This window comes from Heloderma suspectum, chromosome 2 (assembly GCF_057233095.1).
Source record: "Heloderma suspectum isolate Gila_16-S chromosome 2, 16-S_ref, whole genome shotgun sequence".
Lineage (NCBI taxonomy): Eukaryota > Metazoa > Chordata > Lepidosauria > Squamata > Helodermatidae > Heloderma > Heloderma suspectum.
Genome location: NC_139459.1, coordinates 196,605,849 through 196,677,937, shown reverse-complemented (window position 1 = coordinate 196,677,937; position 72,089 = coordinate 196,605,849). Strand labels below are relative to the sequence as shown.

The following is a 72,089-nucleotide window of genomic DNA, read 5'->3' as shown; positions in this document are numbered from 1 at the left end:
AGTCACGGAATTTTCGTAAATAAAAACACAGTGTAGTATATTCCGATAATAAATACGTAAGTTTTTTTAAAAGATGAATTGTGCTCACCGCCTTGTTTGTGGGTGTTCTTTTTAAATTGAAATCCTCCATCTCCATTTACTTTCAGCCAAAACACTTCCTCTTCCTAGGGGCTTCCCAAAACAAGGCTGTCCTAGGTGTGCCTGAGTAATAAACTCTTTGTTTAAAGCAACGCTGTTTTAAAGAAAGAAAAAACCTTTTAAAATGACCATGCCACTCCAGGACTATCTATCTATCTATCTGTCTGTCTGTCTATCTATCTATCTATCTATCTATCTATCTATCTATCTATCTATCTATCTATCCACAAGAACATTCCCATAATATTGGGTAGTATCCAATGTTAGTCCTTCCTTGAGTAAACCCATTGATATGAGTGGGACTTAAGTTAGTGATACCTAACTTGTCCCATTCATTTCAATGGGTCTATCTAAGGAGGGACTAACATTGAATATTTCCCATTGTCTTTTTTTGTATTCAATTTTCCCTGATCATTTTGTACATTTTGGTGTACATTAAAAAAAAAAAAAAACAGAACTGCATCACCAAATTCAGAGAACTGCAAAAACTGAAAGATAAATGTATTCTGCTTCATGTATTAGTTTGGGGAGTGTGAATTAGGTCAATTCCTATTAAAATGTGAACAAAGCAAATCCCCCCATTCTTAAATCCTATACATGTCTACTCAGCAATCAGTGCCACTGAAGTCAATGTGGCTTACTCAGAGGTAAGTGGGTATAACAGCCTAAAACTCTTTTATGTTGTTGTTCTTATCTCTCTGAGACTGGAAAAAACAGTGATGCTTATATTGGTGTGCACCTGACAGGCTATCATGCATGCCTAGTGGGCCATGTGGACCATACTTCATAGGTCACAAGTGAGCCCATGTGCTGTAGTGGTTACAGTATCGGACTAGGACTGGGGACACCCCAGTTCAAATCCCCACTCATCCATGAAGGTTGTTGGGTGTCCTTGGGCTAGTCACCCTCTCTCAGCCTCACCCTCACAGATGGGGGGACACCATGGACACCACCTCGAGCTACTGGCAGGAAATGTGGGATATAAATGTGCTAAATAAATAGGTAAGGAGCAGAGCAATCCTATGGTCTCTGGGAGAGCATTCCCAGGGACCATGAGATATCTTGGATTCCCCCTACTTAGGCTGTAGACACTCCTATGCCTTCTGGCGGGGGGGGGGGAGGATATGACATCAGGCCATTCTCCTTCCCCCAGCCCCTCCCAGCTGCTGTGGAGAGCACCGCAACAGCTGCACTTCTGAGGTTGCAACAGCAGCCTTGGAGGAGCTCAGGGAGACTTAAAAGGGGGTGTGATAATGGATGGGGAGGGGACAGGAGGGTAGTGGAATGGAGAGGCCAGGATCCTATAGACTCTCCATTACCTTCCCCAGCCACCACTGGGAAGTCATGACTACTCAATATAAGGATGTCCAGATTTTGTGCAATCCATCATGTGCGTGTTTTGGGGATTGTGCAGTGTCATTCATGTCAGCACCCATTCACAGACGGATTTTTTAAAAGAAATCCGTTAGGCGGAAAAATATGCAAATAATTCTGTAGAGGGTTCACAACAATTGGTGTAATTCACGTTAGTGCGGAACATTTAGCATAGTGTCCTCCATTCCGTTCAGCTTTTCCCATGTATATTTTCCAGGATGGCATCCACCTCAGCAGAAACCTGCGTGTTTTCCTACAAATAAATTTGAGCAAATTTCAGGAACGTTTAAAATCCAAAAGTCCATAGACTCTGCGTGCCTGAGGAGGCCAATCTGCAGCGGATTCCGCAGGTCAGATTCTTCGAAATCTAAATTCTTTTAGTCTGTCTTGAATTTCTCCAGCACCCCTAACTCAGTGTGTGTGTGTGTGTGTTTGAGGAACAAGCAGTGAAATCTCTTGCCAGAGGGGCTTTGGATAGATGGAGGGTACTGATCTCAGAGAGGTCTGATTCCCATTGATACAGGATAACACAAGCGTCCTGATATACCTCATATAATAATAGTGGCTTTTCTGGGAATCATAATAGCAAAATCTATGGTATTCATTGTTCTGATTAACGTTAGCTGAGGAACACAATAAAGGAAAAGAAATTAAGTCTGACCAAACAGCATTAGCTTGCACTTGAGTCTGCAGGATCCACAGGGGCCACAGTGAATATTCTTGAACCTCTGTAGGATCAGCTGCAGGCCCAGACAGAAGTGGAGCTCAAATCCTTTGCATCCTGTTTCTAAGAATGGCCAGATTCATGCTGCTGAAAAAGGAAGCCCACAAGCAAGGCATGATGACAACCGACTCCCTCCATTTACCTGAATGCATTGCCACTGCCTTCCCTGACGCCCTCTTTCATAATACTAGAACTTGTGGTCATCCCATGAAGCTGATTGGTGGGAGCTTCAGGACAGATAAAAGGAAGGACTTCTTCACATAGGGCATAGTCAAACTATGGAATTTGGTACCACAAGATGTAGTGATGGCCACCCATTTGGATGGCTTTAAAAGGGGGTTGGGAAAATTCATGGAGGAGAAGGCTATTGATGGCTACTAGTCCTGATGGCTATATGCTACTCCAGTATCAGAGACAGTATGCCTATGTACAACAGACACTGGGCAACATGGGTGGAAATGTGTTGTTGTTGCACTCGTGTCTTGCTTGTGGGTTTCCTGAGGACAGCTGGTTGGCCACTGTGTGAACAGAATGCTGGACTAGATGGACCTTGGTCTGATCCACCATGGTTCTTCTTACGTTCTTATTGTGTATCCTTAACTTTGAGGTTCTATTTCACAATCATAGGCATGTAGCTGTTGATACAGCCCATGAATTTGAAAACACCTAAGCCAGTCACTATCACTATATATTGTTGCAGCAGATTCCACAGATACATTATGCATTGTGTGATGATGTCAGGGGGGTGGGTGCAGTGGTTCTCTTCTGAATCTACTGCTGGTCAATAGATGAATATGAGTTGCAGTAGTTTTAGAGGTAGAAAAGTTCTCTGTCCACTGTCCACCATACAATTCATAATTTTTTAAGTTCATTGCTCAAATTACAGGGGAGGGTTGCAGGGAGGGAACACCCCCTTTGCTTTTCTGACAGCTCCCTTAGCTACTATTTCAGAAGGCCTCAGAGTGGACTGCCATTGGCTAAAATGGGGGGGGGTCATGAATGGGGCTTGTGAATTTCATTACAGACACCCTCCCTTTCCTGTCACGATTTGAACATTACTTAAACCTGAATCATGCCTCCCACTCCCTGGTCATCTTTTATCTAAACTAAAAAGCACCAAGTACATTCTTTTTTCATAGGGAAGTTATTCAAACCCCTTCATTTTAGCTGCCCTCTCCAGCACCTTGGCCAACTCTACAGTGTCCTTTTTTGAGACAGGATAATCTAGACTTTACAGAGGATTTCAAAAAGGGCCACACCATAGACTGATATAAACACATTATGCTACTGGGTGTGTGCATGTGTATGTGTTTTCAATCCCTTCCCTAATAGTTCCCAACAATTACTGCCACCACACACACTGAGTTGATGACCTCATTGAGCTATAAGCCACAATGAATACTGACTTGTATTGAATCTCATTTGCCATGTGTTCCCCATTCAACCAGTCTGAAAGGATCTTTTTCCTTTTCCCATAGCTTCCCATACCTTGGGTTTTCCCATAGCTTGGGTTTTCACCATCCCGAATAACTTGGCATGATCTGGAGATTTGACTGCCAGTCTTTTATGAATCTTAATTAGCACTGCTCCCAGTCCAGATCCCTAGGAACCCCACTACTTACTTATCTTAATTGTAAAGTAAACAAACAAAAGAACACAACACCAATCCTGTCCTGTTTTTTTTTTTTTTTAACCATTTACTGATCTGTGAGAGGACCCATCCCCTTGTCCTGTGACTGCTACATTTACTCAAGGGCCTTTGATGAACATTGCCCAAAAAAAACCCCCACACACACCTGGGTCTCTTAAGGCTCATTTGATTGGGTGACAAATGTTCTTGTTCTTTCTTCCGACATCTGACATACAGTAACCGATAATTAGCCTTACGTCAAAGCAGACTTTCACGATTGACATATTAGAAAAATAAATATGCCATGACACAGTGCTGATGATATTTTCTAGGGTGATGTCTTTCCAAACAGTTTGGATTCAGTAGTTTGCCTGGACAGTTGAATGAATGAGTCCAATTGAAGCCCTGAGTCACCCAAACATGAAATGTCTTTGGGCTATAGAGAAATGTACCTGTTTACCAGAGGTGTGAGCTTATAAAATTACAGTTGATGAAAGTATTTAACAGCTGGACAAACAGTGATCAGTCAGTAGGAGTTTGTAATCAGCACATTAATGCTGAAATCATTACTGATAAGAATTATGATGAGAATCATGATCAAACCCTTATGATAAGTGTCATCATAAGATATGATAACAGTTACGACAAGGGTTACCCTTATGATAAGGTTATAGGGGTTATGATAAGGGTTATCATACGGTTATGATAAGGTTATGATAGGGGTTGTGATAAGAAATAATAAGGGTTATATTTGGGGTTACCATTATGATAAGACTATGATAAGGGTTGTGATAAGGGCTATCATAAGGTTTTGATAAAGTTATGATCAGAGTTACCGTTATGATAAGGGTTATGTTAAGATAACCCCTGTGATAAGAATTCTGATAAAACCCTTTCCATCCTGGGGCATCAGGAGCATTCTCAACCGGAGGGTGAGGGGAGAGATGTTAGATCACCAGTGTAAAATTGTGCTCAACAATGTTGTGCTTTGGTGATTCAATGAATGCACTGAACTTTGCTCAAGCTCAGGATCTGATTGATCACCATATGTGTAAGAGAACAGATCCAAACATGCACATTCCTCTATCAGTTTTCAAGAAGAAAGTTGCTTGTCTGAACATTGCATCCAAGATGAAAAATTTACCACATTGGAGAAAAAGACTGATTTTCAAATCTTGTATATGCTTTTTCACATTCAATATAATTCTGACATGGTAGCTCTTTCAGAAAACAACAACAGCCCCACATGGAAAACTGAAGTCCCATATTTTTCAACTTTCTATAAATTATTAGTGGATCATATCCCTAGCTGGTATTTATCTGTGGGATTCCCTGATGCATTACCAATGACATCTTAGGCAGTCATCTTCGACATGCTATTTCCTACCCCTACCCTGTGACCCCTTCTCAGTTTCAAGTGAAGCTGAAGTTCATGTCTTTGCAAGAATTTGACTGGTTTCTTCTTTCACAATACCGTAAAGTCTCAATTGCTTTTGAAAGTGGTATAATTGGTGGGCAGAGCATTCCCAGGAGGTGATTCAACCAGATACAACTAGAAGAAATGGAGTGGATAATTTCTTTGTTTTTTTCACTGGTGTTATTGATGTTGGTAGCACAGATCTGAAACTGGGCTTAGTTAATTAACTGCCACTACAGAGTCTGCAAGGGAAGGCGAAAAAGTGTAGAGCCAAACAAGATATTAATACATCCAAACACTATATTAATAATAAATGCTACTGCTACTAGTACAATGTTTGTGAGTTAAGATTCATGGATAGATATAGTAGTAATAATAAAGGTGAAATAATATATGCTATAATTAATATAATACTTCATGATTATATTATTTCCATTGTGATCGACATGCACGCTGTACGTATTTCATAGACTTCCCCCTTTTCAGCTTCAGTGATCTCTATTAATAGTCCAGTGTTCTACTCCAGGTCATTTAGCACACAGGCTTAACAATTCCTTCTTGATTTGTGCAGACCCTTCCTTTTCTCTCTAGCATTGTGCTTTGTTCCCTATTGAAAATAGGACATTTCCTATTGGAAATAAGACACTTTATCACTGCTTAATCTTCATAGATAGTTGCCAGGATGACTTTGATGATTATTCAAGTTAGGGATGTCCGGATTTTGTGACATCCGTGCCATGTGTGTTTCGTAGATTGTGCAGTGTCATTCGTTCCAGCATCAGTTCAGATGGAGTCAAATTTATTTATTTTTTTATTATGTGGAAAAATACACAAATAATTCCCTAAGAGGGTTCACAACAATTTACATAATTTACATTAGTATGTAATATTTAGAATCTTGTCCCCCATTGCATTCAACTTTTCCCCATGTGTATTTACCAGTCTCAGCAGAAACTTTCATATTTTCCTATGAATAAATGTGTGTACATTTTGGGAAAAGTTTGTTTTCTTTTTTTTAAAGATCCAGAAATCCATGGACTCCACACAGCCTGACAAGGTCGGTCCACAACAGATTCTGCAGGTCAGATTCTTAGAAATCTGAGCCCATTTTAGTCTGTCTCAGATTTCTCCAGCATCCCTAATTCAAGGAAGAGGGAAGAGGGACCATTTAGGAAGAGTAAGGTCATCCCTTATTCACTACCCAAATTTCCAATCATGTTCAATTATTCCTTAAAAGAACACATATCTCTAATTATTATGAACATGATACATTCCAAAAGTAATCATAATGGAGGCTTTTATGTTTTGTCATTTAAGCTTGAAGGCACAGGATGCAGCAATCTTACTGAAGTTAAGCTGGTTGGGACTAGTCCAAGGACTGGGTGGACAACCTGTGGCCCTTTGGATGTTATTGAACAGCAACTCCCACCAGCCCTAACCAGCTGTAGCCAATGGTGAGGGACAATGAGAATTGCAATATTAGGAAGTTCCACCTTTTAAATGTCAGAGGTATAGCTGTCTCTTTGTGGTTCACTTTATCCTCTCCTCCTGCTCTTAACATACCAAGGTATTTATTATGTTTTTGGAGCTGCAGTCCACAACCTGTTTAGCTGTGAGTAGTTCCATTAAATCAAATGGAGGACTGGGCCATAAATGGCAGTCTAAATAGCTTTAAGAAGTACCCTTGCTAGAAAAGTGGCTTAACATAATCAGAGCAAAGTGCATTTGCGTGTCAATTTGCAAAGCCATAATAATATATTTCAAGTGAATAACAAAATAAGAACTCTCTCTTTTTCTAAGTGCTATTACTCATAGGAAAGCACTATAGTAATTGGCAGCCCTCCTGTATTTTCAGATACTCAGACTTAGAATGTGGCCTATGAATTAGGACTTGACCCCAATACAAGCAACCTGTTCTCTTGATTCCCACGTATAACTTTAGAAGGTAAACTTTTCTGAGATTCACATATCCTTGTTATGTTTTTCCATATCTTTTCATTGTCTTCTTTTTAAAACATTTTCAAAATGGTGTGTATACAACCTTTTTCTCCACAGTTGTATTTATCTGCAATAGGCATTGATTGCATTTTTCCTAATAGCTTCTTCTTTTGTTCATAGGCAAAGGAAAAATAAATACACATTGAGGCACTATCATGCCAGGAAGACCCAATTACAAGCTAATCTATTAGGTACAAAGACTCACAGGAGCATGCGGGTCCTGAAGGGAAACAGGCCAAGATCTGTAATGGAGACCAAGATATAAACAGGCCATGGTGAGCTATCCAGGGCTGCTATTTCCTCTAGGGCTTCAGCCAGAGGCAGGGTCTGAAGGCAAGGGTATATAGGACAAAGTCCACAGGTGCTAGATTGCAATGATATTTTACCAACAGCAGCAGTGGAATCTGACTAAGGCTGCGACCCTATACTCGTTTAGCTAGGAGTATGTTCCATTGAAATCAATGGAGCTTACTTCTGAGTGGACACAAATAGAATTGCATATAAGACTTCTTTACATTTTTCTGCAAGATGTCACTCTTTCAGCCACTTCCTGAACTCTGTGGGCTTGTTTCTGGCATCTGTGTTTCTGGAGTATATCTCATGGAAGAGGAGCCAGCCACGTGTATACTGCTGCATCTTGTGGAGGTCAACTCAGCCTGAACATTCTGTCATTGTTCCTGCCATTGAAGAGGTACATCTGGGCTGCCAGTGTCCCTGGGACCTTGGTACTGGAGGTGGGGTCATTTGGATCAGACATTTGGCATCAGTGGCAGGCAGGGTCTCCATGTCTGGGGTGTAGGTGGTTCTGAAAGTGGATCCCAGTACTTAGTCATCCTCATCCAAGGGAAAGCTGGCACCAGATTATAATGGCAGGAGGTTGGGAGAGCATAGCTGGAAGTTTCCAGCAGCTTAAGCTAGTTAGGGAACATTAGGGATGGGGAAGACATGTGTTCTCTCAATTTCTATTTTTCTGAATTTACCCAATCCACATCTCCGAGAACCGAAGGCAGAAATGGACACAATTTGGGGTTTGAAGTCCATACATTTCTGGGCTTGCAATGTGTTCCATGAAGGAAAAAAATGCATTCACATGGGCACATTTGAAAAAAAATGTGCAAAAATCACAACATCCATTTCTAAAATGTGCACAGACATGCTTTAGTCAATGGGGGCGTGCATCCATTAATGCGTCCATTTGAAGAATTTGGACCTAAATAGCGTATAGATTTTTTTTTCCTGTTAAACCAAATGTCTGTACAGAACCAGCACAGAATGAACTTGGAGGTGGGAGAAAGAGGAAGTCCACAGAAAAAGGAATTTAAAGATCTGCCCATCCCTAGGAAATGCCAAACAGGTCACAGTTTGAATGCTCAACATTCAACCTGAGCCAGGAGACGTATATAGGACTGTCTAGTCATTTAGAATCTGAGGCCAGGACTTCTTCAAGTTCTCGTGTGATGCTGGTTTGGAAAGCAAGACTAAGATAGTAGTAATTTCTTGGTATCCTATAACGACTACACTGTGGAAAGGTGCAGGCTTTTGGTACCAGTTTCCAACTCCATCAAGCGATTCATGCAATTTCTAAACTTAATGCAACCAGATATTGTGATTCTGATTCATGACAGTGAGCACCTTCTCCTACCAAACAAATAAAATAATAAGGTACCTTTATGAGCAACGCATATAAGCAATTCATTAGTAAGGGCATAGGGCAAAGCACAATGCTTAATTAATACCACTTAGAGCTTAAACTTTACTGAACAGATTAGCAAGTAAGTAAGCAACCTGTAGCGAGGATGCAGCAAACAGGGCAATGAACAACTAGTGCCCCTTTCATTCTAGAGCACTCCTTTATGCTACAGCAGATGGGGACAAGTGCATGGGCCATTATAACACCTGGGGACTGGGAGAACATGTTTTTAGTTTTAGAGCTGTTAAAGCAAGGAGAACCCTGTCCAAGTCAGCAAGCAGCAGTAGCAGTGGGAGAATCGGTGAGGCTCGCTCAAGCTCATGGAGGTTCTCCAATTTCCATCTCGAAACTTGGTTTGCCTCGTTCTTGTTCCCAACCCAAATGCAAGCTTTTTTCTTTTCTTTTTTCAAATGGAAAACAGTGCACTATTAGGTGTGCAGTTTTTCAAAGCACAGACACACATGCATGCTATCTCCACATTGACTAAACAATGACAATGCTTTTTTAAAAATGTGCATTTTAAAAAGTGCACATTTTCCAAACAAATGCACTGTTCATGATTGCAAGCTCAGGAATATGCCAGCTTTGGCCAAGAAAGAAACGCACTCCTGTTCACATTTGGGGTTGTGTGTGTCATGTGAATGGGCAAGTTCTAACACTTAGCGAACTGGAACAAAATTCTGGAACATCCCTAGCAACAACACACTCATTTAGAGCTCACTTGTTTACCTGAAGAAATGGGGTGTTGGTATCCTTGTTGTTCACCAGATACTTTCCATACCATCAAAAGCCTAATGAAGAGCAACAAAGCCTAATGAACACATTTCTTGCTGCATCTCCCAAGCTTGATGGGCGATGGTCTGTTTCCCACAGTTGGATTCCCTACTGAGCAATTCACTATGATGTGTGTCTGTGCTTATAAAAAACAACACCTCAGTTTATTACACAAGTAATTTTCAGTGAATAAAATTATAAACTAGGTAATTACTAAATGTAATTCATGGCCCACATAATTATATAGCTGTCAAAGCAATGGTTGCAGTTGAAAATTGACTACTCATTTATATGCAAGTAGTTTACACTGTTTCCCCAAGTCCACCCAATTTGTTAATTTTCCACAGACATATATGCATGTTACAGGGAAATCCAGAAATAGGGAGAAACCACAAATCTCTGTGTGCTTCAGAACACACACACACACACACTTCTGTTGGAAGGAACTTTGCTACTGCAAGCAGATTATCTCTGTATAATGTGAAAGGTGTACAGATTAGGAGAAGGAAAAACAACACTAACTCTACACAAATAAAAGCTGTCTTTGTCTTTGCAGCATTAAGTCCTGTAGCAACACTACATACCGATAATTTGGTCTAGGATTTCCCTTCCCCTTCTCCCTCCCCTTTAAATACATATGGTGAATATGGAAAGAGGGGAAAATGAGAAAAAAATTAAAACCTCTAGGGGAACAAAGATAATTACTATACAGTCAATGAAGACTGTGAATCACGTAAGCCATTTCTCCCCATCTACAGAAATAGGAAATGTGCTGAAATCCCAACTCACAGCAAGAGTATGCCAGCGTCCTGCAGCCCTTGAAAGAACAAATGCATCAGTGTGTGTGCTTTATTCCTGGATGTAGAGTCCAATCGCATCTCCATAGAAATGAAATTCTAACTGGGCACCATCAATGTTGTGCATCGTAATCCAGAACTGAGTGAGAGGTTCCCAGCTGACACATTTTGAATAAGAAATCGAACCTGAGCCTGGAGAAAGGGAGAAAGGGAAAGCCAGGATGAAGGAAAAGCACTAGTGCTGCTGACATGACTTGTGAAAGGAGAAACCCAAAAGATCTCTGTTGTAACTGGTGGCACCCATTGATCTTGAAAGGTCATTGAATTTAGAAATACAGAAAAGATCATTCCCCAAATCAACAGGTTTCCTCCTTGGAAGGTTAAATCAGCAAGGTGCTTGGAAGCAAATATAGACAAAAGGTGGTGGAGGAAGAGATCAGTCCAGAATAACATATTTCATTTAGGGATGTTGCAAGCACCCAATATGGGGGTGGAGTCTTCTGGACTCCCCCCCCCTTTTGGTCCCCGAAGAAGACTCCCTTTCACAGACCATGCAGCACTTACCAGACCTGTTCTCCCGAGTCAAGTGCCATGCACTCCAGGAATGGGGGTTGGCTGCCTGATCCTTCCCTGAGTCACCATTGTAACATGGGGAAGAAATGGGCAGCCCCCAGTACTTGCCGGTTGCTCACCGAGCCATCTAGGGGCTCGCACAATGTGACAGGTGGGCGCGGGCAGCGGTGGTAGGTTGGTGAGCGACTGGCATCCCCAGAGGGAGGTGAGTCCATCCATCTCTAATTTTATTACAAATAAAAACCATCTCTTTAGAATTCAGTTAAACTTTGGGAGAACCCTCTCTTCCTCCTCAAGTGTGTATCACTAGAAATTGAGAGGTGAGGCTGCCACCTGGATAAGAATCTAATTTCTATGGAAATTAAAAGCCAAGATTTCCTTTCCAGGATTAAAGAAAGAAATATATCTGTATTTCAAAGGCTGTTGCAGGCAGTCAAAGCCATATTTCAGAAATGTTATACTAATTGCATTTTTTGGTTGTTATCTGCTGAAAATGAGCAATATTTGATGGTTCTATTAGTATAAAATATGATTTGATAAACTACTGGAATTTGCTCCTTGGTAATTATATTTGCCTATCTAGACAAAGACAAAGCAAATCATTCCTTTAAACTTGCAAGTAAGGCTAATTCATACGCCCATTTGAGTGTCATTTTTTCCCCTTTAGTGTGTACTGTACTTGCTGCTGATTCAGACAACTGTTCTGTGAGTGGCTAGCTATCCCACACACATAGATTTAAGAATATAAGAACATAAGAAGAGCCTTGCTGGATCAGACCAAGGGTCCATCTAGTCCAGCATTCTGTTCACACTAGGAATGGTGGAGAATTCTGCCACGGATTTCAGTGAGGCTGAATGCACTGGCATTCGGCCCCCCGAAATCTGTGGTGGAATGGCCTGCCCCCCCATGGATACCCCCGGGACGAAGCTTATCTGGGGCGGATGTTCCGGACAGCAGCAGCTCTGGCAGCGGCTCCAGTGGTGGCGGTTGGTCTTTCGACCAGCTGCTGCGGCCGCCATTTGCATCCTGGTCTTTGCCGTAATAGGCTACATAAGTATTTACGTAGCCTATCATGGCAAGCCAACCCACAAAACTGCATATGCAAATGGCGGCGGCTAAGGCGGTCGCCATTTGCGTTCCCTATTTTTTGCCGTTTTAGCCTACGTAAATATTTACGTAGGCTACTCCGGCGAAAAAAAAGGGGAACGTGAATAGCGTAGTGGGCGCTACTTGCGTTCCTTTTTTTTCCCGCTGTGATAGCTTAAGTAAATATTTATGTAGGCTAAAATGGCGAAAAATAGGGAACACAAATGGTGGCTGCCGTAGCCGCCGCCATTTGCATACGCCAGGGCTTTTTTATTTTGTTTTTCACAGCAGCCTGGCTCTTAACCCTCTTAAGCTCTGTGCCCCCTCCCAAACAGGCTCTCTTGCTCTCGCAGCTCCCCTAGTGAGAGAGATCTTCTGGACACCTGTGACTGACCTTCACCTGCTGCTTCACCGTTGCCTTGTGCCTGCAGCCAACAGCGCCTCCGCGGGCACCAGCGCTTGCCTTGACAGCACAGGCGCCCCTTGCTCAGCGGCTGCGCTCCGCTCCTGGGGCAGCGGCGCTCGCTTCGGTGCATGCCCCCCCCCTTTGCCTGCCTCCTGCTGCTGCTTGCCTCCACGCCGCAGCCGGCATGACAACCAGACCCTGCTGGTTCTCGGCTGGCAGCAGTGACGGCGACACTGCATTGCCATTGGGCAGCAGGGACAGGCGATTGCAGCGCATGCCTCCCTGGCCTGTTGAGCGGCGGCGGCAGTGGCAGCGCTTCATTGCGTCGGGGCGGTGGCACTCGCTTCTGCAGTGCACGCCTCCCTCTTGCCTGCCTCCTGCCATGGCTTGCCTCGTGTTGCGGCCAGCTCAGCGACCAGGCCCTGCTGGTTTGGCTGGCAGCAGTAGCTGTGGCGCTGCATTGCTGTCAGGCAGCGGTGGGTGATTGCAGCCCACACCTCCCTGGCCTTCTGATCGGCGGCAGCAGCCACACTTCATTACGTAGGGGTGGCAGTGCTCACTTCTGCGACGCGCGTCCCCCTCTGTCTTCCTCCTTCCCGCGCTGTGGCGGATGCTGGGAGCAGCCCAGCTGGTCTCTGCCAGCAGCCGCACAGTATAGCCTACTTGCTGGCAGCACTCCCCCTCCTCATCAAGGCCCCCTGCCAAGCCTCATGCTGCCAAGGATGCGGTCCCCGGGCCAGTCTGTCCACGGCAGTAGTGGCGCTTCACTGCCCTCCAAGGGACTCCCCTGTCCCAGTGCCCCCACACACACACCTGGGCTCTTGTTTCTGGGCCAACAGGCCCACAGGTTTGGAGGATTTGGGGGAGGGATCTTGCCACCAGCACCCTCTCTGAGCTTGCAGGCCTCTCAGACCCCACCTTCGGCCAGCCTCCTGGCCTTCAACTCCACCGTAAGAGGCTGTGTGGTATAGTGGTTAGAGTGTTGCACCTGGACCCCAGGTCCTGGTCTTCACTTGGCCATAGGCCTCACTGGGTGACTTTAGACCAGTCTCTTTTCTCAAAGTAGTCCTTCGTCATATACCATGCTCCCTAAGAAAGGGGGCGGAAAAGGGATTCTGAGTCTGAGGACGAAGCAGGCCAGTCCTGGCTTCAGTCCTTTCTTGCCTTGAAGTGGCAGAACATACCTCTGGGATAGCCCTCCCCCTCCCCCAGCTGGGCCCGGCAACGCCACGGTAGTCCAGCCAAACAGATGCGACAGCAGATGCAACGTTCATTGTTGCTTTCCATTTCAGCGCGTCTGGACGCCATCGGGGCCTCCACTTAGTCCTTTCAGGTTCACCCCAATGGCACACCCACACAGGAGGCCATCCACTCTTCCATGGCGCCTCTATATCTGGTGACGCAGTCAACACCCTCCGCCTCGCTGGCAAGGGATCCAAGCACGTCTGGATGCCATTTCGGCCTCCACTTTGTCTTCGCAGGCTCACCTGGGCAGCGCGCCACCACTGGAGGCAGTCCACCCTCCTGAGGCAGCTCCACCAGCAGCAACACAAGCTCACCCAGGTGGCACACCACCGCTGGAGGTGGTCCTCCCTCCTGCGGCATCTCTGTCAGCAGCACCACAAGTGACATCCCCCCTTGCTCACAAGGGACCCGGTCGCAGCTGTCCCGGATACGGTGAGACGACCACACTCTATTTGACGCACAGGACACCTGCAGCTCTGTTAGTCACATCTCCACTATAGCCCCAGCCACTCAACTCCCCTTTCGCTAGTGTCTGGCGTGGTCCTGCCAGATTAGCTCTGTATCCCTTGCCCCTGCCCCCACACTCAGACTCCCATGTAGGTGGCAATACTGTCTCCTTTCACTATCCGGAGAGGGGGGCAATGCCCATCTGGGCTACTTTTTCCTATTGCTTTCACCTTAGGAGCAGCATGGCTGGCTTATGATGAGGTCTCCTGAAGAAAGGCTGCTGTTACCCTTCTATGCGCTGGGACCTGAGAGACCGGGACCTTTGGGCTACAAGTTATGCCTCCTTCCCTGCCGGGTTTTGGTGACGGACCTGACACTGGCCTCTGCCTATTTCAGGTCCAGTGGTTCAGCAGCACCGCTTGCTGTGCTGGGATTATAGCCCCAAGAGCGCATGCTCCCGGAATCCTTGCCATTTCATCATGAGTGCTCCCCTTGTAGCGGACAGCACCCATGCACCTCTTCTCCAAGAGCCCGGGGGTTGCGGGGTCCCCCTTCAGGCAGGCCAAAGCAGTGGGAAGCCTTGTAGCAGGCTATAGCTTCCTCAAATGGGCCCCAGCCTGTTAGGATGGAGCCGCTCTTCCAGCTTTTAAAACGCTACCCCAACAGTAAAAACGAGTTCTACTTGAAACATCACTTCATGCTAGATTTCAGGACCCCCTTTCTTGGGTTAACATAGGCCATACTTAGCTCGCAGTCAAACTCTGTCCTTACCATGCATCGACGGGTTTGGGAAAAATAGACAAGGAAGTAGTGGCAGGATGGGTTATAGCCCCCACCCCCCTTTCATAGCCTCTCTTCCCCAAAGGCCAGTCCATTCTTGATGAGATGCCTGGGCGTCTGCGCTCAGTACGAAACACCTCTTCCGATGAGACAGTTGTCTCGGTCCGGAAGCCCACGCCTGGCCCCTGATGGGCATGTGTTACATAGGGTCCTAGAGCCTGAAGCACTGTTCTGACTTAATGGAAGCATTTGTTCCCTTTCCTTTTGACTTCAGTGTCACTTTCGCTAACAAGACAGTGGGCCTGTCTGCTGTGTTAACATTCCAGGGAATCGAGTTAGACACCTCCCTGTTCTTGCCTCCCTCAGGACATATTTCTGGTCCTTTGGGCACAGCTCAAGGAGGTTTTATATCTCCCTAAGGTCTTCCTTGGGGGCCCTTGCAAGAAGTTGTAGGGCATTTTTCAATTTCTCATGCAGGGAAGTGACCCCTGGCCGTGCCTTCCTGCACCAGCTCTGTTGGGCAATGCAGGGGCTGCAGCTGCCGCACCATAGGACCAGGGTCACTTCTGCTGTGCACATGGATCTGGGGGTCTGGCTTCAATTTTGTGGGATTTTACTGGCATCTCCTCCTAGTGGTGTAAGCTGCTCCTCCAAGACAACCTGCAGGTTCACTCAGGCACCACTGGTACACTGAGTCTTGGATGCATACGGCAGGTTCGGTGGTGCCCCGTGCAGTGGCCTGAGAGTTGGGCCATCGCCAGAATTTGTCAGGACCTTGCCTTTCTGGAGATCTTCCCTATTTGCCTAGCCATGCTCATTTGGGCCGACCTCACAGCCAAGTCGGTGGCTCTCTTGTATACGACGACATGGCCACTGTGTGTGTACCAGTCAGAGCGTTCCCACTCCAGTGTCTGCGTCTTAACATCTGGTTCCGGGCCTGCCATATGCCGGATTTGGCGAACCCATTTGCCGATGCTTTCTCATGGAATCGGGTCAACAGGTTCCAGGCCTTAGCCCCGTGGGCATCTGTTATCAGATCCCATCCTTTCAGTACTACGTGGGACCGGTGTACTGAAGCGGAGCATGTCATCCTGAATTCCATAGCTCCCAGTACTGGAGCCACCTACGACAGGGCGGGTGGGGAGTTCTGCGCCATAGGAGCGGACTTCAGTCACAGGACTCATGGCCCTTCCCTATAGATCCTGTGCTGCAATTCAGCGTCTCTTTAAGGAACAAGGGGGATATCTGCCATAGCCATAAGGGGCAAGCTGGCTGTCTCTAGCCTTCTTGGCCACAACAAAGTGAGTTACTGACCCCAAGTTAGGTTTCAGGGCCAGGTGTGCGGTGTAGGGTTGGGGCAAGGATGCCGCCTGCTTTTAGCAGGTTCTAGGCACCCACTCTGTCCAGATACCCTTCTGGGGTTCCAAGACGATGGCCCTCCATTTGCCCTTCTCAGTATGACATTCCCTTGTTCCATGCTGCAGCCTTATCGGCCTTCTTCGGGGCCCTTGGGATTTCAGGGTTGTTTAAGTTTCTCATATCTGACTTGTCTGGGAGTGCCTTGAGATACTACGATTTACAGGTCTGTCCCGCAGTTCTCCACCTACCCATTCAGAAGTTAATGCCCTGTCAGATTCATCATGGGTTTTTACTGGAATACCAGGTCTGGGAGGGACCCCTGCCTTGTCACGCCGATGGTTTACCATTGACAAAATTTCGATTTGGGCAGTAACCATGTCAGCTCTAGCAAGCTAGGCCAGGTAATTTCAATTCGGAACCCTCTTTGGCATTGAGCGGTCCCCAAGGCAGCCGCTTCAGGTTTCTCTCATAGGCGTGTTATGGCGGTGGGATGATGGCACTTCAAAGCATTCCAGCATGGCCTTCGCAGTTTGACCACTTTCTTCCTGTTGCAATTTTCCCTTCACTTGCCCTAATGTTTTCTTCCTCAGACTGTTGGACTTGACGTACGCCAGTACGGGTGCTCTTATGTGGGCACAGTGTGGTGTTTGGGGCTGCACGAAGGGCTTCTATGCCGGCCTTCAGATCTCAGTTTCTGCTACCCCAACACACTACAATCCAGTGGCTTGGCAGATGGAACATGCAGTGGGAGTCCCCCCCTCCTCACCCTGTTCCACCATGGTTTGATCAGTCTTCCTCTGCAGGTTCAGGTGCTGCACAATGGAGGGAACGATTTGGGCTGTAAGCCAGGCAAGGACCTGATCGAACAGGCCTTGATTCATGTGCAGGTGGTCCGGCATACCTCGCCTGAAGTAGCCATTGTGGTTCTCACTGCTCCCATGGATCAATTGGAAGGCTCGGAATGACGTTGCCGTTGGCAGGGCATGTCAGAAAGTGAACGGAGAAATGGCTTATGGCCTATGTGAATGGGGTGATGGATGTTCCACCCACAGAAAATTCTTTGGACAAGGAGGGAGCATTACAAGCAGGACGACGTCCACCTGTCTAATGCAGGGAATAGCATATTTCTGTCTGATCTGCAAAGGGGCCTGTGGGTAGGGGTGGACAAAAGTCACTTACCTTTTCTCGCAGCTTGTTCGCGGTGGGGGGGAGCGCTTCGCTGCTCCCCCCGCGAAGTTCAGGCGGGGGGGAGGCTTCCCGCCTCGCCCGGCCGAAATTCAGGCCGGGGGGGAGGCTTCCCGCCTCGCCCGGCCGAAATTCAGGCCGGGGAGGAGGCTTCCCGCCTCGCCCGGCCGCGAACACGAAAGTTAAAAAAAAAAAAAAAAAGTCCCCTGATAGGCTACGTGACGATTCACGTAGCCTATCATGGCTAGATCTGGAAAGTCAGCCATGATAGGCTACGTGAATTGTCACGTAGCCTATCACGGGTGACTTAAAAAAAAAAAAAAAGCACGTACGCGAATGGTGGCCCCCATAGGGAGCCGCCATTCGCGTTCCTTATTTAGTTGCTGTAGTCTACGTAAATGTTTACGTAGACTACGGCGAAAATAAGGGCAACGCAAATAGCCTATCAGCGAAAATAAGGGCAACGCAAAGATTTACGTAGACTACAGCGACCAAATAAGGAACGGGAATGGCGGCGCCCTATGGGGGCCGCCATTATCCGTACACACTTTTTTTTTTTTTTAAAGTCACCCGTGATAGGCTACTTGACGATTGACGTAGCCTATCACGGCTGACTTTCCAGATCTAGCCATGATAGGCTACGTGAATCGTCACGTAGCCTATCAGGGGACTTTTTTTTTTTCCTTTGATTGCAATGGCGGGGGCTGCAGCCGGTCGAAAGACTGGCTGCCGCTCCCACCCCGCTCGAACACCGGACGAACCGCCAGCCGGACCCGCCGCTGGGAGGGACATTCAGGGAAGGTAACTCCCGTCCCGGGGGGGGTGCGGGGTGCGGGGGGGGGTGGAGGATTTCTCCCCGAAACTTGTTCGGGGGGCCGAACACGTTGGCGCTCGGCCCTCTGAAGTTTCGGGGAGAAATTCTCCGCCATCCCTACCTGTGGGAAGTTCTTCTGTGCAGGTGGGGGGAGTTTCACAAGCACTAGGCTTGTGACTCCTGTGGCAGTTAGGACGGGCAAAAGCAGAAAGAGATTAGGGATGGTGTGCATGCAGAGAGGCACCTTATGGTGACAGGTGATGCCTGAGGCCCCCCAAACAGGTTGTGCGGCTCGGCGGAGGGATAAGGGTTGCCTGGGAGACCAGCCCTCCTCACTCGCCCAGGTGTTGTGCGGCACCGGGTTGGGGGTGACAGGGGAAGGTCTACCTCCCTCAGAAGGAGCAGTCCGGAGGGGTGGCGAGATCGACACCACCCCTCAGGCTGGGTGTGCTTTCGCCTGAGAAGTGCCAGCTAGTCGCTGGCACAGTCAGCTGCCCATCCTAGGTTCCCCTTTGCAGATATTTTCAATAAATGTGGCCCAATTTTCAACCCAAGCCTTGTTGTCTGACTCTTCTTTGATCCATCTCCGCTCGCAAACACATTACACTATACTAGTTCTGTGTACAATTGTGCTAATTTGTCTAGAATTACACAAGTTACTCTGATTTCAAAACGGGAGAAATATTGCAGTAAATAAGATCAGGGAGGCCTGGAATTTGTAGTGAGACCATGGATCAGATCTTAATGCTCCCTTTTTAGGGGAGACTTACAGTCAGAGTTCTGCTGTTTATGTAGCAATTAAGTCAACAGGGTGTCCTGGGGGTGGGGGGGAATGAGGAAGAAGCTGGATGTCGTTCTACAAGGAAAGGAAAACATTTCCACATAGCCCCAAAGCAATAAAAATTGTCCCATTAACAAACTGGCCAATCATTGTAGCTTGGCTTAAATGAACCCAATCTAACCTTTAAAACTGATTGTACTAAACATGTCAATAAATCTTTGGAATAGTATAAAGCCTATGAAAATGAAACCCTTTCGACTGATTACCTTGCTGGCTTCCACAAATATTCATAGCTGTATGGTACATGCAGAATACAAAATGAAACATATATATTTTAAAAGGAAGCTTAAATGTTTACTCTTCCTGTAGCTCAGAATAGCATTAATGACCTCATCAGTGCCAGGCATCCTCTGGGAAATTAATAATCATACTAGGTTTAATGGCCCAGGCCAGTGAACTTTTTCCAAACAGTCATTTAATGTGCCTGCCTTGATTATTATTGTTTCATTGCTGTATACAGGGGGAAATCTTTTCAGTATACCAGATAAGCACTCCTTTGGTCCACACTTGCAAACTTTAATACATCCTTATGGAAATAAAGACTTCCCAATGTAGATTAAAGAAATCGATATATAAAAGCATATCAGGCTCTTGGTGTTAGGAGGTGCCTCTCTCACCATCACGGAATAATTTTCTTTTCTCTTCAAATATTTTAAGACAGTATGTCAGCCTTTTATTCCATTTATAAAGTATGACTGGCTCTGCATCAGCTCATTCTTGTTTGTTTGTTTGTTTGTTTACATTTTTGTGACAGGGGCGCATAAGCTGCAGTCCAGAGGCTGTATGTGCCCCTTCCCTGAAAGCCTTTACTGCAGGCCCCCAAGGGGTCTCCGACCCTCCCATCACCATTGACTTTCCGCCCTGCCCATATTCCCTACTCCCTCCCCCAGAGATCCTCACATAGATAGGGATGTCGGAGAATTTCTCCACGAATCTCCAGGAGGCCGAATGCCAACGCATTCGGCCCCCCGAAATTGGTGGGGAAATTCTCCGACACCCCTGCCCCCCCCGGGATGGGACTTACCTCGTGTGAATGTCCCTTGCGGCGGCGGGTGCCGGCAGCGGTTCGGCGGCAGCGGCAGCGGCCGGTCTTCCGACCAGCTGCCGCCGCTGCCATTTCAAAGTTAAAAAAAAAAAAAGTGATAGGCTACGTAAAGACTTATGTAGCCTATCACGGCTAGATTTTCAAAGTCAGCCATGATAGGCTATGTAAATCTTTACGTAGCCTATCACGGCTGACTTTGAAAAAAAAAAGAAAAAGAGCTTACGCAAATGGCGCCTCCCATGGGTGCCGCCATTTGCGTTCCTTATTTCGGCAGGGGTAGTCTATGTAAAGATTTAAGGGCATTGCCCTTATTTTCACCGTAGTCTACGTAAATCTTTACGTAGACTACCCCTGCCCAAATAAGGAACGCAAATGGTGGCACCCATGGGCACCGCCATTTGCGTACGTGCTTTTTTTAAAAAAAAAAAGTCAGCCATGATAGGCTACATAAAGATTTATGTAGCCTATCACGGCTGACTTTGAAAATCTAGCCGTGATAGGCTATGTAAATCTTTACATAGCCTATCACGGCTGACTTTGAAAATCTAGCCGTGATAGGCTATGTAAATCTTTACATAGCCTATCACGGCTGACTTTTTTTTTTTTACTTTACTTTTTTCTTTCATGGCCGGAGAAGCGGGGCGCTCCCCCCCGGCCAGAATTTCAGTAGCGAGGGTTGGGGCGCCTCCCCTCCAGCCAGAATTTCGGCAGGGAGGGACAGGGCGCCTCCCCACCCGCCAAGAATTTCGGATGGAGAAACAGAGCACCTCCCCCCCCCCGAAAAAAGCTGCGGGACCAGGTAAGGGTCTTTCATCCATCCCTACACATAGATCACTCATTCCTTGCTGCTGCTGCTGCTGATAGCAGTGATGGAAGAGCAATATCAGGCTCATTGGTGTGTGTGTGCGTGCACTTCTACATGTGGCCCCCAACTCCCAAGCCAATGTCACATGCGGCCCTCAGGGCTGAAGAGGTTGTGCATCCCTGATTTATAATAATATTTCTATCCTGCCTTTCTCCATAAGCAAACACAATGAGGCTAGTAGCAGAACAAAGTAAAATATGAGTGAAAAACGGGGGCCTGCCAGATGTTGTTAGTCTACAACTCCCATCATCCCAAACCATCGGCCATGCTGGCTGGGGCTGATGAGATTTGAAGTACAACATCTGGAGGGCCGCAGGCAACATACTATAATGATAATGATAAAGTTGATGATGATGATGATGATAATCATAATAATAAAAAACAATAATTAAAATACTAGGAAAGGGCAGATAATTAAAACAATGCGGAACAGACAGAATTCTTTGGCTGCTTTGGGTGAGAATTTACTAGAGGAACTGCCATGTCATGCAGCTCATCACATGCCCAATCTGTGATTAACTTTCCACTTCTGGATATCATTGGGGGAGAAGTGAGTAAGGGTGCAATTCCATGCATGTTTAGACAGAAAAAGTCCTACAACTCGCAGCATGCCTCAGCCAGCCTGGCTGGCTGGGGCATGCTGTTTGTTGTAGGACTTTTTCTGTCTAAACATTGCATCTTGTCTTTAAAGAGGAGTTATTCACCTTAGGAAACTGCTTTATATGAGGTCAGACTATTTGTTCATCTAGTACCGGGAAGTACTAGTTACCCTCTACTCAGCACTGGTTAGGCCTCATCTGGAGTACTGTGTCCAGTTCTGGGCACCACACTTTAAGAATGATGCAGACAAGCTGGAGAGGGTTCAGAGGAGGGCAACGAGGATGATCAGGGGACTGGAAACAAAGCCCTGTGAGGAGAGCCTGAAAGAACTGGGCATGTTTAGCCTTGAGAAGAGAAGACTGAGGGGAGATATGATAGTGCTCTTCAAGTACTTGAAAGGTTGTCACAGAGAGGAAGGCCAGGATCTCTTCTCGATCATCCCAGAGTGCAGGACACGGAACAATGGGCTCAAGTTACAGGAAGCCAGATTCCAGCTGAACATCAGGAAAAACTTCCTGACTGTTAGAGCAATATGACAATGGAACCAATTCCCTAGGGAGGTGGTGGGCTCTCCCACACTGCAGGCATTCAAGATGAGGCTGGACAGCCATCTGTCAGGGATGCTCTGACTTAGATTCCTGCATTGAGCAGGTGGTTGGACTCGATGGCCTTGCAGGCCCCTTCCAACCCTACTATTCTATGATTCTATGATTCTACCAGTACTGTCTACACTCTGGCAGGAAGTAGCTTTCTAGGGTCTCCAGCAGAGGTATATCTACATTACCAAATTAATCTGGTTTCATAGTTATTTCCTGTGCTGGGATGAGGGAGGCTAGGCATGCTTTTGCACACATATCTCCAGCTGGGTGGGAAATGCATGAGCAAACAGCCCCTGCATGTGATCTAGGAGCCAGGGCTATGCACATGGATCCTGTTCAAAAATATGCTCACATCCCACTCATATGCTGTTTCGAAGGAGGAGCTGGGGCCTAGGTTAACACACATACACCCCACATGCACAGATTCCAGCTGATAGGTGGATTTTTTTAAAAAAAGGGCTCCATGGGAGGGATGGGCGAATAAGCAATGTTCAAGATCACCAGGATTTTCCGAACATCATCTCGCCGCTCGTCTCATGCCTGACTCCCGTTCACATTTGCTCTCTCTGTGCAAACAGGAAACTTGTGCAAATTGAACAGCAATCAAATGGGAGACTAGCACAAACCTCCCCAAGCTTGCACAAATTTCCTGCATTGGATAAAGCAGGGCTGATTCAGTCTACTGAGGAAATTTGTGCAAATTGAACTGGGAACAGGGAATGAGATGAACAGTATCATGTGTCTGAAAATGTGCAAGTATTTTTGACGAACACGTGCATGCACATGGAGCTTTGAACAGGGCATGCACCCACATTTTGTGAGCAAAAACAAAATTCTCATACATCCCTCCTCCATGAATGTAGACCTGGCTACTCCATGTGCATGCATGCAGCCTTGGCTACTCCTGGATACTCCTTCAAATCAGGGCAAAAAAATAAATTATTTCCCTGCCACCCTGACTTCACTGTAAAACATAAAGTGTCTGTTCTCATCCATTTCTTTTTAACCCCATGACAGTTCTGTACTTCACCATTCACAACTCATTTCCCTTCATTTTGTCATCTTTGCTGCCAGGGTTGGTTTTATCCGGACAATGATTAATTTAATATATACTCAAGGCTGCATAACGTGCTCAAATTTGGATAGGTAATTTAGAATCTTTAGCTACAGGCTCTTGGAGTTCAAAATTTCTGCAGTACATTTTCTATCTTTGCATCATTGCTCTTTCGACTTCAAAAAAGGTATAATATAATCTCAGAAATGTATTTGAGATGCATGTGCTTGTGTGTGTATATATATATATAGAGAGAGAGACAGACAGACAGACAGAGAGACAGACAGACAGAGAGACAGAGAGAGAGAGAATACATTTCTGAGATTATATTATGCCTTTGCTGAAGTAGAGGACATCAAATATTTACATACCTTTCTACACACTTGAGGAAGTTGTTGATTTCTAGTTAAACATGACCGGATTCAACATTTATCATTAACAGTCAGGATGGACTGCTCTGTTGCTACTGAGGAAAAGAGGTGTGTGTGTGTGTGTGTGTGTGTGTATCATTTGTGTGCTCAAGTCCTGTGGGCAAAAAACATGCAGCCAACCTGCACCAACTGGAGACAAGCAAGTACCAAACAACCAGATGGGTGGTCGAGCTGGTCAGCAGTAGTGATGGGCAAAGCGCAAGTGAGTTCATTATTTACTTGGAAAATAAGGAACTCACCCATGTAGACTCGAATGAGAATTCTCCCTCACAGTGAACTCTCATTCCATGTAAATGAGCTTTTGCACATGCACAATATCAAAGTGCATCTTGGGAGCTGTAGTTGGGAATCACCTAGTGGGTTCTCAAAGCCAAAACTGCAGTGGAAGCAGCAATGATGAGGGAGATGTTAAGGAGATGGTAGCACAAACAAAAATGTAGTGGGTTGGGGCTGTGCTGTCAAGTCCCCCTCCTTCTCACAGAGCCAGAACAATGGTGGCAGCGAGAAGGGAACCAGCACTGGATTAGACAAGGAAACAGTTAATTCAACCAATGCAATGCATGCACAGAAATGACATTGTTCAGATATAGACTTTGCATGCTCTGAAATTCACAATCAATTTCGAACTTAATAGCGAATTCGTACACCGTTGATCCAGGCTCATTAAAAAAAGGTAAGCATTGCAAAGAGGTGGGGTTTGGCCAGCAAGCTGACTAATTATGAAATTCAGCAGCATCACTAGTCAGCAAGTTGAGTAGGGATGGATTGTCTGAGGGCAATTCAGTTGTATTTGAGCAATGAGTCACTCAGATTGTGGAGCTAGGTCAAAAGTGGGAGCTTTGTAAGGCCAGGTGAAAGCCAATTCATGTCACCTGACTCCTGCAAACTAGTTGGCACAATACTGAACTCTGGCCATTCACAACAGTGTCCCTGAAGCACCATAGAAAGCAAGCCAGTAGATTCCTCCTCTGGTAATCCATTGCAGTAAAACAAAATGTAAGCTGCCTGGGCCCCACTGAATGAGATCTGGTTCAAGACCGCTAGTCCATTTTTACAAGATCCTTTCTTAGTTGCAGCTTCCCCAAAGAAAGTGTGGCTGCACTGTGCTGTGCCAAACATTTCTCCCACATTTTTTCGACTGTTCTCATTCAATTTGATAGAAATGAAATTGCTTTTGAAAAGAAATGCAAAGGAGAAGAAAAATTCGGAGACATTCTCATGGGTTGGGTTTGATGTTCTTGTGCTTACCTTACTTAGGAGGTGGCCGAGGAGTGTTTGCAAGTGCCTTGTCTTTCATTGTATAATCATCTCTCCAGCAGCCAGTAGCCTCCTTGGGTTCCCACATTTCAATTAAGGCCTAGGGGAAGACATCATGAGGTAATTACTCTCATAGGGCCTTTTCAGATGAGAAAGCACAGGCAGCCTGGGAGGCTACAGGCAAATGGAGAGATGTGTAATAGAGAGAAAACACACACAAGTTACCCTCAGCCTTGTTGTAATTAAGTAATTTTAAAAAATCACAAAAAATAATGATAAAATACCTTCAGAATGAGGCAGAAAAATGGAAGCCTCTCTCATGGAGAAAGAAAACTTTCAGGAATCTGGAGAACAGATTTTGGCACAGCACTAGCTCCAGCTCTTCCCTGGAGCTAAATACAACACTGCCCACCTCACACCTGCATTGTGGTGGATGAAGAATGGGGACCAGCCTGCCTACACAGTTGATGTGACCAGCCTACAACTGCCTGAACAGTTGGGGACCAGCCTGCCTACACAGTTGATGCTGTTGCCACTTGCAGAGGCAGCACAAGTGCACAACAAAACCAAAAGCCCTTACAAAAAAAGAAAGAAGCTGTGCTACAGTCTCTGCCAATGGTGAACCATGCCTGTGAGAAACTGCCAAGGATGTCTCCTCTCCTTGGAGAAATTTGGTGAAATTGTCCCCTCAATTTCTCTAGGGATGTACGAAAGGCACTTACCTGGTCCCGCAGCTTGCTTCACGGTGGGGGGGAGGCGCTTCAGTTCTCCCCCCGAAGTTCAGGCCAGGGGGGGAGGCACCCCACCTCGCCCGGGTGAAATTCAGGCCGGGGGGGGAGGTGCCCTGCCTCGCCCGGCCAAAATTCAGGCCGGGGAGAAGCGCCCTGTCTCCCTGGCCACGAAATAAATAAGTGAAGAAGAAAAAAAAAACCACCCGTGATAGGCTACGTAACAATTTATGTAGCCTATCACGGCTAGATTTCCAAAGTCATCCGTGATAGGCTACGTAAATCATTACATAGCCTATCATGGGTGACTTTGAAAAAAAAAAAGTGCGTATGCAAATGGTGGCGCCCATGAGCGCCGCCATTTGCATTCCTTATTTGGTCCCGGTAGTCTACGTAAAGTCTACGTAAAGCTATTTGCATTGCCCTTATTTTTGCTGTAGTCTACGTAAATCTTTATGTAAACTACCGGGACCAAATAAGGAATGCAAATGGTGGCGCCCATGGGCGCCGCCATTTGCGTACGCGCTTTTTTTTTTCAAAGTCACCCATGATAGGCTACATAACGATTTATGTAGCCTATCACAGCTGACTTTGGAAATCTAGCCATGATAGGCTACGTAAATTGTTACGTAGCCTATCACGGGTGTTGTTGTTTTTTTTACTTTGTTTTGTAATGGCGGCGGCGGCAGCCGGTCAGGAGAATGGCCGCCGCCCCCGCCCCTGCTGAACCGCCGCTGAACTCCCGCCGGGACCCACCGCCGAGAGGGACATTCGAGGGAGGTAAGTCCCATCCCGGGGGGGGCAGGGGAGCGGTGAATTTCACCACCAATTTCGGGGGGCCGAATGCGTTGGCATTCGGCCTCCCCGAGATTCATGGAGAAATTCTCCGCCATCCCTAAATTTCTCTGCCCACAAATAGGGTGGAGAATTTTGAAATGACATTTGCACACAGTTCTAGCTGCACTGTAAATAAGGCTAGAGTGCTTGTCTGCTGGTTGTCACCACTGGGTTTTCTCATGGGGGCTCATGTGAGCCCAGAGACCTCAGGTTCTTTTTTTTCCCAGCCAGCATTTCTCCCTTTATCTATATTTATCTTTATGTTATCTTTATTTAACCACTGGTGTGGTGGGAAATACTCTGGATGGGTCTTGCTAGTTGTTGGGTGTGTGTGTGCATCTCTTCCAGATTCTCTCAACACTCATGTGCCCCATTGCTAAAACATGTTCTGTAATAATTTTTGGTCCATGAACATAAATAACAGAATGAATACTGGCATGAAACCCAACTTTAGTCTGTATAGACAGCAACAAGTTTGTACAGCTGTTTTAGGCCTTCCTTTGCTCCAACAACCCCATGGTACTTTGGGGCATGTCCAATTACCAATTTTTAAGAATAGATCAACAATTATCCCAAATAAGGGAATGTGTTTAAAGTATAAACATCACTATGTGTTCCACTGTTCCTAAGCTAGAAATTATGTATTTCTTCCCAGATGATATCCCTCACTCATTTAATATCCTCTTTCACATAATCCCTTTCACTGTGTTCCAGTTATGTTTTCTTTCTTTTTATAAGCAAAAGCCCACAGTGCCAGGTTGTCAAGAACAGAGGTGAGTGAAGTGAAATTGCTAGATGTGAAAATTAACAGTCCCTGTGAAAAGCTTGTTTCTGTTTTCCAGTAGTAATTAATGCATAAACACACAGCTTTTAAAAGCAGCTAGGGGTGTGATCCCAAGTGTACTTATATAGAAGTAAGATTGACTAAAATCAAGGAGACTAAAATCAAGGGGTTTTTTTTCCTCCTATATAATTCCCCCAATCCAAGAAACTGGGAGCACAGCACAAGTCTGTTCACCTGTTTCTGTGCCTGGATATAAATATATATCCATCCAAGATGCTATTAGTTTCGATAGAGTGTGTGTCCATATATCCTCCTCCTCCTCCCATCCAGTTGTGACTATCAGATCTGACAGGCAAGGCACAAATAACCTGCATACAAGAACTACTTCCAAAATTGTCCTTATCCAAATCTCTCCCCATAATTTGTAGATCTGAGTGACTAGGTCTTATTTCTTTAGTGAAATGGATGTGTTAGGATCTCAGTATCTCTCCCCCAAAATTTGTGCAGAACAATGTGCATGCCACAGTTCCAGTTCCTTGCATCTATTTCACTCTTGTACATTACTAATGCAATATGTGCATTGCATTGATAAAATACTATTGTATCATGATTCTTTTTGTGTGGGGTGTTTTTAGGGATGTATGAGAAATTCATTTCAGTTCAGTTTTGATCAGGATTCACCCAGTTCAGACCTTCTGGACCAAACACGAATCTGTGATCAAAGTCCGTACATTTCTCAGCTTGCAATATAATTTACAGACCAAAACCATTGCATTTGGCAGTATGCATACTTTTGAAATGTACACACAAATATACTTTAATCAATGGGAGAAGAATGCATACATTTCAAAGATGAGCACAACTGATGCATAAATTTGGAAAAATATGCACAGATTTTCTTGTAAAAAGAAGAAGAAAAACAGAGCTCTCAATCTGATATGTATTCAATCAAGTCAAAGCAAACTTTGAAATGGAATTTGGAGAACTTCTACAAGCTCAGGTTTTGCTGATTTGCACATCCCTAGGTGTTTTGCCCATGCACACATCCATTGTCAACACCACCAAGTAGTAGCACTGCCGTGATTTAATACATGTTTTTATCAAGAGTCTTTCTGTGTGGCATTTTACCAGAAAGGAGTAGTTCATGTGTGCATGAGTAAAACACTGCACAAAAAGAATCTCAATGCAATTATATACACACAATGACATCAAGATTGCTTCTTTACAGTACTTTTTATAAACATGCATGCATATTTTCATAAAACAGTGAGGGACGGATTCAAATGAACTGAAGGAACTGACAGCTGAGGCAAACTGTGCATATTTCAAATCCAGAGTTAAATTTAGAAACTCTCCTAGTTAAATCAGAAACCAGGAAGTGGACACTGTAGGGCAGAGTGAACAAACAAAACAATAAGGAAATAGAACAGGGGAAAGCAGGGATGGGGAACCAAATGTTGCTGGACTCCAATTACTGTCAGCCCTGGGAAGCATGGCCAATGGTCAGGGATGATGGGAGATGTAATCCAACAACAAATGAAGTGCCACAAATTCCTGCTCTAAACCTAGCTCATGGAGGGAATTTACCATGAGTTAAGGCATTTCTCTGAACAGATTGCCTGTTGCATTGCTAGGGATGTACGAAAGTCACTTACCTTATGACGAAATTGATTCGTGGGGGGGGAGGTGCTCCGTCCCTCCCCCCAAAATTCTGGCTGGGGGGGAGGCACCCCATCCCTCCCCCCTGAAATTCTGGCCAGGGGGCAGGCGCCCTGTCCCTCCCACCGCGAATCCTGGCCGGCTGGGTCTGCAAATGGCAGCGGCCGTAGCCGCCGCCGTTTGCGTCCCTGCAGTCAGCTGTGATAGGCTACGTAAATGTTTTACCCATGGGCACCGCCATTTGTTTTCTTTATTTTGGCACGTCTAGTCTACGTAAACATTTACGTAGACTACGGCGAAAATAAGGGGAACACAAATAGCATAGACGCTACGCTATTTGTGTTCCCCTTATTTTCGCCATAGTCTACGTAAATGTTTACATAGACTAGACGTGCCAAAATAAGGAACGCAAATGGTGGCATCCATGGGTGCCGCCATTTGCGTACGTGTGGTTTTGTTTTGTTTTTTTACTCAGCCGTGATAGGCTACGTAAACATTTACGTAGCCTATCATGGTATTTTTTAAAAATCTAGCCGTGATAGGCTACATAAATCTTTACGTAGCCTCTCACGTTTGTTTTTTTTTTTTACTGGAAATGGTGGCAGCGGCAGCCGGTTGGAAGACCAGCAGCCGCCAAACTGCCGCCGAACAACCGCTGGAGCCACCGCCGCCAGGGAGATTCGCCCAAGGTAAGTCCCATCCCGGGGGGGCAGACCGTTTTACCACCGATTTTGGGGGGCCGAATGCGCTGGCATTAGGCCTTCCCGAGATTCGTGGCGAAATTCTCTGACATCCCTAATTGTAACCCTGGAACTTTTGTATGTGGAGGTTACCCATGGCCAAATTTCAGACAGTTTGGCCAAGTAGTTTTTGTGCAAGGCACAGGTAAAATTTGATTTTTTTTCAACAAAAACTCTCAAAGTGAAGAGCTATAACTTTTTACTGGTTCTACAGAAGTGCATGAAATCTGGGCAATGGGCAGCCCCCATGCCACACAGTGTAGTATTAAATTTAAAATATATATGTTAATGTGTTTTTGCCCACTGTATTTTGAAATGTGAACCTGTGTGTAGTGCTTTGCCACACATTGTTTGTCTGACCACAACACAAGCACGCACATGCACACACCCACACACACAAGCAAAAGAAAAGCAAATATAGAACTACCTCCAAGCAAAAGTGGGAAGGGAAGGAATACAAAAATTGAGAAGGGTTGAGGGGAGCCAAGAACAAGGAAAGGAAAGGAAAGGAAAGGAAAGGAAAGGAAAGGAAAGGAAAGGAAAGGAAAGGAAAGGAAAAAAGGAAAGGAAAGGAAAGGAAAGGAAAGGAAAGGACTTTTTAAAAAATGTTTTTGGTTTTTAAAATAAAGAATCTAGAAAAGAAAGGAAGGGAATAGTTTGATCCCATAATGCCTATACTGCGCAAGCTGCACTGGTTATCAGTGTGTTTCTGAGACCAATTCAAAGTGCTGGTTTTGAACTTTAGAGCCTTAAATAGTTTGAGACCAAGTTACTTGAAGGACCGCCTTCACCCATATCAGCCTGCCTGCACTCTATGATCAGAAAGAGAGGCCCTTCTTATTTGCCCACCTGTGAGAGCAGTCAGGTGGGTGATCACACATGAGAGGGCCTTCTCTGCAATGGCCCCACACCTTTGGAACAAACTGCCATCGGAGGTCCGCCACGCTCCGTCATTGCAGGCTTTTAAGAAGGCCTTGAAAACATATTATTTTTCCTTGGCCTTCTCCTGATATGACTGCTCTTGTTGCTGTTACTTGTGCTATCACTGTGGCTGGTTTTATTGCTGGCTTTTATTGTTGTTTATATTGTTTTAATTTTTTTTCACTTTTAATATTTTAACTGTTTTTATGTATTTTATCGCTGTAAGCTGCCCTGGGAGGGCTTCTGCCCTGAAAGGCAGCCAAGAAATGTTTTAAATAATAAATAAATAAATAAATAGTTGAACTGAGAAGGGCTGGGTAGGAAAGAAGAAGAATGACAAAGCTGCAGTACAACATACAGTACAAACACAGATCTAGCCAATTCTTTCTCTGACCAACTCTAACCAGCTCTCTCACAAACAATGAAACAAACGCAGGCTGAACTCCAATATATACAGTATTCCTCCAGCCTCCTCCACTACTGTCACTGATTGGAGACAGCTGGGTTAAGTTCAGCCCTAATTTAGCAGCTAGAGTTGCCATTTGCCAAAGCTCACCATTTCCCCCTCCCTCCTCCTTCTCTCCCCTTCCCCCCTCCATCCTTCTCCTTGCCCCCTCCCTGATCTTTTGCAAGTTGATACATTTAGAGACAGGCTGTCTGGGCTTCAGAAGGCTTCAGAATACCTCCAAATCTCTGAGGCAGACCAAGACACTTCGACTTCAGTGGTGACGCGCTTTGTTTTGGACTGACTCAGTGCTGGTTTGATCCACTTCAGATCTCAATGAGGCACCCCCCGAAGCAGCCCAATTCACTTTGGTATTCAGATTTGACACCAAAGCAATGCACAGCCCTACTTCTAGGCACTGAGCATTTTCAAGTTATTATTCATTTGGTTCCTAAATGGAGAGCTGAATTTCAGTTTTTAAATGGGTCTGGCCCAGTTGTGGGCTGAGAACTTGAAACTGTATCACTGCACAAGTTAATGCAGGAGGTTAGGTTTCTGCAGAAGTGATATGGAGTATTCTCTCCCATTTCCTATTCAACTCAAGAGTGAAAGTGAATTGAGAAGAAATGAGTCTATCCTTGATGCAACATGAAAAGAAGTCTAGCCATTCTCATTGTGTGCTTGAGACTTTTGATGAATGAGGAAGCCTCTACATAATAAAATATGAGTGCTTAAAAATGAGATAAATGGCAATTTTATTGCTCTGTGACACCCTAGTGCTTACCAAGACAATCAAACTTGGTCTTAACAGGAGCTGACTTTATTGCTACATGACAATAGTGAACGAAGCCTAAAAAAAGTTAATGGCAAATCTATTCAACTCAATAGCCTCCTCATAATCTCTTGTGATATTTAGCATGTCCAAGGAAGTACTCTTTAATAGAATTTATATCTGAATATTTCAACTGATATTTCTCAAAATCTAACAACTTAGGCTAAACCTATACTTTTCCAGTAACAGGTCCCTGTCACCTCCATGCTATGGACTGATTCACTACATACTATGCACTGAATCCATGTGGTACACTCAGAGCATTGACCACACCGGGCCGGAAGTGGGGGGCAGGAAGGAACAAAGAAGAGCAAAGTGGATTTTGGGAGTAGGGGAAGCTTTGTCCAACATGTTAGTTTCCAGAACATGAACACTCCATTTCTAAACATATGTTCTCTGAGGGCAGTCCTGTTGATTTAGGATTTCAGCCTTATTTTATTTTCCAAGAGTCAACACAAGAGTGTGTTTGTGTGTTTCTGATTAGGATTTACACATTCCTCAACCTCTGTTAGCACTGAACATACATTTAGCACCCAGAACATGCCCAGCAGCACCCTTGTGCCATACATTCCACAATCCTACAACAGAAAATTAGTGTAAGCATTCTCACCTTGTATCTACAGATGTCAGAACGGATTTTGTAAAATCCGTTCTGAGTTGAGCAGATTGTGAAGCATCTTTCATTCTATCATCTGCTCATTGATGGAATCAGAAGTTTTTACCAGAATTTCGTTCTACTTAGGCTAATTTGCATTAACACCAGTGCACTCTTGTGCACATATGCTAATACACATTAGTTAATGTGAATTGGTGCTAATGCACATTAGTGCAACTCCAGCCCCAAAGTGAAAAACTCATCCACAAGTCCACAGAATCCACATGAACTGGCAAAAGCCAGTTCTCTGCAAAATACACAGGTCAGATTCATAGAAATCCAAACCCATTTGAATCCATTATGGATTTCTCTGACATCCATACTCGTAGAACACATCTCATTTCTTTATTTAATTTATTGCTTATTTAAATATTTATACTCTACCTATCCCAACATTTTTAAGGCAACTAGCAGAAGTTCCTAATAAATAACATCAACCTCTCAAAGATTATTCCTTTAAAAAAAAAAAAGTCTAATGAGCCAATCTTAAACCAATAAAGCTATAAAAAGGACACCAGTTTGGCTGGTCCTGATGGAAGTTATAGTCCAAAACTTCTGGAAGGCATCAGGTTGAGGAAGGCTAGTGTAGATAGACCAGAGGAAAGGACACACTGGGTAGATTCCTGAAAACATGAATTGAGGAAGGGAAATTTTAGCTGGCTTGTTGCTTTAGAGATGGAATGGGCAATTGACCAGCCCACTGACCAGAGCAACTTAATAATGCACTTTTTCTGGCCCTCCAATTATCTGGGTCTCCCTTTGGGAGGTGTGGCTATGCCTCATGTGATTTCACCTGTGTATTGTTGGGCCAATCAGTGGGAGGTATAGAATGGCTTTATAAGGTGCTGCCTCCCCCTCTATGGCCTCTTTGGATCCAGTGCAGCAACTCATCCACCCTTCCCTAGTTGCAGTGTGGGAATAGCCAGCCACCTGTTAGGGAGCTGAGTAGGACTTTTGGAGATGATGCCTATATTTCTTCTTCTTCTTCTTCTTCTTCTTCTTCTTCTTCTTCTTCCTCCTCATTTTTTTTTTTTTTTGCCTACACTATAAAAAATATGGGATGTGGTGACATTGAATGTGGCTGATTCAATGAACTATGAACATCTTTGGTCACAACAGGCAGGTAGTGCAGGCAGGGAGGGTATTTAGGAGGGGCTGCCCTACTGAGGCATTTTCATGGAGAAAGGAAAGCTTCTCCAACCTATGTCTCATTGCTGGCTGGATTGAGGGGACTTGGAAGGGGAGGGGAGCAGAACTTGGGCCCTGAAGGCTTCCACCCTCCAAACACTGGGCAATTAGAGCAAGAGCAAGCAGTCAAGTGCCACTTCCCTTGCCTTTATGGCAAGAGGGCAATAAAAGGCACAGGTCAGTTATATCAGGTCACCCACATGATGAGATAGTGGGTGGCTTTCTCTGCCTTCCCCTCAAAATAAGGATACCTACAGGGATAAGAGGTAGGTTAATGATTTTGCTCATTGCAGAACCTTCTTCTATTAAGGGTGCAATCCTAAGGAGATAGTCAACAGCCTCTGAAGTTGGAGGCTGCTGAGGATCCAATGCAGAGAGGCCGGACCATGGAGGCAATCCTCGCTTCCATTCTCCAGCCACCCTGCATTTTCGCTAGAAGGGCGATTTTGCCCATCTAGCCGCAGGGCTTCCGAGCAGGACGGAGGAGGCTGGGGCATGCATAGGAAGCTGCACAATGCAGCTTCCCTGGTCTTCTCTCCTCCCCACCCCCAGGACCACCCCCTTTTCCTCATCTCCATGTTCCATTTCCGAGTGCGGAGATGTAGCCAGAACCATGCTGGCTACAAGGGTGGGGGGGAATGTGGTTTCTGGGCTCCGAGGTTGGAGACCTGTTCCTGACCTCAGATCCCAGAAACCAAACAACTGTATTTCCCCCAGATGCTGTCTGGGGGGGGGGCATAGGATTATTCTCTCCATTAATAAAGATCTGTCCCTTTAACACCAATATTTGTCTCCTGCCTTTGTTCTGGGACATGGTGGCAAAGCCCAACAAATTTTAATCACAGGTGCTAAACAAGGAAGAAAACAAACAAAAATACTTTCCCTGTCAGCTTTATTCACAAGGGAAATGATTTCTGATGTCATCAATGGATGATTTAAAATCAGTCCAAAAAGCAGAACTTCATGAGTATCTCCAGTCCTCTCCACATCTTATGCAGCAATTGTGAATGTCACAGGTACACCAGCAGCAGACACCTAAAGTGTGAATACATGCAGGCATACATCTTTTAAAATGTTTTACAATTAAATTTCCAGAATACATTTAGCATTGTGTTGTACCAACTCATATGCATGGTCTACATGTGTTTTACTTTTACAGAAAACAAAAAGGTCCCTAATTTTCATTAAAACAATGTTTAATTAAACCACTTGTCTGGCTTCTTTAGTCCTTACATAATGAGCCAATTTAGCTCAAACAGCATATTTGTGTACTTTATGTTCCCATTCTTATGTTCTGGATGCTTTTTCTAATTTGGCAGTAATTGCTGCTGTAGTCATCTGAGATAATAATTCTTGATAATTTCTAATTAAAATCTTTGTAAAGGTCAACAGAAATATCACAGGATCTAAAATTAAAAATAAGTTTGCAATTCAATACGATTGCATTTGGGATATTAGAGCAACATTTCTCTACAACTGGCCAGGTCCACTGAGAGTGGCAGAATGTTCCTAGTTCACCCTTACCCTTCTAACATATCAGATTATAAGTGGCAAGTGTGCATCTTTGAACACCCATGTATATGTGATGGGGAGCCCTGGTTTGACTGTGTGGGTCCCCAGTGTTTAAGGAAACATATCTGCCACCTACATTTAATATGTTTGCTGTGGGAAACAGTGGTGTAACACTTAAGACAAACCAAATTGCTGCATGAGATGTGTGGAGTCATGCACATCAATGTATACCCAGCTAGTGCTGTGCCATTTTTTTTTTTTACCATTCTCATTCAATTTGATAGGGGAAAAAATGCTTCCAAAAAGAAATTCAGTGGTGAATAAAATTGCAGAGAAATTTTCATGGGCTGGGGCTGGGTTTCCTGTGCTTACTTTGCTTAGGAGATGGCTGAGGAGTGTGCAAAAGTGGCCTATTTTTCATTACACTATCACCTTTCCAGCAGCCTGTAGACTCCTTGGCTTCCAACACTTCAGTTAAAACCCAGGGGAAGATGTCATGGGGTAATTCCTCCCATGGGCTTTTTCAAATCAGGAAGCACAGGCACCCTGGGAGTCTGCAGAGTAACGGAGAGATGTGTAACAGAAAGAAAACACACACACAGCACCTTTGATCACCTCACAGTAATTTAGGCAAGCTCAGAAACACCACAAACACCCTCTTTCATGGGGAAAGAAAACTTTCAGGAAATTGGAGGACAAATTTTGGCCCAGCACTGGCTCTACCTCTTCCTTTGAACTAGATACAACCCACCTTCCTCACACCTGCATTATGGAGGATGTAAAATGGGGCCAACTTAGCAACACAGTTGATGCTGTTGCCGCTTGCAGTTCGGGATGTGCAAATCCGCAAAACTTGAGCTTACTGAAGTTTTCTGAATTCTATCCCAAAGTTTGTTCCAACTTGATTCCACATCAGCTTGCTAGTTTGTGTTTTTTCTTTTCTCATGAAAAGCTCTGTGTATTTTCATGCATATTTTTTCCAAATGTATCACTTGTGCCCATCTTTGAAATGTATGCATTCTTCTCCCATTGATTAAAGTATATTTGTGCACATTTTTCAAAAGTACACACTTGGGGGGGGGGGGCGGGTGTTGTCCGCAAATCACATTGCAAGCTCAGAAATGTACAGGCTTTGACCATAGATTGTGTCTGAGTCTGTCTTGTCAGGAAGGTGCAAATGGGTAAAACCTGATGGAAAACAAACTGAAACAAATTTCTCATACATCCCTACTTGCAGTACCAGCACAACCCCCTGTCCCCCCAAAAAAACCCTTAGGAAGAAGTTGTGATGGGGACAGTGGGGACAATCCCATTGAGCACTTTCTCTGTGGGCATGGCATCCTCATTGCTCATCCCTGCAGACCTCCACATGTTGGAGAGGTAACTTCTGCAGTGGGAGAGTCTTTTTTCCCCCAGGGTTCTAAATCACATGGTGAGCCTACATGAGTAGGGATGTGCGAACCCACCTCTGCCTGGGTTCTCCAGGTGCCCACTGAAGCACTGTCCCTGCTCACCCCTGCCCTGGACCTGGGTTTGAGGCCCCAGAAGCTCAGCAAGCCACACGCACTCTTCCCAGGCCCATCTGGCGAGTGCCCACCATTTTGCCGCCCTTTTTTCTTTACGAAAAAAGGGAACTTAAAAAATGTGCACATTTAAATATGCACAGTTTCTTTTAGCTCCCTTTTTTTGTAAAAAAAGAAAAAAAGAAAAAGTCAGCAAAATGGCTGGTGCTCACTGGATGGGGCCCAGGTGAGTGTGGGGAGCATCTGGGAGGGTGCCTGTGATGGGGCGCCCCTCCTCTTCCTCCTGCCTGGTCGGCTGTCAAAGACAGCCACCCAGGCAGCAGCAGCAGAAAGCACGGGGCACACCAGCTGTTAGCTGTCTCTTGCTTGCGAGCAGGAGATGGCTAATGGAAGGGGAACCTCTTCCTTCTGCCTGGTCAGCGGTCAAGAACAGCCAACCAGGCAGCCAATTCTGAGCTGTTCCCAGCTGCTTGCTGAGCTCCAGGGCACTTGTCAGCCAGGCCCGTCGGTGCCCTGGAGTTTGGCGAGTGGGGGCCAGGAGGCCGGGCGGGAGGGATTTCACTGGCCTCCCAGACCAAGTCAGGGACTTGCGACATCCCTATACATGAGTAAACCCAGCTGCTTGGAGGAATGTGGAGACAGACGATGAGGATACAGTGGATGAGGCAGAACTTGTGGGCTCATCCCTTCTTCTGATTCTAATGGTGCAGGGGTGAAAGTCTGAGTAGGGCTAATGGTGCAGAGGTGAATGTCTGAATAGGGCTAATGGAGCAGAAGTGGACATCTGAATAAGGCTAATGCATGCACCCAAACTATTGCCATTAAATGTCTTTCTTTATCTATCTGGCAAGAGCTATAAGTCAGCAAAACTATCTTCAAAACCACCCTTTCTTTCCTTTGTCAGTCACACCTTGGATCAAAACAGTATACTGAATACCGATGCAAACATAATGAGCTAATGATGAGCAAAACAGGCAGTATGCAACACATAACAAAGAAAAGTGATGGATTTCATTTTTATTTTTTTACCTCAAACTAGATATTATTAAGCAGGGCATCCATTCGTTATTACTAATGGCAATGGAACATTGAACATACTTGCTTTGATAAGTCTTAACAAACTTAATTTAGCAAGGGATGGAGTGGGGAGGAAGCCTTGCAGAGATTGTGATTTTTTAGTCTATGGTAAAGTCAAAGTACGTGTTAACCTTCCTCGAAATAATAGACAATGGTGACGAAACAAATCTCATATAATAAGATTTTCCTGAATCCTGACAGCTATAGGCAATGCAGTCTGACCCCGGGGATAGCGCGGGCACCCAATCGGGCCTCGGAATCCAGCAGACACCCCCCACACACACGCCACCCGGAGCCATGCCTGCACTCACCCTGGGCCCATCTGGTGATCTCTGTGCCCACCGTTTTGCGAAAAAATGGCAGGCACGGATACGCGCACATTTGCTCTTCCGCCAAATGTCACTGCGAATGGCTGATATATGCAAGGGTACAGGCGTAAATGGGTTAGATGTGCAAGGGCAGGGCCAGGGGCTTGGCAGGCACCTGGAGAACCCGGAGGGCGGGGCGCCCGTAGGAACACCGGAAGCTGCCTTATACTGAATCAGACCATTGGCCCTCCTAGCCCAGTACTGGTGACACTGACCGGCAGCAGCTCTCCAGGGTCTCTCTGAGTCTCTGAGTCTCTGAGTCTCTGAGTCTCTCTCTGAGTCTCTGAGTCTCTGAGTCTCTCCAGGGTCTCTCTGAGTCTCTCTCTCAGACCATTGGTCCACCTAGCCCAGTACTGGTGACACTGACCGGCAGCAGCTCTCCAGGGTCTCTCTGAGTCTCTGAGTCTCTGAGTCTCTCTCTGAGTCTCTGAGTCTCTGAGTCTCTCCAGGGTCTCTCTGAGTCTCTCTCTCAGACCATTGGCCCACCTAGCCCAGTACTGGTGACACTGACCGGCAGCAGCTCTCCAGGGTCTCTCTGAGTCTCTGAGTCTCTGAGTCTCTCTCTGAGTCTCTGAGTCTCTGAGTCTCTCCAGGGTCTCTCTGAGTCTCTCTCTCAGACCATTGGTCCACCTAGCCCAGTACTGGTGACACTGACCGGCAGCAGCTCTCCAGGGTCTCTCTGAGTCTCTGAGTCTCTGAGTCTCTCTCTGAGTCTCTGAGTCTCTCCAGGGTCTCTCTGAGTCTCTCTCTCAGACCATTGGCCCACCTAGCCCAGTACTGGTGACACTGACCGGCAGCAGCTCTCCAGGGTCTCTCTGAGTCTCTGAGTCTCTGAGTCTCTGAGTCTCTCTCTGAGTCTCTGAGTCTCTGAGTCTCTCCAGGGTCTCTCTGAGTCTCTCTCTCAGACCATTGGTCCACCTAGCCCAGTACTGGTGATGCTGACCGGCAGCAGCTCTCCAGGGTCTCTCTGAGTCTCTGAGTCTCTGAGTCTCTCTCTGAGTCTCTGAGTCTCTCCAGGGTCTCTCTGAGTCTCTCTCTCAGACCATTGGCCCACCTAGCCCAGTACTGGTGACACTGACCGGCAGCAGCTCTCCAGGGTCTCTCTGAGTCTCTGAGTCTCTGAGTCTCTGAGTCTCTCTCTGAGTCTCTGAGTCTCTGAGTCTCTCCAGGGTCTCTCTGAGTCTCTCTCTCAGACCATTGGTCCACCTAGCCCAGTACTGGTGACACTGACCGGCAGCAGCTCTCCAGGGTTTCAGGCAGGATGCTTTCCTGGGGATCAAACGTCTGTGTCCCAAGCATGTGCTCTATCACACCGAACTATGGCGCTTCCTTATCCACCTCTACCTTATCCTGAGCATGTTTGCTCAGATGTAACCCTCACTGGAACTTGGGCCATTGAGAGGAGCTTCACTGCTAACTCTCAATTTAATGAGTTACCCCCTATCTGTGTGCACAAAATTACACCCTTAAGACTGCAATCCTAAACGAATGGCTCTCATTAGACATAGTGCTCCGAATTGGAGCCCTCCACCCACCCAAAGCTCTGCTGGCAAGAGCCAAGCACAGTGGGTGGAGCAACAGAGGCATTTTCTCCTCCTATTCCACCTGAAGAAGCATTTTCAGCTAGACAGGCTGTGCAGCCCATCTAGCTGTTGCATCTAGTTTTGGTTTCATCACAGAACTGAGATTCGAGCACTACACAAGGAGTCTTCCCTTTCCTGATTTTCCACTACATAACCTCTAGGTGGCACTGTGGTATAGTGGAATAGTGCAAATACAAAAATGGAAACAGCATTTTATTTCACTTTCACAACTAATACTGCATTTTCCCTGCAGTAAAAACAACAACAACAACAACAACAATAACAAAAACCCTTTCCAGAAGTGCTGTTTAAAAACAGAAGTGAAGCTGGAGGGTCATGATGTCATCTAAAGAACTTGTAAACAACCATGAGTAGGGAATGATGAGTGCATGATAAATGCCTTGTGTAGATAAGCTTTATGTTTTGAAGAAATTATCATTATCATCACTATCACTATCATTATCATTATTAACAACCCAGAGAGGTTCAGCTATGGGGCAGTATAGAAACATAATACATGAATGAAGAAGAAAAGCCACTGCCACTTAACCTGGCAAGCCCTAGTCCCACCAAATTTTCTTCTTTTTCTTGGCCTTCAGATTTTGTAAGGCACAGATCCATGCTTCACTTTTGCTGCCCAGTACCCAATTTCCTGTAAAAAAGCGGAGTGGGAAACCTAGGGGTGGACGAAAGTCCCTTACCTGTCGTCGAAGGACGTTCGAAGTGGGGGGGAGGCGCTTCGCTGGTCCCCCCGCGAAGTTCAGGCCGGGGGGGAGGCTTCCTGCCTCGCCCCGGCCGAAATTCAGGCCGGGGGGAGGCTTCCCGCCTCGCCCCAGCCGAAATTCAGGCCGGGGAGGAGGCTTCCCGCCTCGCCCGGCCGCAAACGCGAAAGTTAAAAAAAAACAAAAACGCCCCGATAGGCTATGTGACGATTCACGTAGCGTATCACGGCTAGATCTGCAAAGTCAGCCATGATAGGCTACGTCAATCATCACGTAGCCTATCACGGGTGACTTAAAAAAAAAAAAAGCGCGTACGCTAATGGTGGCCCCCATAGGGAGCCGCCATTCGCATTCCTTATTTAGTCGCTGTAGTCTACATAAATGTTTACGTAGACTACGGCGAAAATAAGGGCAACGCAAATAGCATTGCCCTTATTTTCACCGTAGTCTACGTAAATCTTTACGTAGACTACAGCGACCAAATAAGGAACAGGAATGGCGGCTCCCTATGGGGGCCGCCATTATCCGTACGCGCTTTTTTTTTTTTTAAAGTCACCCGTGATAGGCTACGTGACGATTGACGTAGCCTATCATGGCTGACTTTGCAAATCTAGCCGTGATAGGCTACATGAATCGTCACGTAGCCTATCAGGGGGCTTTTTTTTCTTTTTCTTTTATTGCAATGGCGACAGCCGGTCCAAAGACCGCCTGCCGCTCCCGCCCCGCTCGAACACCCGCCGAACCGCCGGCCAGACCCGCCGCCGGGAGGGACATTCGGCGAAGGTAAGTCCCGTCCCGAGGGGGGGTGCGGGGTGCGGGGGGGGGTTCGGAGGATTTCTCCCCGAAACTTGTTCGGGGGGCCGAACACGTTGGCGCTCGGCCCCCCAAAGTTTCGGGGAGAAATTCTCTGCCATCCCTAGGGAAACCTTTGGCTCAGACTTAGTGTGTACTATTGGTCCTCACCATTGTCACATCAGCTCAACAGCTAGGTAATCTAAATAGCCCATGAAGAAGAACTATCCAACTGTGTGCAATCTTTCCAAAGTCCATTTTGGCCCAATAAAGTCACCAAAATACTGGGCAGAAAACTGCACCTCCGCTAGCAATTGTCTTTGCCTCATTAAGGAAGTTACCCCAACACTTTTGGAATGGAGGACCTAAAAATGCTGCAACAGATCCAGTGATATCTACCTTTAGAGTGTGATGCTAGTTTGTGCTTAGTTTGTGCTGCTTTTTGCCCCGATCAACGTTGTCTTATATTTTGATTGTATTATATTTGTGGTATATTAGGGTTCCCATGGTTTTTGTTTGTTTGTTTATGTTACTGTTTACTTATGTATGTTTGTTTACTTATGGGTGGTTTTGTGTGTGTGTGTGGGGGGGGTTGCCCTAGTATCTTAGGATGAAGAGGGTGGGAGGTTAAAATATCTTTAATAAATGAATAAAACACTTTCCACAGATACAGTACTTAATCTTAGATTCTTGGATTAATGTCTAGATCTCTAATCCTAGATTAATGACAAGCTGATTATACAGACTCCAGCATTGCTTATCTTTCTGTGATCATACTTGGTGATGTACTATTTACTAAATAATGGGCAGCAACAGGAAAGACAAAACATTTCTGTCAAAACTAGGGATGTATGAAACACCTACCTGGCTCCACGCTGGGCAATGTGTGTGTGTGGGGGGAGGCGCTCCGTCCTTCCCCCCGGAATCCTGCCCAGCCGGCTCCACTTCACGGCCAAGCTACAGAGCCGCCGGCTGGCTCCGGCCGCCCACAGCCAGACATCCAACCGCTGGGCAGCCCTACAGGGACGCAAATGGCGGCTGTCGTTAGGGATGTATGAAAGTCACTTACCTTTTCGAAGGGTGACATTTGTGGGGGGGGGAGGCGCTCCATCCCTCCCCCTGAAATTCTGGCTGGGGGGAGGCGCTCCGTCCCTCCCCCCCGAATCCTGGCCGGCCGGCTACACTCCACAGGGATTCTGCGGAGCCGCCGGCCGGCTCCACCAATGGCCGGACATCCGGCCACTGGCTAGCAGGGATGGAAATGGTGGCGGCCATAGCCGCCACCGTTTGCGTCCCTGCAGTCAGCCGTGATAGGCTACGTAAATGTTTACGTAGCCTATCATGGCTGATTTAAAAGGAAAAAAAACACGTGCGTACGCAAATGGTGGCGCCCATGGGCACCGCCATTTGAGTTCCTTATTTTGGCATGTCTTAGTCTACGTAAACATTTATGTAGACTAAGACGGTGAAAATAAGGGGAACACAAATAGCGTAGCGTCTACGCTATTTGCGTTCCCCTTATTTTCGCCGTCATAGTCTACGTAAATGTTTACGTAGACTAAGACGTGCCAAAATAAGGAACGCAAATGGCGGCACCCATGGGTGCCGCCATTTGCGTACGCACATTTTTTTTCTTCTTTTAAATCAGCTGTGATAGGCTACGTAAACATTTACGTAGTCTATCACGGTGTTTTTTTAAAATCTAGCTGTGATAGGCTACATAAATCTTTACGTAGCCTATCACGTTTTTTTGTTTTTTTGTTTTTTTAACTGGAAATGGCGGCGGCAGCAGCCGGTCAGAAGACCAGCCGCCACAGCTGCCGCCGCATTGCCACCGCACCGCCGCCAGAGCTGCCGCCGCCAGGAAGATCCACCCAAGGTAAGTCCTGTCCCGGGGGGGCGGGGGGGCAGACCGTTCCACCACTGATTTCGGGGGGCCGAATGCAGTGGCATTCGGCCTCCCCAAGATCTGTGGTGAAATTCTCTGACATCCCTAGCTGTCGTAGCCGCCGCCATTTGCCTCCCTGTATTGAGCCGTGATAGGCTACGTAAATATTTACGTAGCCTATCATGGCAGGGGGGAAAAAACCCAGTGTATGCAAATGGTGGTAGCCACTGCCATTTGCGTACACTGGGTTTTTTTTCCCCCTGCCATGATAGGCTATGTAAATACTTACATAGCCTGTCATGGCAGGGGGGAAAAACCCCAGCGTACGTAAAAGGCAGTAGCCGCCATTTGTGTATGCTGGGTTTCCCCCCCCCCTGCCATGATAGGCTACGTAAATACTATGCAAATGGCATCCCTGCATTAGCCATGATAGGCTACATAAGTATTTACGTAGCCTATCACAGCTTGAAGAGGAGGAAGCGAATGGCGGCCGCAGGACGGCTGCCATTCGCAAAGCAGCATGGATGGGGGCAGGTAAGCGCTCCATTTCGCATACCTTTTGTGGGGGGGGCAGGAGCTTCGTTCTGCCATGGATTTCGTGAGGCCAAATGCACTGGCATTCAGCCTCACTGAGATCCGTCGCGGAATTCTCTGACATCCCTAGTTAAAAAGTAAAACCCAGATAAGATACTGGCAGAAACCTGTTATATCAACAAACCCAATCTACAGAAGTGCAATACCAATGAACTAAGTCTGTATTTTCCTTTTTTCCCCTTGGTCAATAGTAGCACCACATAAACCCTACTGGATGAAAATAATAATTGGAAATGACCCAGTCAATATTCATGTGATTGTATTTGGCTCAAAGAGAAAGTTCTCTGGATCATTGTAATCAACTGGGCTTTCTTTTACAAATGCTGTGGTTAGCTATCGTATATGACTAAATAAATCACACTATGCAACCAGAGAAAGCCTAAATCAAGATGGTAAGTTGTTGCTTTTAATTCACTGGGCTATCTTACCTCTCTATCTATAGCTTTGAGGAATGGGTCATCGGAGATTATATCTGTAATTAATACAACTATTCTTGCCCTGACCTACTTTTCTGCTGAGACTGAATCAGCCCTTCCTGAAGCTTTTCCTGGGAGACTCAAATACATAAGCCCTCCAAATCTCTGCTAAAACCAGTATATTTCTCAGCTGCAAGATTTATGATTTTTCTCAATGCAAAAGCCCCCAGTGCTTCAGCTCCTCACCTGTAATGATTTAATCATTTCCATTATACTGAAGGATCTTTCTTTAACTTGCTTCGGGGTTCTGCATTCATTCTCTCAGGTGATATTTCTTACAGCATTAGAGATATTAATTATGAAATAGCATGTGAACTGCTCAGTATGCCAATAAGTAGTTCCATGGAGAGGGCGGAGAAGAGGGCAGCACCCTGTGTATTGCCTTTAGGGATGTCAGAGAAATCCACTGTGGATTCAAATGAGGCCAGACTCTTTGGAATCCGGCCTCAGGAATCCGCAGCGGATCGGGACCACTTACCTCTGCTCCAGGAGGACTGGAGGCGGAACGGCACTCGGCTGCTTCTTGCCAGCCAGAGCCATTTTCCTCCTCCCTGTCCCTGCCGATCGCCATGTCTTTTCTTAAAAAAAACAAAAAAACTGGCGATCAGCAGGATGTGCCCATAGACTTAGACAGAAATCATGAATGTCCATAGGCTTATATGCAAGGTTCACGGCTCTATTTTGCATATAAGTCTATGGGCACATCCTGCCGATCGCCATTTTTTTTTTTTTAAGAAAAGACATGGCGATCGGCAGGGACAGGGAGGAGGAAAATGGCTCTGGCTGGCAAGAAGCAGCCGAGTGCGGTTCCGCTTCCAGTCCTCCTGGAGCAGAGGTAAGTGGTCCCGATCTGCTGTGGATTCCTGAAGCCAGATTCCAAAGAGTCCGGCCTCATTTGAATCCACAGTGGATTTCTCTGACATCCCTATTAGTAACACCTGGGTCCCTGTGCAGGTACAGGGGCCTGGATCAAGCCTATATATGGCAGACAGAGTGAGTGGTCAACCAGGACACCTTGCATGCTGTCTCTGAATATATTGTCTGGATGGGTAGAGAATTAAGATCAGGGTGAGGGTTGGGGTAGGGTAGGTAAAATCTGGGTCCCTCTGCAAATACATGGGCCTCATACTTGGAGCCAGAACGAGGGATCAACAAGGACACCCTGCGTGCTGTTTTCGTGTGACCTGTCTGGATGGGGAACTGCTTAAGCTTGCAGTGAAGGTTAGGGTTAAAGTTCAGGTTAGGGTTAGGATCTGGATGCCTGTGCAGGTACAGGGGTCAGGATCGAGTATATACTTGGCAGAAAGAGTATGTGGTGAACAAGGACACCCTCTGTGCTGACGATGAGTAAGCTGTCTGGATGGGGAGAGCTCTATTCTAGGGATGAAATTTAGGGTTTGGGTTTGGATTTGGAAAACCTAGGTCCTTGTGCAAGTCCATGGGCCTTGATCAAGCCTATATTTGGCAGTCTAAACTCCTCCTTTGCCCACAGTTCTGAACTCACATATGACATTTGCACATGTACACACAACATACACAGTCAACAACGCAGTATAATAATTCAAAAACATTTTTCACTACATGAAAAGCAAAATACTAGTATCTCTTCAATGGTAGAGAACTCAGATACACACACAAGCTTTCTCTTTTACAGCATACAGCAGACAGAAAGTAGAAAGTGCTCTCTCACGCTCACACTCACACACATGAAAAGGACACAGACTCCCTGCCTTACTCAGACACAACAGCCAAAAAGGACATGAAATAAGACCTGAGGAAGAACATGAACTCCTGCCATTTCTGCTAGCCATTTTTGGGCCTTGATATGCTACTGCCCAGTCACAGGTGCACCAGCTTTCTGGATTTCACAATTATTTTCTATGGGTGGTAAATTACTATTCCATGAGGATATAGTAAAAAGAAGAGGGTGTGGGGGCTCAAAGTGAATGAGGAAGTCCCTTCTGCATACAAATCATCACTCTGTACTAATCTCTATGGCCAAATGTTGATCATAGCTGTGACTTCACTCATTGGCTACACACAGTGAGAGGTGGTAGCAGGTTCATTTCTAGGGATGGCATGGGAGTCCGAAAAGGGGGTGGAGTCTGATGGACTCCCCCCCTCCAGCCTCCTGGACCCCGCTCGCTGAGCCCTGGGGTGCTGATGGACCCTGCTACCGAGTGCCCTAGAGCTCAGTGAGAGCTGGGAGTGTTGTGACACCCTAGCACTATCACCCTGGCCTCTTCGGGAGGAGGCCAGGGCAAGAGCACTGGGGGCTGGCCACGCTGAGGAGGAATTGGCAGGCTAGCCTTTGTGCACATAACTTCCGGAGTCCTTGGCACGGAGAGGAGCAGCAGCTCACACAGCTCGGCGGGCAGGCAGGGCAGGCAGAGAGGCTTGCCAAGTGGGTCCAGGCCACACAAGCTGGGGGGGGCAGCTCAGCAAGCTCCCCCCGCCCTGGATGGAGATGGGTCTGTCCATCCCTAGTCATTTCTCACAAAATCACTGAATGTGCCTGAACATTTTGCTTCATATCTCAGGTTCTCCAAGGGCTGGAGACTTCCTCTTTTTAAATTGAAACCTGAGAATCTGGGGTCACTAGTGCCCCTGCTGAGATGTTGGGCCAGAGGCTAAAGCCCCCTTAGTCCTGTGGTTAATCTGGCTAGCCATTAGGCTTTAAAAAAAAAACCCTCCTCTGGTACCAATGGAAGCATTGTTAGAGGTTAATTGCTAAATGGGGAGGTGGTTTTCTGAGGGGATCATAGTGCTTGGGGGGTTAGTGCTTTACTCCTTAGCAGCAACCTCCTCCCTCTCCTTCCAAAAATGGCCCACCATGCAGAAACTGGGCAGTATAAACGTTTCAGAGGATCTAACTGCTGTGCAGGGGTGATTTTTCTGGAGGAGTTCCACTACTTGGGGGTTGGGGTGGTGGGGTGGAGAGGGTTAATACTTCCCTCCCCAGCAGAAACTCCATCCATGAAAATGTTGCATTGGAGAGTAACTAGGCTTTATTAAAAAAAAACTTAGGGATGTTAGAGAATTCCACCATGGACTCCAGTGAGGCCGGATTCTTTAGAACCCCCCAAGTCTGTGGCAGAATGGAGCAACCCCCCCTCCACCGCCCCGCAAAATTTCCCCGGGATGGACCCTACCTTTTGTCAGCTGTCCACTGCCCCAGTCTGTGGCCGCCATTTCCCTCCCTACTTTAGCCATAATAGGCTACGTAAGTATTTACGTAGCCTATCATGGCAAAGAGCAGGGACACAAATGGCGGCCACTATGCCATTTACATCCCTGCTCTTTGCCGTGATAGGCTACATAAATATATATGTAGCCTATCACGGCTAACGCAGGGACGCAAATGGAGGCCGCTACGGCAGACACCATTTGCGGCCGCAGCCTGGCAGCAGACAGAGGTCTGGCTGCAGGCAGCCCCGGCCGGCAGCTCCACGGTCTCGCCACAGAGCTGGCTGGGGAGGATTCCAGGGGGAGGGACGGATCACCTCCCCTCCCCCTGTGAAAGCCCCGGACCGGAATGGGGTGAGTAATCCGTACCCCCCTAAAAAAACTTGGCTCCAATTAGAGATGCTGGAGAAATTCAAGATGGATTAAAATGAGCTTGGATTTCTGAGAATCTGACCTGTGGAATCTACTGTGGAGCACCCCCCCTCAGGCCGTGCAGAGTCTGTGGACTTTCGGGTGATTTTTTTATTTTTCCAAAATTTATGTATATAAATCCATAGAAAAATACGTAAGTCTCTGCTGAGGAAACATTTAATGGAATGGGGGACAATACACTAAATATTACATACTGAGGTAAATTATGTGAATAATTATGTAAATACTTACATAATTATTTACGTGATTATTTCAGTATTCTTCCACATGATGAAAAAAAATATCCGCATCCATCTGTGGGTGGATGATGGAACGAAAGGAGCCTGACAATCCATGCAACGTGGACAGAGCAGATTTTACTAGGGGTGGACAAAAGTCACTTACCTGTCCTCGAAGTTTTTCGTGGTGGGGGGGAGGCGCTTCGCTGCTTCCCCTGCAAAGTTCAGGCCGGGGGGGGAGGCTTCCTGCCTCGCCCCGGCCGAAATTCAGGCCGGGGGGGAGGCTTCCTGCCTCGCCCGGCTGAAATTCAGGCCGGGGAAGAGGCTTCCTGCCTCGCCCAGCCACGAACTCCAAAGTTTTAAAAAAAACAAAAACGCCCCCGTGATAGGCTACGTGACGATTAACGTAGCCTATCACAGCTAGATCTGCAAAGTCAGCCGTGATAGGCTACGTTAATCGTCACGTAGCCTATCACGGGTGACTTAAAAAAAAAAAAAGCGCGTACGCTAATGGCAGCCCCCATAGGGAGCCGCCATTCGCGTTCCTTATTTGGTCGCTGTTGCGTTGCCCTTATTTTCGCCGTAGTCTACGTAAATCTTTACGTAGACTACAGCGACCAAATAAGGAATGGGAATGGCGGCTCCCTATGGGGGCCACCATTATCTGTACATGCTTTTTTTTTTTTTTTTAAGTCACCCGTGATAGGCTACGTGACGATTTACGTAGCTTATCACAGCTGACTTTGCAAATCTAGCCGTGATAGGCTACGTTAATCGTCATGTAGCCTATCACAGGGGCATTTTTTTTCTTTCTTTTATTGGAATGGCGGCGGCGGCAGCCCGCCCCGCACGAACACCCGCCGAACCGCAGGCTGGACCCGCCGCCGGGAGGGACATTCGGCAAAGTTAAGTCCCGTCCCGGGGGGGGGGGGGGCGGGGGCGGGGCGGTGCAGAGAATTTCTCCCCGAAACTTGTTCAGGGGGCCGAACACATTGGCGCTCGGCCCCCCGAAGTTTCGGGGAGAAATTCTCCGCCATCCCTAGATTTTACACAGTCCGTACATCCCTAACGCCAATGGAGGCTTTTAAAAAGCCCAATTGCTACACTCATGAGGGGTGGGGGGAGAGCAGAGGAGAGGCCACTGGATATATAGGGAGGACCCGCAAGGCCGAATCTGGACCTTGGGCCAGATGTTTGCCATCTTTGCTTTAAGTGATGGGTATATAAGAAGAGCCATACTGGGTCAGGGTCCATCTAGTCCAATGTTCTCTTTCCAACAGTGGCTAGCCAAATGCCTCTGGGAAGCCCATAGGCAGGAAGCCAATGCTGCCCCCCCCCCCGACACACACCATTATTCCTACACACACACACACACACACACACACACGTATTCCAAGGCTTACTGCCTGTGAACACAAAGGTTTCATTTAGCTATCACCAGTAAGTCACTGATTTTTTAACATGTCCTACATGTTTCCTAAATCAGTTTTATTGTCATTCATGAAAAGGATACATAGCATAGTCTGTGCATATGGAATTGCAAACATTCCTCATAGATTTCTTTTTCTGAATAACCCAGCTGGAAGCAAAAGGAATTTTAGGGAAACCAAGGGTGCTGATTAACTGGGGCAGTTTGAGGTCAGACAAAATCCAATTTGTCACGTACCACAGTCAGGTACGGGGGCGACTTCTAAATTGATTGGAACAACTTAATTTAAAAGGCCAGGCAAAACAGTGGATAGCTCAATGGAAATCTTTCAGTATGTCAATGTGCCCCCTACACATACACCATGTCCAAAGCAAATGGAATTTGACAATGCAAAGCAAGAGGAATGGAATTGAAAACACAAGGCTAAAATAACATGGGTTTCCCCCCCACCTCTTGTCTTTTTAAAGCAGTGGGAAGTTCAAGGCAGTCTTCCAAAACCAAATACTTCCCATTAAAAAAAAGAGGACTGGAGTTGTATACCATCTCTGCAAATCTGTTTGTTTACAAATGTACTGACTGAGGAGGAACAGCTAGGAAGCAGCTATAGTACAGACAGTAAGGGAGAATCAAGACTGGCTCCAGGACCCAACAAGCAAGTACAAAAAACGGGCTGCAGATAAGTAATGAGGCATTTGGTTTAGAGCAGGAGTGGAGTACCTCAGGCCCAGGGGCCAAATCCAGCCTGCCTGAGTCACAATCTGGCCCTCCAGAACTCCCCAGATGGTCACGCTCCTTTCCCCTGGCCCCACCCTCTTTCCCCCAACCACCAATCATCTTTTGGTTTCCAGTCCCCTCACCCACCCCATTCTAAAAAGCTGAAATTAGAGCTGTGCACAAATGGCCTCTTGAAATGCTCCACCTTGTGGGCCAAGAAATTTGGGAGACAAGTTCACTGAATTTCTCCATGGGGAAGAGAAATTCTCAACAGTTTCTCCTAGGTAGGGCTCTCATTGGCAGGGCTTGTAGCACAGCTTCTTTCTTTTTTGGTAAGAAAAAAGGTGTTTGGGGTGTTTTAATGCTGCAACAACATCAACTCTCTTGGCAGGTGAACCTGCACTTTGCATCCACTACAATGCAGGTGGGGGCAGTGTTGTGTCCAGCTCCAGGGATGTGGTGGAGTTAGAGCTCTGCCAAAATCTGTCCTCCAATTTCCTGAAAATTTTGTCCCCCCATGAAAGAGGCTTCCATTGTTCTTCCCCATTCAGGATGTTTTATAATGTGTTTTTGAGCTTACCTAAAACTCCCTGGAAAAGACCCTGATGCTGGGAAAGACTGAAGGCAAAAGGAGAAGGGGACAGCAGAGGATGAGATGGCTAGATAGCATCACTAACACAATGAATATGGACTTGAGCACGCTCCGGGAGAGAGCGCAGGACAGGAAGGCCTGGCGTGTCATGGTCCACGGGGTCACGAAGAGTCGGACATGACTTAACGACTGAACAACAACAACAACAACAAATCACACCTAGCCTCCCAGGCTGCCTGCGCATCCTGATCTGAAAAAGCCCTAAGGGAGGAATTATCTCATGATGCCTTCCACTGGGCTTCAGTTGAAGTGTAGGGAGCTGAGGAGGCTATAGGCTGCCAAAGAGATGATTGTACCATTTATTTATTTATTTATTTATTTATTTAGTAAATTTATTAATCGCCCATCTGACTGGTCACCCAGCCACTCTGGGCGATGTACAACCCACCATAAAACAATTTAAAACAATAAAATTTTACCATAATTTTTTTTTTTTAAATACCCTAGCCCACCCCAAATGCCTGCCTGAACAACCACATTTTTAATGCACGACGGAAGCTCATTAAAGAGGGGGCATGACAGAGTTCCCTAGGGAGGGAGTTCCACAGAGTGGGGGCCACCACAGAGAAGGCCCTCTCCCTCGTCCCCACCAGTCTAGCTGTCCTGGCTGATGGGACAGAGAGAAGGCCATCCGAGGCTGATCTTGTTAAGCAGCCTGTCTGGTGCTGCTGGAGGCGCTCCTTAAGATAGGCTGGGCCGGAACCATATAGGGTTTTAAAGGTCAAAACCAACACCTTGAATTTGGCCCGGAAAACAACTGGTAACCAGTGCAACTCCTTCAGCACTGGAGTGATGTGATCTCGCCGGCGGCTGCCTTTAATCAGGCGAGCCGCCGCGTTCTGTACCAGCTGCAGTTTCCGAACCGTCTTCAAGGGTAACCCCATGTAGAGCGCATTACAGTAGTCCAAACGAGAGGAGACCAGGGCATGTACTACTGATGGGAGCAGATGGTCGGGAAGGAAGGGGCACAGCCGCCGTATCAGATGGAGTTGATACAGCGCTGTCCGGCTCACAGCTGACACCTGAGCCTCCATGGACAGCTGGGGGTCCAAAATGACCCCCAGGCTGCGGACCTGGTCTTTCAAGGGTAGCCGTACCCCATTCAACACCAGGTCAACATCCTGAAAGACAGGACACTTGTGTTCACTCCTCGGCCACCTCCTAAGTAAGGTAAGCCCCCCAAACCCAAACCCAACCTATGAGAATTTCTCCAAAATTTCTTCACCACTGAATTTCTTTTCGAAAGCAATTTCTCTGCTGTCAAATGGAATGAGAATGGTCGAAAAAATGTGGGAGAAATGTTCAGCACAGCACTAGCTGAAACGCCTCCCCTCAGGCTTAGTTAGTGGCAGTAAGAGCTTTAAGCTAAAATAGGCTGGTAATTTTGGTCCCACCCTTTTTTCCTTACGCCCTGCCCTGCCCATCACTGGAATGTGGTCCCCAAGACCTTCTACAAAATGGAAGTTGGCCTTCAGGCTGAAATAGGTTCAACACCCCTTGTTTAGAGCATGAGGCATGAGCTGGAAGTCCACAGTACAAATCACAGCTCAGCATGAATTCACTCTCTGGATATGGGCAAATCATTCTCTCAGGCTTGTCCCTTGCCCCTTCCATAATATGGAAGATGATGTATTTGAATCTCTTTGACTGCTTAGGAAATGATATTATTAATACCATCCTTTGTATCTTAGGTTTGTATTTTGGTTTCCTTATAAATACAAGGTATCAGGTGTAGATTAACTGGCAATTTCATTTAGACACAACTCTGTCCACTCCTCTCTTTCCTTCCTGGCACATTCTCTCCAGACCCTATTCATTCCACCGTCTTTTTTATTGCTGGTCTTCAGGACAAACTTCAAGGTAAATGAACTGATTGAATGGCAGAATACAATACATCCTTCCCCTTTAGAGCAACAGGACTGGCTCCTATCTTTCACCAAACATTTGTGATAAAATCTTGAAATCTTTTTGGTGGTCTTCTGTCAGGAAAGACAGGACTGGTTGGAGATCTGTTCTCATATGGAGATCTGTTATCACTTTCTTGAACATGATCATCTGTGAGGTCAAAGCTGGAGGCAAAATCCAGCAAAATTTCTTTACAACTCTTCCCTTGAGATCAGACTCTTTTCCTACTCTTCTCATATAGCTCATCCTAGACAGTCTTGGCATGTTCCATTTCTTGCCATCATCTGCTATGATGGACTCTCATGTTTTAATTATTTATTTTGGGCCAGAGTATCTGGAACATCCTTCTTTTAATTCTGTAGTGTAGATGTACTTGAACAAAGTTTCCTATTTGAAATGTTCACTGTAACTGGCATCCATCTTATTATCCACATATCATTTATATTTCTGTTGTTTCTTCTTGACCTAGTGACAGATTTCTGCATCCTTAGGGGCAGATGCCATGAACAGTCCTATAAGTTGTTGACACTGTGAAAGACTGGTGTTCACTTTATATGCTCTCAGCAGTTCAAACGGTGATTTCCCTGTAAAAGAATAAGTAGCTTGGTAAGCAAACAGTATTTCAGAGATTGCTTCTTTCCGGGGTTGTTGTTGTGAAATATCCAGTTGCAGAATTTATTTTAGTAGTCTGTTCGCTTTTTCCACCAGGCCATTACCTCCTGGATGGTACAAGGAAACAGTATTGTGTTTTATTCCATTGTTGTGGAAGTGATAAATGAGGTGAGCTGTCACACGTTGTCAGTCACTAATTCCTTGGGAAGGCCATTTCTGATAAAGATGGCAGACATAAATTGAATCACTTTGTCTGTGGTAGTTTGTCAGAAAATGAAACTTCTGGCCACTTGGAATAGTAATCCACCATCACGATGCTAAATTTTTGTTTTGCAGGTTAGTCATCAAAAGGTCCCATTATATTTGAAGCTATTGTGCCCTTAGAGTGTTGGGATACTCTCCTGGGGTAAATAGTGTAGTGAAAGACTTCTGTAATTTATCACATAAGGCACAAGCCATACAGTTCCTGATTACATCCTCAGTGTGTTTGTCCATTCCTGGCAGCAAAAGCATTGTATGATTTATCTTTTAGTCAAAGTCATGTTAGGTGACATCATGGGCTACATTAATCAATCCCACTTGCAGAGATGTTGTATGACCCAATGATGTTCTTAAAACTCACTTGTTCAGAAAGGACAATTAACTTGCTACTTGCCTGGGTGGTCACAAATGTTCAGGTACCTTATTCTTGCTTGGCCATTATTTGGTTATATAAGGCTTGAGATCAGTATGGACTTGGACAACACTCATGGCTGCTTTCCATTCTGAAGCCATAATCATGCCTTGGTGGATAATGCTCTTTGTGCAGTTACAAACCCTTTATCCTCATCTTCTTTGATAGCATCTTGGCTTGAAATTATAAAATGGAATAAGCAGTCTGCAGTAGTATTCCTAATGCCTGGGGGTATTCCATCTTGGGCGGGGTGGGGGAGGCCATATGGGTGCAAGTCTATGCATGTTTAGACAGAAAAAAGTCCTACATTTCCCAGCATTCCCCAGCAGGCATGGCTAGGAGTTGTAGGATTTTTTTATTATTTTTATTGGTCTATTTATTATTTATTTATTTACACTATTTATATACCGTTCCACATCAAAAGATTCTGGAGCGGTCAACAGCTAAGATAAAAGAATAAAAAAATGTTAAAACAATTAAAACCCTTTAAAAGAAACAAGTTCCGATAAGACCTTGTTTATAATAAGACATTTAATAAGTGGTAGCTGGTCACTCAAAGAAGGCTTCCCAAAATAACAATGTCTTCAGGAGGCACTAGAAGGAACACAATGTTGGCACCTGTGACCTGCCTGACCTCCAAAGGCAGGGAGTTCCACAGGAAGGGGACCAACACACTGAAGGCTCTTTTCCTGGTGGACTCCAACTGGGCCATGGGTCCATGTGGAACCACCAGAAACATGCCCTCTGATGACCTCAGTGACCGGGCAGGTTGGTAAGGAAGGAGGCACTCTCTCAGGTATCCTGGTCCTAAGTTGTTTAGGGCTCTGTACACTAGTACTATAACTTTAAACCTGGCCTGGTAACAATTAGGTAGCCAGTGCAGTTCCCTCAGCAAAGGAGTTGCACACTGAAAATGGGCAGCTCCTGACAACAGCTAAACATGCATAGGATTGTGCCTTTAGTCTTGTGATCCAGCTGGCTATTCTCAGACTTGAACCCATGAGGAAAATAAGTTAGATAAGTGCTTGTGGTCAGAATGTAATGAACCTTCTACCCCACAAGTAAGTCCTGAAGTGTTGCACGAATGAGAAGTCTGCTAGAGAGCTTCTTTGTTGATGACAGAAAACACAACCATGATTCCCCTACCTTCTTTCATTTACATCAAAACAGCACTCAGTCCATAGTCAAAAGCATCTGTGGTTACAACTGTTTGTCCAAAAGTATCAAAAAGACTGAGACCAGGGCTCTCTGCAATTGCCAGTTTTATCTTTCGGAGACAGTCTCTGCATGATTGATCCCATTTAAACGCAGTCTCTTTGGTTCTTTTAAGGAGATGCAACAGAGCTTCTTTCATGGAAAATAGCTTTAGAAATTAAGCATAATACTCACAAAGTCTGAAAAATGATCGAAGTGCACCTTTGGTATGCATATTTAGGGAGAACCGTAGCCATGCTGAAATGGCAAAGAGTCCTGTGGCACCAATGTGGTGTAATGAGAGCCAGTGTGGTATAGTAGCTATAGTAACAGAATAGACCTGGGGAAACCCGAGTTCAAATCCCACTCAGCCATAGGGATGGGCAAACTCACCTGAGTCTGCCCTGTAACCTGCTCACCTGATCTCTGCCCACTGCCTGCCCCTGCTCACACTAGGGGTGGACGAAAGTCACTTACCTGTCCTCGAAGGATGTTCGCAGTGGGGGGGAGGCGCTTCGCTGGTCCCCCCGCGAAGTTCAGGCTGGGGGGGGAGGCTTCCCGCCTCAGCCCAGCCGAAATTCAGGCCGGGGGGGAGGCTTCCCGCCTCGCCCGGCCGAAATTCAGGCCGGGGGGGAGGCGCCTCACCTCGCCCGGCCGCGAACGCGAAAGTTAAAAAAAAAAAAAACGCCCCCTGATAGGCTACGTGACGATTCACGTCATGTGACGATTCACGCCATTCGCGTTCCTTATTTAGTCGCTGTAGTCTACATAAATCTTTACGTAGACTACGGCGAAAATAAGGGCAACGCAAATAGCGTTGCCCTTATTTTCGCCGTAGTCTACGTAAATCTTTACGTAGACTACAGCAACCAAATAAGGAAGGGGAATGGCGGCTCCCTATGGGGGCCGCCATTATCCGTACACACTTTTTTTTTTTTTTTTAAAGTCACCCGTGATAGGCTACGTGACGATTGATGTAGCCTATCACGGCTGACTTTGCAAATCTAGCCGTGATAGGCTACGTGAATCATCACGTAGCCTATCAGGGGGCTTTTTTTTTTTCTTTCATTGCAATGGCGGCGGCGGCAGCCGGTCAAAAGACCGGCTGCCGCTCCCGCCTCGCTCGAACACCCGCCGAACCGCCGGCCGGACCAGCCACCGGGAGGGACATTCGGTGAAGGTAAGTCCCGTCCCGGGGGGGGTGGGGGGGTGGAGGATTTCTCCCCGAAACTTGTTCGGGGGGCCGAACACGTTGGCGCTCGGCCCCCCGAAGTTTCGGGGAGAAACTCTCCGCCATCCCTAGCTCGCACTGGGATGTGAGCCAGCTGGTGGTTTGCAGGGAAGGTGGTGTGTGTGTGTGTGTGTGAAGAACAAGAGAAGGGGGTGGGAAGGAAGAAAAAAAGAGTAAGGTGAGGGGCTGGGAGGAGGAAGGAAGAGCAAGGGAGTGACGGTGAGGAGATTTCAAGGCTAGGGGCAGGGATGGAAGGGGAAGGAGCAAGAGAGAGTGAGGCTAGAGGCCAGGAATGGGGAGAAACAGGGAGGTAAAGACATGCAGGGAGAGGAATAGTGAGGCTGGAGAGAGGGCAAAATACCAAGGCAAAGGGGTAGAGGGGAGAGAAGGATCAAAGCTAGAGGGTAGGAGGAGGAGAAACAGTGGGTTAAAGAGGGGGGTGTGTATGGGGGAAATAGTAACGAAGTGGAGAGAGACAGCCAGCCACAAGCAGAGGGAGGTGGGGTTGTTCAGTGGCCACAGTAGCGGAGGCAACATGGAGCAACCAGAGGCGGGGTTGCTCAGGTAGCAGCAGCCCTTCATGCCCCCTTCCTTGCAAGGAGAGCATGAAGGGTTAAGAGCCAGGACAGAGGAGGCCTTTTCAGTAAAGGCCATTTTTACGTAAAATCGGCCTTTACGAAACAGGCCTAACTGCCACTTGGGCAATGAGCGGGGGTCACCGCGCTTGCTTGACTCGGACAAGAGCAGGGGGTCCCAGACTGGCATCTGGGGGGACGAACTGGTGGGAACCCACCAAGCTCGAGCCCCCAAATGGACGCTTGTGACATCCCTACTCAGCCACAAAGCTCACTTGGTGACCTTGGACCAGTCACTGTTTCTCAGTGACTAACCTACCACACAAGGATGTTGTGAGTGAAAGTAGAGGGTGAAAGTAGGGATGCTGGAGACATCCACAACAGGATCAAGTGAGTTTGACTTTTCATGAATCCAACCAGAGGATTCCACAGAGGACCGACCTTTCCTCTGTCAGATGGATTGCGTGGACTTACAGACTGTTTCCCTAACTTTCCCAAATGTTGCACAAATTTCATCATAGAAAAACGTGCAAAATAAAAAGAAACCCAGCAAAAAATGTGCATTTCCCCCATAGGCTAAAGCATGGAAAATGTACATTTGGAGGGGGGGAATGCATTTTCACAATTGCAAATTTGCACCATTGTGAATTTGTGCAAATTTGGAAACAAAAAAATCCGATTCTGGCAATGGGTGGACAAGACAACAAAAGGCATGTGACAATCGGTGAAACACAGACAGAATGAATTTTACAATCTGTATATCCCTAGTAGGGATGGCAGAGAAATCCGCCACGGACTCCAATGAGACCAGATTCTTTAGAATCTGCCCCCCCCCCGAGTCCATGGCAGAATGGACTGCTCCCCACCACCACCCCACAAACTAAGGTCGGGATGGACCCTACCTGGCGCCGGCCGGTCTCGGTCTGTCCTCTTTGTTCTGCAGCTGTCCACTGCCGGGCTTAGGGATGGCGGAGAATTTCTCCACGAAACTTCGGGAGGCCGAGTGCCGATGCATTTGGCCCCCCGAAAGTGTTGGGGAAATTATCCGCCGGCCCTCCGCTCCCCCCGGGATGGGACTTACCTTCGGCGAATGTCCCTCTCGGCGGCGGGTCCCGGTAGCGGTTCGGCGGCGGTTCGGCGTGGGCGGCGGCCGGTCTCCCGACCGGCCGCCGCCACTGCCGCCATTACAAAATAGAAAAGTACAATAAAAAAACAACAACACACACCTGTGATAGGCTACCTGAGGATTTACATAGCCTATCATGGCTAGATTTCCAAAGTCAGCTGTGATAGGCTATGTAAATCGTCACGTAGCCTATCACGGGTGACTTTGGGGGAAAAAAAAGCGCGCGTACGCAAATGGCGGCTCCCCATGGGCACCGCCATTTGCGTTCCTTATTAGGACAGGGGTAGTCTACATAAAGATTTACATAGACTACGGCGAAAATAAGGGCAACGCAAATAGCGTTCCCTTATTTTCACCGTAGTCTACGTAAATCTTTACGTAGACTACCCCTGTCCAAATAAGGAACGCAAATGGCGGTGCCCATGGGGAGCCGCCATTTGCGTACGCGCTTTTTATTTCCCCCCCCAAAGTCACGCATGATAGGCTACATGACGATTTACGTAGCCTATCACGGCTGACTTTTGAAATCTAGCCGTGATAGGCTACGCAAATCGTTACATAACCTATCACAGGTGTGTGTTTTTTGTTTTTTGTTTACTTTTTTTCGCAGCCGGGGAGACGGGGCGCTCCTCCCTGGCCTGAAGTTCACCGGCGAGGGATGGGGCACCTCCCCCCCTTGCCTGAACTTCGGGGGGAGAACCGAAGCGCTTCCCCCCCACCGCGAAGCAAGCTGCGGGACAAGGTAAGTCCCTTTCATCCATCTGGTATAGCAGATGCCATTTGCCTCCCTGCCCTTTGCTGTGATGGGCTACATAAATATTTACGTAGCCTATCACAGCAAAGAGCAGGGATGCAAATCGCGTAGCGGACGGGGCAGTCCTGGCTGGCGGCTCCGGACTCACCATGGAGAGGATCCGGCCAGGGAGGATTCTCGGGGGAGGGAAGGATCACCTCCCCCCCGAGTGGACCCCGGAGCGGACTGGTAAGTGGGGTTTGTACACTCCTAATCCCTAGGTGAAAGAACTATCTATAATACCTTGAGCTTTGAGGAAAGGTGAGATAAAAATGTGACATGTAAAGACTAGGGATGTGGAAACCCACCCTGGTCCAAGTTCTCTGGGTGCCATCCCAGCCCCTGCCCTCTGGTCCCCAGACCGTGCTCGAGCCCCTCCTGCACTCAGGGAGCAGCTTGCATTCACCCCAGCAGTCTTGTCAAGCTCTGCAGTCACCACAGTCACCAGTTTTGAAAAATAGAATGGCGATTGCAAAATGCACATATTTGCATATGCACAAAAATGCATTTTTGCAAATACACATATTTGTGTATGTACAAAAATGTGCATTTTTGCAAAAATGCGCATTTTCACACATATGCAAATATTCACATTCGCAAAAATACATGTTTCCACATGTGCGAATATGCACATTCACACAATGCACATTTTCGCACATATGGAAATCTGCACTTTTTCATGATCGCCATTTTGTTTCTCAAAAAATGGTGACCACGACGCTCAATGAGGCTGCCGGGGTGAGTGCAGACCATTTGCTGAGTGCAAGCAGGGGGTGAGCAGGGACAGGAGCTTGGTGAGTGGGGCTCAGGGGTACAGACAGGGGCAGTTCCACTGCGTTCCCAGATGGAATTGGGTGCCCCTGCACCATCCCTAGTAAAAACTAACAGTTGGATCCAGCACTGTCATACCGCAAGCAGAGGCTACCACTTGAGGAACAGGATTTCCATGTCTTCTCTTGTCCCTCCTGAATGTCCTTCGAATCTCCTCCAGGGATCCTCTGGAGGAGATCAGGAGGGTAAGGGGGCTGCAGGGTGTATGAGAAAGGATGTAGAAGTCCCATTCTGCAAGTGGTAGCCTCTACTTGCTGCATCACAATCCTGAATCCAACCCTAAAATGTTTTTGCAGTGACAGACTAACACAGATTCCCTTCTGGAAAGAGGAACAGCCCTGCTAGTCCTTTCCACGATGCTCAGAGTGGAACAATCCATCTGGAGTTTTGGCAGACCAGAACTGATTGATTCTACTCTTCATTTAAAAACAAAAAAACAAAACCATAATAAACACAGGCAAACCCCATGATTCTGTTCATTCCTATTTCAGTTGATGATTCCTGAGCAGGCAGCTTGGAAATATCAGCCTCTGAAAGACTGTTTTCTACTATGAATTGTACAACCCATCCAAAGCTTATAGCAGAACAATCCCCAACAAGATGATTGAAAACATAAGCACAAGACTTTGAAGACTAGAAAAACTACCAAGTGAAATTTTACTTAGGAAAGTTAAACATAGAGTCTTGATCTACTGTTGCAAATAGGGATGTACGAAAGGCACTTACCTTTCGCGGATTATGCTGATGGTGGCAGGGGGAGGTGCTCCATCCCTCCCCCTGGAATCCTGGACGGGGGGGAGGCGCTCCGCTCCTCCCCCCCCCGAAATCCTGGCCGGCCGGCTGTGCTCCACAGGGATTCTGTGAAGCCGCCGGCCGGCTCCGCCAGCAGCCGGACATCCGGCCCCTGGCTAGCAGGGATGCAAATGGCGGCGGCCATAGCCACCGCCGTTTGCGTCCCTGCAGTCAGCCGTGATAGGCTACGTAAATGTTTACGTAGCCTATCACGGCTGACTTAAAAAAAAAACACATGCGCATATGCAAATGGCGGTGGCCACGGCCGCCATTTGCATTCCTTATTTTAGCACGTCTTAGTCTACGTCAAGATTTACGTAGACTAAGATGGCGAAAATAAGGGGAACGTAAATAGTGTAGCAGACGCGATGCTATTTGCGTTCCCCTTATTTTCGCCATCTCAGTCTATGTAAATGTTTATGTACACTAAGACGTGCCAAAATAAGGAACGCAAATGGTGGCGGCCATGGCTGCCACCATTTGCGTATGAGCGTTTTTGGGGTTTTTTTTAAGCCAGCCATGATAGGCTACATAAACTTTTATGTAGCCTATTACATGTTTTTTTTTAAACTTAGCCGTGATAGGCTACGTAAATCTTTACATAGCCTATCACGTTTGTTTTTTTAAAAACTGGAAATGGCGGCGGTGGCAGACGGTCAGAAGACCAGCCGCTGCAGCCGCTGCCGAACCGCCGCCGCAGCTGCCGCCACAGCCACCGCCAGGAAGATCCGCCCCAGGTAAGTCTCATCCCAGGGGGGGCGGGGGGCTGACCGTTCCACCACCAATTTCAGGGGGCCGAATGCGCTGGCATTCAGCCTCCCCGAGATCCGTGGCGGAATTCTCTGACATCCCTAGTTGCAAATCAATGGAGTTTGCTTCACTGGAACGATCACAACCTAATATGCCAATCCTAAACATTTTCATTGCAACACTGTGCTGATAATTACAGAAAGTATGTCCTGCTGTTTGCGCTGTGCACTAGGAGGATCAGCACCAAAGGAAAGGACGTGTATACAGCCTGGCACATATTTTTCTCCTACTCTTTTTTCATTTCTTCAAGACTAGGAAAGGACAGGAGATAGCAGTAGCCTTGGGCTACCCAAGAATGAGAATTGAGAAAGGTTAGGTGAGTACAGGGTAGGTGATGAACAGGTCCCCCCTTCTCCTGTTGTCAGTAATAATAGGGATGGGGGAGAATTTCTCCCCGAAACTTCGGGGGGCCGAGTGCCAACGTGTTCGGCCCCCTGAAGTAGTTTCGGGGAGAAATTCTCTGCACCCCCCCGCACCCCGCACCCCCCCCCCGGGACGGGACTTACCTTTCCCGAATGTCCCTTCTGGCGGCGGGTCCCAGCGGCGGTTCATCAGGTCTTTGACAGGGGCAGAGGCGGCAGCCGGTCTTTCGACCGGCTGCCGCCGCCGCCATTCCAATAAAAGTAAAAAAAACAAAAACGCCCCCGTGATAGGCTACGTGACGATTAACGTAGCCTATCACGGCTAGATTTGCAAAGTCAGCCGTGATAGGCTACATCAATCGTCATGTAGCCTATCACGGGTGACTTTAAAAAAAAAAATCACGTACGGATAATGGCGGCCCCCATAGGGAGCCACCATTCCCGTTCCTTATTTGGTTGCTGTAGTCTACGTAAAGATTTACGTAGACTACGGCGAAAATAAGGGCAACGCTAATTGTGTTGCCCTTATTTTCGCCGTAGTCTACGTGAAGATTTACATAGACTACAGCGACCAAATAAGGAACGCGAATGGCGGCTCCCTATGGGGGCTGCCATTTGCGTACGCGCTTTTTCTTTTTTTTTTAAAGTCACCCGTGATAGGCTACATGACGATTAACGTAGCCTATCACAGCTGACTTTACAGATCTAGCCGTGATAGGCTACGTTAATCGTCACATAGCCTATCACGGGGGCTTTTTTGGTTTTTTTACTTTTTATTTCGCGGCCGGGCGAGGCGCCTCCTCCCCGGCCTGAATTTCATCCGGGCGAGGCGGGAAGCCTTCCCCCCGGCCTGAATTTCGGCCGGGCGAGGCGGGAAGCCTCCCCCCCGGCCTGAACTTCGGGGGGAGCAGCGAAGCGCCTCCCCCCCACAGCGAAGCAAGCTGCGAGACCAGGTAAGTGGCTTTCGTGCACTCCTAGTACTATATGGAGAATGTAAGGTTCCAATGATTTATCACTGGCTTAAATGCTCATGTTCAATGATCGGGTGATTGGGAGTTGGGAGTTCTCTGCACCCATACATAGTGCATGTATTCTCCTGATCACCACCACCATTTCTCATTTGCCCCCCCCTTCTCTTTGACACTGATGGGTCTCTCTCCATCTGTTTCCCCCTTTTCTCTTTGTACCTCATGGCATGGCATGCTCCCATTTTCCTGCACCTCAGTCTGCCACCCCATCTCTTTTTTTGCTCTTTCTCCATGCCACAGGTCTCTCAACTTTCATTGCTTACCCCTCTTTCTTCCCCTCTGTCTCTGTGTTTTGTATCTGTATCTCCCTCTCTCCTCCCCTTATCTCTATTCATTCTTGCTGAGTTATGTGATAACAGTGCACGAGGATGTCACTTTCCCAGCAATTAATGCATCATGGGAGTCTCTGATGCAGGTGCTCCATGCTGTGATGCGGGCTACTACAACATGCTGGGTAAAACTGCTACCAACTTTACAATGCAATGCTACAATTACCCATCCTCAGGTAAACAGCTACTGCAATATGGGGTGTGTGTACACAGAGGATGTGTGGAAAAGTGCCAGCTTTTTTAAAAGCCCCTCTTCTCTGATTCTCCTCATGAGGTGACTGAATAGATGGGGAAGGACAGTGGGTATCAGTGAAATAAGGATGCACGCCAGTACACATTTGCTTCAGAGTAAGACCCAAGTAGACATGCATAACTCTATCTTATAAATGTTGGGTGATCACTAATATTATTATTGCCCCAGAATTTACCAGGTATTTAATTTATCCAGACCAATTTCCCATTTGCATTGCCCCTTGGGGTGTTGTGTTTCTGTGGAGGGAGCACATTTCCTCCTCTTTTTAAAACCTCTCACTGATCCCCCTCTATTTGCACCTTTATTTATTTTTATTTATTACTCTGTCATCACAACACTCACTGTGGACTTGGGGTAGGTTCTGGGTGGGTGATGAATTTGTGGGAAATTGATTTGGCAACATTATCTTGGTTACTGGGTAGGATATTAAATTGGGGAAATAAATTAATTTAAGATGAATTTAGAGGTGATTTGATAGTCACTGAAGGGAAACTGAACTGTCTGGGGTGGTCTGCAGTGGGGTGCAAACTGAAGACCTTGGGGTGGGAAATTAATTGGCTTGACTTCATGAAATTTAAATTCTAGTAATTATTTCTAAATTTGCATATATACCTATAACTGAGCATATGCAAATTTTATACAGTTTTGCATCTCTGGCCTGAGACCCAGATCTTTTGTGTACCTAACAACTCTGTCGATCCTCTTCCTGAGACCTTGGGACTTTGCGGTAGACAGCACTGAGCTGGATGAACTTGTTCTACTTCTCCCCATTCTCTCCATTATGTACTGATCTGGAAACATGAAGCATAATCCATCTTGCCCAGGTGGCTCTAGTTTTAATACTGGACTTCTTAAAGCATGATAAAAAGGTTGCTGAAAGAATTGTTTTCCAGTATCACTGAGGGAAGGACATGAAATAGCAGAGGAAAACTGTAACAATGCAGATTATGGCTGAATATCAGGAAAAGCTTTTAAACTGCAAGGAACTGCATGATGGAATAAGTTGGTGAGGAATTTTCTTCCTCTGAAGGTTGTTACAGTAACTGTAACAAGTGGCAGTTGTTGAGGGATAGTTAACACCTAATGAATACTGTCACCTTGATACTTAATAATCACAGGCACCTCTAATTTTACATTCTATAGCTCTATGTCCTTGAATTCATACTAGGGTACATTTTTTTTGGTATCTATATTCTGTATCAAGCTGGCTTCCCTTCATTCTCCACCACCTGTCTCTTTTTCCTTGGTACAATTTCTTCAGGAAATGCACAGTCCTGACACTAAGGTTATAGGGATAATTGTATGTATTAAATATAATGTTCCATGTTATTAAAAATGTCCTGCCTGGAATATTTTGTCTCCCTCATTTTGTCATACTCTGTTTCTCACATCTGCATCTTGGCAGATTGAATGGTATGCTGTAATTACTGTGTGGTGTACAGGTGGCTATAACTCAGCTGTGCACTGGATGAATCCTCGCTGTATTAGTGGTGTACCAAATATGTTTCTTCTCAGTTCATGGAGAATATGAATATGTGCTCAGCACTTTTATTGGTGTTCATCATCCCTCCTCAAAGAGCTTCTCCTTTACCTTAGTATATTGACTGGCAAAAATATATTAGCCACTTAGAATTTGGGTGTTACATATTGGCTAAAGCTGATGTGAAATATTGCCCAAATTCAAAATTCAGCAGGTGTTCCTTTTCCCAGAATCCAAATTTTACTTTTAAAATTTGAACCTTTTCTATTTTTTTCTTTGAAAATTTGACTTTTGGGGATTTTTTTTTTTTTAAGAGAAATCTGCTGCTTCAAGAGGGCTGGAATTCTCTGGTTCCTCCCACCATTCTCTGCTCACCTCCAGCAGGCTAGTAAACATTTTTGCAGGCTAGTAACCTTTGTGGGCTTATTTACAAGACTGCTGTAACCACTGCACTGCACTAGTTCTCTAATAGTGCAATCCTATACATGTATACTCAGAAATTCTGACTTGGATTCCTGCATTGAGCAGAGGGTTGGACTCGATGGCCTTGTAGGCCCCTTCCAACCCTAGTATTCTATAATTCCATGATTTAAATAAGCCCCACTGAGTTCAATGGGACGTACTTCCACATAAGTGTTTATAGGACTTCAGCTTAACTTACTTTGATTCTGACAAAATGAACACAGTTATCTACAGGAATTATTGTCCTTTCCATAACACACGAATCTGCATATTACTCCATGTGGAACCTTCTGTAGAGGTGACCATGTACATGAGTTAGGATTGCAATACCTGACGGCATGCCTGTCCTGAAATAAATCTACCTGTACTCTACATTCAGTATCTAAGGTCCTCCTCTGGGCTTCTCCTCTCAGGAAAGGCCAAAAGGCAGCAACAAGGGAGAGCCCCCCCCCCCAATCTGTGGAATGAGCTCTTCAATGAGGTCCACCTGGCGTCAACATTGTTATCTTTTCAGTGCCAGGTTAAGTCCGATCTCTTTTTCCAGGCATTTGGCAGCACATGATGAGTCTTAATCACTCCTGGATGTGTCTGTAGTTATGACTGACTGTTCGAAGTTGTTTTTAGTTATATGTTGTTTGTGTCTATTGTCTGTATGCTTTTATGTAAATGGCTGTTAAACTTTGTATATTGTATGTTATTGTTTTCACTTTTGTAAACTGCCCAGAGAGCTTCGGCTATGGGGCAGTATGGAAATGTGGTGGTGGTGGTGGTGGTGATGATGATAATGTAGCAAGTGACCTGAAGTTGTGGTTGTGACATCTAGAGCAAATTACAGGATCATCACCAGCATAACAAACTCCTTCTCCTTACCCTGAAAGCTCTTCAGAGTCTGGCCCCATCCTACCTTTCTGCCTTTGCGTCTGTCGCCCCCCCACAACACCCGGATTGTGCCCGCTGAGCAGCTGTCCTCACTAGCCCCCTGCTTGCACCCACTTGCACCTCCTTGCACCCACCCAGGCTCACCATGATCCTGTCCAGTGAACACCTGCCATTTTCCCATCTTTGTTTTCTGAGCAAAAAAGGCAGTTTTGAAAATACACATATTTAAATATGCGCAGTTTGCAGGCCAGGAAAGCTTAATATGTGCAATGCCCACTTCTCCCTCTTTCTTGAAATGTCTCCTCAAAGCCAGTCTGTTCTGTGAAGTTTATGGCTTAACACAGCCCTCCCCATCCTGTGCCCTCCAGATGTGTTCGACTACAAATACCATCATCCCCAACATCGTCAGTATTCCAATACCTCTGGAAGGCACCAGGTTGGGGAAGCCTAGCTTAACTTCTCAGTCCTCCTCTTCCCCAATCAAAACAAAGTACATACAACTGCATTTCTTCACATTCATTCATTGTTACCCTGGCCTCTCCCATACCATCCTTCCCACCCTTCCCTTTGTTTTCTTCCCTTTGTTTTCTTTGCTGTCCAAATGTAGACTGTAAGTTCCTCGGGGCAGGGGCTTGTCCTTTTTGGTTATGCTATTTTGCAAGGTGCCATGTGAACAAATGATGCCTTATAAGTTACTGTCAGATCCTCATGATGTGGATATCATCATTCCTGGTGTTGGCTGACAAAGGCACAAAGTAGGGATGTCAGAGAATTCTGCCATGGATCTCGGTGAGGCTGAATGCCAGTGCATTCAGCCCCCTGAAATCTGTGGCGGAACGAAGCCCCCACCCCCCCACCCCGTGAAATGGCCCTGGAATGGAGCACCTAAGTGTTACCATCTGCACTGCATTCGCTTCTTCCATATAGCCGTGATAGGCTATGTAAATACTTACGTAGCCTATAGGGATGTACGAAAGTCACTTACCTTTTTGCAGGGGTGATTCACGGTGGTGGGGAGGCACTTCGCTTCTCCCCCCAAAGTTCCCGCCTCGCCCGGCCGAAATTCAGGCCGGGGAGAAGCGCCCCATCTCCCCAGCCGCAGAAGAAAAAGTAAAAAAAAAAACAAACCCGTGATAGGCTACGTAACGATTAACGTAGCCTATCATGGCTAGATTTCCAAAGTCAGCCATGATAGGCTACGTTAATCGTCACGTAGCCTATCACGGGTGACTTTGGGGGAAAAAAAAAGCGCGTACGCAACTGGCGGTGGCCCATGGGCGCCGCCATTTGCGTTCCTTATTTTGGCACGTCTAGTCTACGTAAAGATTTACGTAGACTACGGCGAAAATAAGGGAACGCTATTTGCGTTGCCCTTATTTTCGCCATAGTCTACGTAAATCTTTACGTAGACTACAGGGACCAAATAAGGAACGTGAATGGCGGCTCCCTATGGGGGCCGCCATTTGCGTACGTGCTTTTTTTTTTTCAAAGTCACCCGTGATAGGCTACGTGACGATTAACGTAGCCTATCACGGCTGACTTTGCAGATCTAGCCATGATAGGCTACGTTAATCGTTACGTAGCCTATCACAGGGGGATTTTTTTTTCTTTTCTTTTGAAGTTCGCAGCCGGGGAGACGGGCACTTCTCCCCAGCCTGAATTTCGGCCGGGCAAGGTGGGAAGCCTCCCCCCTGGCCTGAATTTCGGCCGGGCGAGGATGGAAGCCTCCCCCCCTGGCCTGAACTTCGGGGGGAGCAGTGAATCACCTCCCCCCCACCGCGAAGCAAGCTGCGAGACCAGGTAAGTGACTTTCGTGCATCCCTAGTCATGCGGCTTTTTTTTTGTCATCCGCACAGAGTCGCAAAATTTTCGTAAATAAAAACGCAAGGTAGTATATTCCGATAATAAATACATACTTTTTTTTTTTTTAATGAATTGTGCTCACCGCCTTGGGTGTTCTTTTTCAATTGAAATCCTTTGTCTCCATTTACTTTCAGCCAAAACACTTCCTCCTCCTCGGGGCTTCCCAAAACAAGGCTGTCCTAGGTGTGCCTGACCAATGCACTCTTTGTTTAACGGTGTATGACGGTGCCAGTCTGGAGCCCTGCACGAGTATTATTCCCCCTGCTAGGCTTTCTGTTCCCACATCCAGCATTGTTGTTGATGTTGTGAGGCTAAAATGGAGAGGAGAACCAACTCTGTGCATGTGTACTCAGAAGTAAGTCTTATTGAGTTCAATGCAACTTACTCCTACACATGTCAGCATCCCACTTGCCCCCAGCTCAGCTTTGTATTTCCACATCCAGCTCACTAGCAAACCTCCTGTTAGTTATCTCACTGGGTGACTTTGGGCTGGACTCTAACCACTACATCATACTTCTGTTATATGAAACTCATGAAGAAAAAGAGGCAGTATAATGGAAAGTTCTTTCTGAAGCAGTCACTCTTGTACAAATGCAGCATGAAGGGAAAGATCAGCAACCTTCTCTTTCTTTGAATAAAAAGCACACTCTGCACTTGCTCAGAGACTTACTTCTGAGTAGACATGCACAGAATTGGTTCTCCTCTCCATTTTAGCCTCACAACATCAACAACAACGCTGGATGTGGAAATAGAAAGCCTAGCAGGGGGAATACTAGGGCACACCTAGGGCAGCCTTGTTTTGGGAAGCCCCGAGGAGGAGGAAGTGTTTTGGCTGAAAGTAATTACTGCACGTCTCAGGGCAAGGGAAAAAATACATAAATATCTACGAAAAATAGCTTTTCTTATGGAAGACTCACGGAGATGGCTGGGCACCAGAACTATGGCTGTCGGTACGGATTTATCTTCGTAATTCTTGGAGCAGAAAAAAAAGAGGAGAATTCCGGGGGCTTGCGAACGACTAGGGATGTACGAAAGTCACTTACCTTTTTGCAGCTTGGATTCGCAGTGGGGGGCAGGCACTCTGTCCCTCCCCCTGGAATCCTCCCTGGGCCAGCTCCGTTCTGCGGCAGCTCCGCAGAGCCACTGGCCAGGGCAAAAAAAAAAAGTAAAGTAAAAAAAAAAACAACCCACACCCATGATAGGCTACGTAACGATTTACGTAGCCTATCACAGCTAGATTTCCAAAGTCAGCCGTGATAGGCTACGTAAATCGTCACGTAGCCTATCATGGGTGACTTTGGGGGGGAAAAAAAAGCGCATACGCAAATGGCGGTGCCCATGGGGCTCCACCATTTGCATTCCATATTTTGGCACGTCTAGTCTACGTAAAGATTTACTTAGACTACAGCGAAAATAAGGGAACGCTATTTGCGTTCCCTTATTTTTGCCGTAGTCTACGTAAATCTTTACGTAGACTAGACGTGCCAAAATAAGGAATGCAAATGGCGGTCCCCATGGGAGCCGCCATTTGCGTACGTGCTTTTTTTTTTCCCCAAAGTCACCCGTGATAGGCTACGTGACGATTTACGTAGCCTATCACGGCTAACTTTGCAAATATAGACATGATAGGCTACGGTAATCGTCACATAGCCTATCACGGGGGCGTTTTTTATTTAACTTTTCTTGGAATGGTGGCGGCGGCAGCCGGTCGAAAGACCGGCTGCCGCCCCCGCCCCTGATGAAGACCTGCCGAACCGCTGCTGGGACCTGCCACCGGGAGGGACATTCGTGAAAGGTAAGTCCCATCCCGGGGAGGGGCGGGGGGGCGTAGAATTTCTCCCCGAAACTACTTCGGGGGGCCGAATATGTTGACACTCAGCCCCCCGAAGTTTCGGGGAGAAATTCTCCCCCATCCCTATTCGAAACCCAGCTTGTACTTCCGGTAGTTCTCAGTTCACATACTGCTGAAGCCTACCTTGTAGGATTTTGAGCATAACCTTGCTGGCATGTGAAATGAGCGCAATTCTAGGGATGGCAGAGAATTTCTCCCCGAAACTTCGGGGGGCCGAGCGCCAATGTGTTCGGCCCCCCGAACAAGTTTTGGGGAGAAATTCTCTGCACCCCCCCGCACCCCGCACCCCCCCCCGGGACGGGACTTACCTTTGCCGAATGTCGCTCCCGGCAGCGGGTCCGGCTGGCGGTTCGGCGGGTGTTCATCCGGGGCAGGAGCGGCAGCCGGTCTTTCGACCGGCTGCCGCCGCCGCCGTTCCAATCAAAGGAAACAAAAACAAAAACGCCCCCGTGATACGCTACGTGATGATTAATGTAGCCTATCACGGCTAGATTTGCAAAGTCAGCCGTGATAGGCTACGTTAATCGTCACGTAGCCTATCACGGGTGACTTTAAAAAAAAAAAAAGCGCGTGCGGATAATGGCGGCCTCCATAGGGAGCCGCCATTCCCGTTCCTTATTTGGTCGCCATAGTCTACGTAAATCTGTACGTAGACTACAGCGACCAAATAAGGAACGCGAATGGCGGCTCCCTATGGGGGCCGCCATTTGCGTACGAGCTTTTTTTTTTTAAGTCACCCGTGATAGGCTACGTGATGATTAATGTAGCCTATCACAGCTGACTTTGCAGATCTAGCCGTGATAGGCTACGTTAATCGTCACGTAACCTATCACGGGGGCATTTTTTTTAAAAAAAAAAACTTTTGAGTTCGCGGCCGGGCGAGGCGAGGCACCTCCTCCCCGGCCTGAATTTCGGCCGGGCGAGGCGGGAAGCCTCCCCCCCGGCCTGAATTTCGGCCGGGTGAGGTGGGAAGCCTCCCCCCCCGGCCTGAACTTCGCAGGGGGAGCAGCGAAGCGCCTCCCCCCCACCGCGAAGAACTTCGAGGACAGGTATGTGAGTTTCGTCCACCCCTAGCGCAATTGTATGGTAGTTTGAACACTCTTTGTCATTGCCCTTCTTTGGAATCGGAATGTAAACTGACCTTTTCCAGTCTTGTGGCCATTGCTGAGTGTTCCAAATTTGTTGGCATATTGAGTGCAGCACTTTAACAGCATCATCTTTTAGAATCTTAAATAGCTAAGCTGGAATACTGTCATCTCCGCTAGCTTTGTTGTTACTAATGCTTCCTCAGGCCTACTTGACTTCACTATCTAGGATGTCCCGCTCAAGTTCAGTGACCGCACTTGACTATCATGGCTATCAGGGACATTAAGATCTTTCCTATATAGTTCTTCTGTGCATTCTTTCCACTTCTTCTTAATCTCATCTGCTTCTGTTAGGTCCCTGCCTTCTTTGTCGTTTATCATGCCTGTCTTTGCACAAAACGTTCCCTTGAAATCTCCAATTTTCTTGAAAAGATCTCTAGTCTTTCCCATTCTGTTGTTTTCTTCGATTTCTTTGCATTGTTCATTAAAGAAGGCCTTCTTGTCTCTCCTTGCTATTCTCTGGATCTCTGCATTCAGTTGGATAGATCTTCCCCTTTCTCCCTTGCTTTTCGCTTCCCTTCTTTCCTCAGATACTTGTAAAGCCTCATCAGACAGCCACTTGGCTTTCTTGCATTTCTTTTTCTTTGGGATGGATTGAGTTGCTGCCTCATGAACAATGTTACAGACCTCCGTCCATAGTTCCTCAGGCACTCTGTCCATCAGGTCTAACCCCTTAAATCCATTCCTCACCTCCACTGTATTCATAAGGAATATGATTTAGGTCATACCTGAATGGTTTAGTGGTTTTCCCTACGTTCTTCAATTTCAGTCGAAATTTTGCAAGAAGCACCTCATGATCTGAGCCACAG

At 46.6% G+C, this 72,089-nt stretch overlaps 1 long non-coding RNA gene across 1 annotated transcript; it reads right to left on the bottom strand.

Moving 5' to 3' along the window:
* Positions 1 to 33,082: 33,082 nt before the first annotated feature.
* Positions 33,083 to 45,063, bottom strand: LOC146353749 (uncharacterized). Its single transcript, XR_014787403.1, has 3 exons — positions 44,933 to 45,063; positions 42,361 to 42,513; positions 33,083 to 34,954 (listed from the first exon to the last, which is right to left on the bottom strand). It is a non-coding gene; the product is annotated as an uncharacterized LOC146353749 (long non-coding RNA).
* Positions 45,064 to 72,089: the final 27,026 nt, after the last annotated feature.